Genomic DNA, 72,089 nt, shown 5'->3' with positions numbered 1-72,089 from the left:
ACACACAAACACACACACAGCCCAAACAGAAAGTGAAGCCTGAAAAAAGATTATTGATTTGGGCTGCGGGTAATGAAGAGTTTGGGCCCCACCGCAGAGCACCGAATTACCCACTCACACCCTGGCCGCTGGGGACAATGTTGCCTTAAAACGTGCGAGCGCCGCTAAAAGTGTATTTGTCCTGTGGGCAAGTATTGATTGGTGCCAGTTAAGGCTCTATTGATTCACCCCAAACCCCGACCTGTGCCTCTGACGTTCCTCAAATCTAAACTCCCTGTCAAACATATGATTTATTTTCTTATTCCGGAACTTTACAGGCGGTGAATTAAACAAATGAAATGAAATATCCAGCAAAATGTCTTGATGATTTTTGTTGCTATTTAAACCCTTAAGAGTAAGATTTATGATCAGTACTGGGAGCAGTGGGGTGCGAACCGTCTCCAAATACCCTTTAAGGTTCTGCTGAACGTGCTTCTAGAAGTGCACAGGACAGTAACCAGGCAACCCGGCAAAGTGAGGTTCAGACCGCACCCCTGGGACTCAGTGGCTCGCTGGGGCAGGGAATGAAAACACCCGGTGACAAGCAGGCCAAGATGCAAACCTGTTATTGAGTTAGGATTGTTTCGACCATAACTGAACGCCCAAAATTTGTACTTTCCGAACACAACCCAATGCTTTTAAGGAAATAAATCAGCAGTACCACTGGTTAGGTAGGCATTCGGATAGCACATAGAAACCAGAGCTAAGTTGACATACCCCATTTTTAATTTAACCCCTTAGCACTCCAGGGATCAGAACCGCGGACAGCTCACCTTAATTATTCACCAACTGCGCGTTATTAATGTAGTAACTACATGACATAAAGACATGGAGATTGGCAGACTGGGGCTGCTGAGGGGAGCTTGGAAATTAAACAGCGGTCAGATAATTCATGCTCCGGGCGCAATTTGCAACGAAGACAAAAAAAGAACGCAGTCTTCAGCATTATATTTCCTTCAGTCCGAATGCCTGTGTTTTCACCGGAGTGGTTTGAAGGTCTGTGATGCTGGAGACAGAGCTCGTGCCCCATGAGAGCAGTTCCTGCACCAGGGATGATTATTCGCCCTGCCATAAATAGCCCTTTATCACACCTTTTGTGCTCCGCCTTCGCATGCAGGGGTGTAACAGGCTAACATGAGGCCCGGCCCAACCGGCCACTCTGCCTGTGTTCTCTCACAGCCGCGTGCACATCTTTGCACGTCGACGCTGTCCATGTGGAGCCCTTTGTCACCTGTCACTTCTGTGCAACTGTTCGGTTTCCATAGAGACATGCTGATGCATTTTGATTGCACCTCCTGTTTAACGCAAGCAAACGCAGCCCTCCGAATGTGAATCTGAAATCAGTGTTCAGCGATAAATAATAAATATGATTTAACCTGCAAGTGCTCAATATTAAATATTTCACAACAATTAGAAAAATTTAATTCATTTATATCCATCTATGTAAAATTATTTCTTGTGTTATAGTGTTTTTTACACACTACATTTTTTTTCCAGCTTAATTCTGCTATTTGTAACTTGAGAAATGCCTTTAGGCTCCTGTGAAAGAACCTCCTATCTATGCACAAAGATCTTGATTGCTGGAGACTAACAGGTTGTTCCCTGCCTCTCTGTAAGCCACTGATTTCATGAATATCTGTCGTCTGAAGAAACGTGCCCCTCGAGCCTGATCACATCCTTATCCCGCGGCACAGTGTTCCTGCACTGGCGTTCTTGCTGCTTTAGGTTCCGTTGATTTTCCATTCTTTCCTAAAATGCAATGAAACATTGAAGCATACAGTCTAAGACATGATAAGCTGCATGGGAAAGAATAAAAGTGTTCATTTTTCAGGCCCGTGTCCACTGTGCGTGGTATTGGATGCAGGTTATCGCTCCCGTGCAGATGGGACGGACTCCATGACGTCCACGGCCCTGAGTGAAACTGGGGCACCCCGAAAACACTTTCTTTTTGGGCGTCCCTGGAAAACAAATGGCCCGCGTACGCCATGTTCACAACCCATTAGCGGCCCTGGCTGCTTCTCAAAGACGACGGCGGCCACTGGAGTGAATTTAAAAAAGACTGGAAATCAATTGCAGCGCATTACACCCTCAATTAGCTCGTTCGGTGGGGCCACGACGTGTTCTGCACGCACGCCGTCAGATGCCTGACGGCTATATTGCGCAGAGGGAGAAGCTGAATATTATTTCGGAGCCTTCCTAGCGACTCAGCACCTTTGAATGTGTGATCGCACCTGCACCCGACCCCGGCAGTTGTCGCCCCGCAGGATTGAAGGCACTTCAAACAACCGTGGGCTGCCGGCGGCAGAACCAGCGGTGGCGAAAGGTGGCGCCGCAGGTGTCTGATGAGGGGAAGCGACGGCTGCCTGAGGTGAGAGAGACGGGCCTAAAATACGCTTCCGCCGCATCTCAGAAGCTGTGCTTCTGACCACTTATTTCACAACCAGGCAACATGAACGGGACTTCATGCAATTACAATGGGCGTGGCCAGAATACAAATTTGACCATGCATCTACTTTTTTATGAGTTATAATGTACGTATCTCAAATTGAGCTATTTTTTTTACGTTGCATTTTGTTTACTTGTATTAGTTTCGTGTTTTTTAGAATCTTAACTTTGATTTTTTTTTGTCACTGGCAGGTTTTTTGATGTGTTTGGTGCTGAGACACCTTGCACTGGAGACCTTGTCCGATGTTTAATTTTAATTTTAAAGTGAAGTGATCAGTGTCAACACTTCTCCCTCCCACAGTTCAGACGCCGAGTGCGTCACGAGGGTCACACATTTGGACGATTACACACATGCTAGACGGTACATAGAAAAACATGGTGCTACATTTAAACAGAGTTACATACTGACATGAAGTGCACGCGTGCAGTATCGACAAACCAGGTTACATTAAGTGCAAAAAGGGGACAGAAGCTGTGCAAAGCAAAAAAAATGCTGATGTGCAAAATGGAAAAGTGCAATATTAGATAATATTTTCTAAACATTAAAGAGGTTGTGTGTGTGTTTGTCAGTCTAAAGAGAAAAGTCCCCGAGTGTTCAGATGTCAGGTGGCCTGTGGAAGGAAGCAGTCTGGCAGTGAGGGCCGGAATGCATTGACTGGTGTGCAGTTTCCCAAACCAGACAGTGATGCAGCTGGTCAGAATGCTCTCGATAGTCCCTCTATAGAAGGTGGTGAGGGTGGGTGGTGGGAGACGGGTTTTTCTCGGCCTTCGCAGGAATAAAGATGCTGCTGGGCTTTCTTGGCTAACAAGCTGGTGTTGAGAGCCCGGAAGAGGTTCAAAGAGAGATAGTTAGTGACAGTAATTAGCCATTTAGAGTAATTGTGCTTTACATGGTCGTAGGTTGTTAATGTCTGGCATACAAGGGTGACACAGACTGATGAGCAAAGAAAAAATGAGAAAAGGTAGGTTGTGGTGAACGCACTCTGGAAAATCATTGCAACACAGGGTCGGGACAGATCCCAGGCCTGATTCTCTGCAGAGTGCCGACGGGAGACCATGATGGTTAATAAGGAGTCGACAGGACATTTCTCTTGTTATGTTCCTTAAGTGGTAATCAATCGCATAAACTATACGGACTCACTGTTGCATTTACAGTCTGCCGTCCAGACTGAAAAGTCCTGGTTCGCAGACACGTAATGCATAGGAAGTGGACGGTGAGTTCATTTGGCAGCCAGCTCTAGTCGATGCTGCTCCTCTTCTGGTGGTGCAGATGGATCGCTCTATGAAAGGCGACCACTTCCATTTCCAACTCCAGCTTAAATCTTCTGTGTTAAATCATACCAGTCCAGTCTTTGTTGCTCTGAAGAGGGACATCGGGTCCATTAGCTCCTAATGGAGTTGCATATGCGAGTGCGGTCGGTTTTTGCACGATTTAAGGCGGTGACGATCACAAACACAGCCCAGAACTGAGGCGATGAACTCACGTCTTCAGATGCTCATGGGCTTCGACATAAATTGAAGTGCCCATCATATTTCCATCAAAGGTGGCTCATAAATGTTTTCCTGCGCAGGTTTGCTCCAGGCGTGACCACACTTGCTGAATCGATAAATGGCCTGCGCCGCTCGGTGCCTCGCACGTGGCAGAGAGTCGGCTGTGTTTTCCGAAAGTGCGCCGCGGCCTCGCTGCAACTCGATGCCACTCTGACTTGTTTTTGGCGGGCCGCCGTTGCATTATATTACTCACTTAGATGAGCCCACCTGCTCCTCCTGCTTTAATGAGCTTGCGGGGTTTGCCTCCCGCGAACCAAAGCGACGGAAATCTGATGGGATCCCTCGCACAGTGTAAAAAATAATAACCTTTTGCTGAAGCTCAGGTGGACAGCCTCCATTTAAAATGTCCTCTCGCTCCAGTCAGCTTGAGGCCTTTGATAATTCATTAAAATCTGGCTTCTATGTGCAATCTATGATTAATTCATCTCCCAGGAGCTGTGGGTGGCTTTTATTTATTAAAATGTTTATTCAAACACCAGCAGAGATGCAGAAAAAAAATTGGGTTCTGAGTTAAACTAACAGTATTTGCAGATCCGTTCCTAGTGAGATTTTAAACGATAGACTTCTCAAAGCACAGGATAACAGTGTCTGCCAAATGCTGTACATGTAAGTGTGAAATTCTCCCTTTTGATTGCATGCTGCAATATGAATTAAGGCAATATGATAAAATGTGTGAGTGAGTGTAGTGCTTAAGTGAATTAAAACTTTTGCAGCCTGAATCTGATGGCAGTACAAAATAAACATGATTAATTTAATGAGAATGATCAATGCAGGTTATTCATCTACCAAGTAGTTTGCTAACAGGCAACAAAGCCACATCAAAGCACCTTCTGATTGTCTGCAGGGGTATTACCGCAGCTTTTAACATGACTAAATCAATCAAAATGCACAGACAGGTCTATGTTGTGTAACTCTAGAGTGTGTAGATCAAAAATATACCGATTGTTTAGTCTAATTTATGAGAATAGCAATTGGCTGCACGTGGAAATGTCGCATACGGATCCATTTAGTGTATCTGGTGCATATAGTGCATATAGATCTATAGCAGCCCATAATATGTTGTCTCTTTTAAAGCCATTGTCTGAAAAGGCAAGAATGTTGAAATGCATCACTGTTCTTTTGTTTGCAGGTGAAGAAAAATACCTGCTACCCCACACGGGACAATGCAGTGTTATTGCCATTTTGTGATCTACAAGCTTTCATCAACCAGTGTCCCCAGAGGAGCGCATCATTTAAATGCACTCATCAACAGGGAAATTACAAGTTTCACATTTCTTTATCCACAAAGAAAAATAAAAACCCCACTGACTTGTGATCGCAGATTCTAATTAGAGTGAAAGAGTCGCTGCCTCTTTACATTTTATTAAATTAGCCCCCGTTGCAAATGTTTAGTTCTGCCTCCCTCGGGTCTCCGGGAAACGGCTGGGCTGCTGCCAGCTCCGGGCCAGCTGTCATTTACACCGGAGCAGGGACGTGGGCATCACACGCGCACGCAGGCTTTTATGTTGCTTTTTCTTTTATTTCCACAGACCCTGTCGCAGGTATAACGAAAGAGACAGTGGGAATGCCTGACACGGTCTGCATTCTGTCTGTGGGGCGTGCGGCTGGCGACAGCCGGGCCACTTGTTTCCACTTTCGTCGGCTGAGATTGAAATCAGGCCGGATGAATTAGGCTTGATTGCCACTATACCGCTGCGCCGCAACAAAGCAGCCCCAACAAGCACAGTGTAAACCCACCATGGGATTGTAATGTTCTACAGACCAATATACAATCATTATACAGAATCAAGAAACTACCAAAAATATAACAGATACTGATCGTAATCTGTCCTGCCTGAGCCTGTTTCTTGTCTTTGCAATACTGTTAGATTTCATGGCGGGCGATTAATCAAAATGAATTCTTTGCAAAATGTGTTCAGTTTTGTAGTTTGATTCAAGTAGACAGATTAACTATCTCAATTATTGGCCGACTGTGGGGATAATACACATACGTGGAATCCAGCTCAAATGACCGTGTTGAATAAATCGGTTGGCCTCAAGCGTGGACTAAAACACTAAAATATCAAGAAATAAATTATTTTACTAAAATATCAAGAATTACCAGCAATCGTCCTGCGAGTTAGTCTCGTGGTAATATTCAAAAATAAAAGAAATATGCGAATTACGAGGGCGTCCCCAGAATGATTCACTATTAATAGTAAAAGATCTTAATTAAGAGCAGATGAGCTGTGCTCCAGTGCAGTGACCTGTATGCTTATCAGAAATGCCTTTATGGAGTTAAAAAAGTACAGTTTCATTCATTCACAATTAGACGTAGTTTAACGGTATGGTCTTTACCTCTAACTAAACATCAGGCTGAAACTTTATACGAGCGGGATGGAATAACAGGAAACTTTGCGGGCCCTGATGCAAACTCTGGCTTAAGGCCGACAGAGGAGATGCAATGAATCAGAAAGCAGTTATCAGCTGCGAGGAAAGCGATATCGTTGGATATCGAGAGACCTAGAGAGTATGGTGCCCGACGAGTCGAGCCGCAGTTGCCGGAAATCTAAACTGGACGTGGTGTGGACCAATGGTGAGAGGTTTTGCCAGTTTGATTTTTCCTTTTTGGGATGTCCCAGTTTCTGGGGGAGGGAGACCAGAGTCCCTCCCCTCTTTTATTAGACCGAGTAATAAACATTTCTGAGCATATCCTAAGTTATCCTGTTACAACCATTTGGTTCAAATACTGTTCTCTTTCACACACACACTCATACTCAAAAACACATAACATGAGACTGAATGATATCAAACATGGCCTGTCTAGTGTTTTGGACACAGCATAAAACAGATTTTATACTGATTCACATCAATAAAAACATGATAATAAGAGGAATGAGGAAAGGTAAATCGTTTCTGATAACTACAGTATGCATTTTTCCACGAATTTCGGAATCAAATCAAAAGTCTTTCTGCATGAATCTTGTGTGAAGAGATGCACAGAGCAATGCTGGCTTGGCACCAGCCTGTCTGCCATCTGTCTTTCTTTCTTATCAGTAGAGATGGTTTACGATGTTTGGGTCCCTTGGCTTTATTTGGCCCTGGACAGCGGGGGAGTTGTGCCAGACGCAAGTTTTAATGACCAAAGAATGCATTAAGGGCTGTACAGGCTTATGAACAGGTTCAACCAGCTTGCGTGTCCCCTACAGAGAGTAAAGCGGATTAAGTCAAATTAAACGGAAGATCTCAAAAACAGTAATGGTGAGAATTTTTCAAACCTAAAAATTTTTGGTCAAAAAGCATTGCCTTGGTCCATTAGTTACTATCCCCTTTACCACAGTGGCATTTGCTATAGTTACCAAGTCTGGGGGGGTTGGCGGGTAATGTGGTATCTGCATTCCTGTATTTAGCATCAGCTCTCAGCTCTGTTAAAGCACAAACCATTTATCTTTTCAGGCATGCTCCGTCACGGTCTAGACTTGAATAAATACTATATATACTATATATTCCACAGGAATATGCTAGTGATTGAGCCCAGTGAATATTCGACCACTGTTAACCATGTTAGTGCGTGGACTTCTGGGAGCAAAAAAAACTGATTTCCTGACTTAATCAGCTGATGATTTCCTGGGAAATCTCCGACCAATTCAACAATCACGGCTCGCTTCGGCACCTGCTCTGAGTTCGTCCCCTTTCGCCGATTCCAAAGGCAGCCTGATGCGAATCATTAACCCATCATTAACCCAAAACCCATTTATAATTTGCTCATCAGTTGCAATGCAGACAGATATGTGCTCCTTGTGAAACCCTCCACACTGTCTGTGATCAACATTAAGACCAGGTTTCATTCTTCTCTCCAAGGCTTTTTACCCGCCCTGGTCTCTGAGGACATGTCGGCTACTTTAATGGCTGTTGACAATCTGTCAGTACGCATTTATGTCACAATAGTTAAAAGGAAGCAGTTTCAGCAGAAGTACACAAATCTATGCCAGCAGTCACCTGTTTTCTCTCTCCTCGGCATGGCTGTCTTGTCTCAGTAGCTGATGTGCCAGCAAAATTAAGTTTGTTATATTTGTGACATTAATATCTTTCAATTCAAACTACAAAAAAAAATGAAAATGATAAAAATTCAGATAATGAATAGGGCCCTTTCAGGGTTACATCCCATTCACTGCGGGGGTGCCAGGGAACCAAGACTGTCAGGAGTAATCAGAAGCAATAAGTGACACCACTGAGCAGTGCCATCTACTCTATTCCATTACCGGCAAATAATGGCACGGGGAAATTGGCTGGTGGGGTCTGCAGCATTCAGCACTGTCACCGGAATGACACCTGACTATCCCTCATAGTTACCGAGTTACCTGCAGACAGGTAATTGCACGAGGTCGTCGAGGGTGACGCTACTACTGGATTTAATAGGACAGTGCATGGTGCCATAATAGTGTTCCATATTACCCATGAGTGACGGCAGGTTTTTCTTAAGTGGCAAGTAATGGCAAGTAAAGTGGTAAAAGGTAATTGTAATTGCACACTTTAAGTGGTAGTGTAAATGCAAAAAAAAAAAAAAAAAACTTTGATACTGTTTTGTTATGTTATGTTATGTTATGTTCAAAAACTTGCTTTAGTAAAAAGTAAGATATTAAATACAGAGAAACAACTACGCAGGCAATAATCTGGAATATTTATTTTAAAGTATTTAATATATGAAATAGCTCAAAATATCAAAAACATAGTGTGTGCGTGTGTGTGTCTGTGTGTATGTGTGACTTCAAGTGGACAACATTATAACATTATATTGTTTGATATGATGATAACATTGTAACACACACACACACATTCATGAGAAATTGGACAAAACATGTCCACAAAAACTTGTCAGTTCTGTTTTTTTTCGGTAAAATGAGAACTATTAATAAAATGATTGGTCTGTTTTTCAATTTTTTAGCTTTTTAGGGACAGAAGGGAGATTTAATAAACAGGCGTCAAAACTTTTGCTGGAAATGTATACAGTGCTATTTATACATTGTGTGTGTGTGTGTGCGTGTGTGTGTATAAATAACCGAGTGTGTGTGCCTGTGTGTGTGTGTGCATGCATAAATTGGGTCTCTGTGCAGACTGTTTTTAATGCATTCCATTAAAGCACTATAGCTGCACTATAAAATTCATGAAACTGCGAGACGCCTTTATTTCCAGTGCCCACCGTTTTCTGCCCACCGTTTTCCCTTTTACTGCCTCCTTTAGCGGTGAGTGGCAGGTGTTCCTCATTAGGACGGCTTATTGAATCTTCCAGCTCCTTGCGCCCATTCAGACTCCATCCTCGTGAGTCTCTGCCCAGCACCTCATCTCATTTCCTGGCCCAATGTCTGATTGTACCATTCATATTTTAATTGTTTTTAATGTTACCGCCAACATTATACTTTTAAACTGATCATAAAAAGAAAAACATAAGCACACAAACATCCGAAAAAACGACTTGTCTGGCCCAATTTTCAGTAAGCATGCGAATAAACGTGTGTCTGTGACATCTGTTGTCACTGCATGAGGTGGCTGGACCCCATCAGATGATGACCAGACTGAGGCAGCAATGAATATTTAATAAACGTCCCCCTGATTCCGTTCCAGTGCTCCACTTGAGGGAAGTCAGTTGCCTTCTGTCATATATGCCGCAACTGTCAGGAGTATCAGGCCACCCATGGCACATAATCCGCCATGACAGTCGTCACGCCGCCGCCGAGGCTTGCCCTGTCCGTACCCGTCACGCGGCATGTTGCGAAATCGGTTTTCAGGGGCTGTCAGGGAGCGGCGAGACCTGATTGGCGTCGCAAGCGTCTCCACACAAAATGCGATACGTCCACTTGATGTCTCCGCTGCCGAGGTAATAGGTTTTCATGAGTGCATGTTTCCCATGATGCTCTGTTAGCTGGTTCAAAATTGGCCCTGTCCAGCCAGCTGTTCTCAGACCTGGGAACTCGAGCTGGGGCGCCATTAGATTAACTTCACCAATACACCTACGGTAATAATGTCTGGATATAATGGAAATTATGCGGGACTGTCTTTAAGCAGGAACTGCGCTGTCGCTTGAGGGCCCTTTGGAACATAAGACGCCATAGCAGCTGGAACAATACGACATTTTCCTTCAGTGTTTAATGAGAAGCGATTAAACGTGCTCGCGCACACACACACACACACACACACTTTCAAGCTTGTTTCGTCTCCTCATCCTTAGGTAAACTCGTTAATGCTCTGGTGGCATTGCAGCTTTGAGGACCAGCTCTGAAGGCCGGTGGAAGAGGAAAAAAATCTGCCACTGATGTCGGGTCCAGGGTGAGAAGACGCCGACCCTGTGAGGAAGAGGCGTATTAGGAGGCCACTCCACCCGCAGCCGAACCGCAGCGACAACAGACAGTGACCGAGAGGGGCTGAGCTGAATGCCAGCGCTGGGACTTCATAGCACCAGAGACGGAGCCCAGGCAGCCTGGCTGAAGGGCCCGACATTTAATCACAATGAAAGGTCTGGATGTTTACTTGATATTAACGGCTTTTTCATCTCTATTCACATTGCTGACCCCACGTCTCCTGTACTCCCAACGCCCGCTAAAAATAGGGACGCTTTCTCCCAAATGCAATCGGCTGTTGCTATGGCTACGGAGCCCCATCAATGGCACTAAAAAAATGGAAAGTATAAAACAACTATAAAAAAGGGGGGAGATGTCCAGACCGGTAATGCCGTGCAGACATTACATTAATAGGAACTCTTTTTCTATGGTTTCATTCATCTGTGGATGAATGCATCAGTACGGGCGCCAAAAAACTGCTTTCTCTGCACTACTGCTTTCATTAGCAAAAAAAATATATATATATTATACTCTTTAAAATATTTTCTTTGGTTTTGTATTCAAATTTATGGTTAAATCCTTTAGCTGGACCCATTAGAGCCTCAGTACTGAGTAATGAGAAAGTTCCTAGACAGATAGACAGAAATGTACTATATGAAATCTATTAATTTTATTTTTTTCAGATCCTGATCTCAGATTCCTCTCCTGACTCCCATCCCATGGATTTATTCTATGTTCATGAACAATGTAAAGTGATATGCCTGGTGGGTAAGGAAGCAGATCCGTTAAATGCAGAGGACACATTTCGTTGTGTGCACCGTGTGTTGTGCTTCACTTTCACTTCACTTTCACTACTGTAAATACAGGGAGTGCAGAATTATTAGGCAAGTTGTATTTTTGAGGAATAATTTTATTATTGAACAACAAACATGTTCTCAATGAACCCAAAAACTCATGAATATCAAAGCTGAATGTTTTTGGAAGTAGTTTTTAGTTTGTTTTTATTTTTAGCTATTTTAGGGGGATATCTGTGTGTGCAGGTGACTATTACTGTGCATAATTATTAGGCAACTTAACAAAAAACAAATATATTGTCAGGATTGCCTGCAGCTGGGATCCACACCGGAATCCAATCCTGACGCCCCATAAATGCCGGAAGTTTCCCCCGTTCGGGGTCGCTGGCATTTTCGTGAACTCGCTGCACGAACTTGACCTAGTTTTGTTTTATGTGTTTTGAGTTCTGGCAATCGCCACACGCCTACGGGTTTGTTTCAGTTCTTGATTTATGTTAAACTGTTTTTGGCCATCGCGCCATTGTTTATTTGTATTTCTTTGTTTATTGTATAATAAAAACCCCTTCCCAGTATGTCAGACCTCTGCGCTTCCTTCCCCCGTAAGTCCGTAGTCGTGACAGAATGCCAGCGACCCCGAACGGGGGAAACTTCCGGCATTTATGGGGCGTCAGGATTGGATTCCGGTGTGGATCCCAGCTGCAGGCAATCCTGACAGAGCCCCAACCACAGGGCTCCTGCCCTGCTGTATCCTCCCCTTGGAGGACCCGGTCCCTCGGGCTGGCTCCCTGGCGTGGTCAGGCGTGGCGGCCCCGGTCCCTCGGGCTGGCTCCCCGGCGTGGTCAGGCGTGGCGGCCCCGGTCCCTCGGGCTGGCTCCCCGGCGTGGTCAGGCGTGGCGGCCCCGGTCCCTCGGGCTGGCTCCCCGGCGTGGTCAGGCGTGGCGGCCCCGGTCCCTCGGGCTGGCTCCCCGGCGTGGTCAGGCGTGGCGGCCCGGTGCCTCGGGCTGGCTCCCCGGCGTGGTCAGGCGTGGCGGCCCCGGTGCCTCGGGCTGGCTCCCCGGCGTGGTCAGGCGTGGCGGCCCCGGTGCCTCGGGCTGGCTCCCCGGCGTGGTCAGGCGTGGCGGCCCCGGTGCCTCGGGCTGGCTCCCCGGCGTGGTCAGGCGTGGCGGCCCCGGTGCCTCGGCCTGGCTCCCCGGCGTGGTCCCGCTTGGCGGCCCCGGACCCTCGGCCTGGCTCCCCGGCGTGGTCCCGCTTGGCGGCCCCGGACCCTCGGCCTGGCTCCCCGGCATGGTCCCGCTTGGCGGCCCCGGACCCTTGGCATGGCTCCCCGGCGTGGTCCCGCTTGGCGGCCCCGGACCCTCGGCCTGGCTCCCCGGCGTGGTCCCGCATGGCGGCCCCGGACCCTCGGCCTGGCTCCCCGGCGTGGTCCCGCATGGCGGCCCCGGACTCCCGTACCTGCACACAATAATCAGGGCCGATCCATCTGGGTACGTGTGGGCCCTGTCTCCACATGTCCCCTCTGACACGTCTTGTGTCACCCCCTGCACCGCGCAGGGAGATTGTCCCAGAGCCTCCGGCGACTGTTCCAGGCCACCCCAGGCTGGTGCCTTCTGGGACTATGCAGCCCCTCTCGCTGCACGGCCCTGGTGCCAAGGGGGGGGCATTGCCAGACCATCCGGCTAGCCCCTTCTGCGTCCGTTGGGACAAGCAGGCCCTCTTCCTGCCTGTCCCAGCTGGGTCCTCATGCCTACCCGGGGGCTCTATGGCGCTCCACCCCTCTGGAGGCAGACGCAGGCCCATGCCTGGCCCGCCCTCCTCACTGGCTACCGGAGGACCCAGCTCCATCGCTTCCCCACCTCCCCTCCCCTCAGGAGGAGTCCCCAACCCGAACTGCACCCCCCCAAAAAATTCTTTGGGGGAGCACCCCCCCCGGCTGGACTTAGGGGTACCTTGGGGCTTGTCCACCTCGCCTTGGACCAGCACATTCGGGTCAGGAACCTCCTCCCTGGGGTTCGGCTCCGTGGCTGGGTCGCCATCTGGTGGACACAAAGAGGGGAAGTGGGGGCGACATACGGACACATATGCCACACAGACACACACAGACAGAGACAGACAGAAGAGAGGGTCGTCTGGCTCCCTCTCTGGGCTCTCCGGGACCTCCTCAGGGGGCACAGCCAGGATCTCGGGAGGAGCGACCTTCTCGTCGCCCACCAGTGCTGGGTCTTCTTGCCCTGGATCCTGACTGCTGGGAGGGAGGTGGGTCTCCACGGACCTCGTGACGATCCTGGATGGGCGCGATGGGCGGAGCCATCCCGGCACCGACTGCCCAAACGGCGTCATCCTGGTCGTCGTCCGTGTCAACCTCGTACCCCCGGAAGTCACATGGGTCATCACGGACGCCGCGATGATCTCGGACGCGCACGCTGGGCGGAGCCATCCCGGCACCGACCGCCCACCGAAAATCCACGTCATCATCGCTTTCGTCATCCGTGTCCTCCCACCGATGACTCCAAGGGTCGTCCACCCTGCGGACATCCTGGACCCATGGCGCGATAAGCTCCCATGGGCAGTACTCTGGCCATTCGGGCTGGAGGCTGCCCACCTCCTCGCTGGAGGAACGCCGCCGTTGTTGTTGCCGCTTCTCACCCCCCTGGAAGTGACGTGGGTCCCCACGGACCTTGCGACGATCGCAGACTGGCGCGATGGGCGGAGCCCAACTCTCGTCTCCCGTGCTCTCGTCGTCGTCCGTGTCGTCCCAGTCCACGGGGAGCCTTGCCAGCAGAGCGCAGAGTTCTTGGCTCGACATGGCGAAGATCGTGGGGGTCGCATCTTCTGCGCTCGCTGCCCACGTCACTTCCTCGCTGCTGCCGACGCCAACGTCCTCGCTCCGCCCACTCACCCGCCGACGTTGTCGCTTCCGGGTTTCGCGGAGTTTCCCGGGGGTGACGTCATCACGCGGCGCCGCGTACCACGGCTTCTCGGGGAGAAAACGCTCCACCAGAACGGGCGGCGCGTCTCTCCCCTGGTGTCCGCGTTCGCCGCGCCGGGCTGCGTCCTTCGCGGCGTTTCTTCTCCTCTGCTTTCCACCTCTGCGCTTTTGGGTGGGTCGCTGGCATTCTGTCACGTCTACGGACTTACGGGGGAAGGAAGCGCAGAGGTCTGACATACTGGGAAGGGGTTTTTATTATACAATAAACAAAGAAATACAAATAAACAATGGCGCGATGGCCAAAAACAGTTTAACATAAATCAAGAACTGAAACAAACCCGTAGGCGTGTGGCGATTGCCAGAACTCAAAACACATAAAACAAAACTAGGTCAAGTTCGTGCAGCGAGTTCACGAAAATGCCAGCGACCCCGAACGGGCGGAAACTTCCGGCATTTATGGGGCGTCAGGATTGGATTCCAGTGTGGATCCCAGCTGCAGGCAATCCTGACATATATACCCATTTCAATTATTTATTTTTACCAGTGAAACCAATATAACATCTCCACATTCACAAATATACATTTCTGACATTCAAAAACAAAACAAAAACAAATCAGCGACCAATATAGCCACCTTTCTTTGCAAGGACACTCAAAAGCCTGCCATCCATGGATTCTGTCAGTGTTTTGATCTGTTCACCATCAACATTGCGTGCAGCAGCAACCACAGCCTCCCAGACACTGTTCAGAGAGGTGTACTGTTTTCCCTCCTTGTAAATCTCACATTTGGTTCAGATCAGGTGAACAAGGAGGCCATGTCATTAGTTTTTCTTCTTTTATACCCTTTGTTGGACGCGTGTGATGGAGCATTGTCCTGCATGAAAATCATGTTTTTCTTGAAGGATGCAGACTTCTTCCTGTACCACTACTTGAAGAAGGTGTCTTCCAGAAACTGGCAGTAGGACTGGGAGTTGAGCTTGACTCCATCCTCAACCCGAAAAGGCCCCACAAGCTCATCTTTGATGATACCAGCCCAAACCAGTACTCCACCTCCACCTTGCTGGCGCCTGAGTCGGACTGGAGCTCTCTGCCCTTTACCAATCCAGCCACGGGCCCATCCATCTGGCCCATCAAGACTCACTCTCATTTCATCAGTCCATAAAACCTTAGAAACCTTAGAAGCTTTGCAATTTTAAGAGTGCTGCATCCCTCTGCAAGATATCTCACTATTTTTGACTTTTCTGAGCCTGTCAAGTCCTTCTTTTGACCCATTTTGCCAAAGGAAAGGAAGTTGCCTAATAATTATGCACACCTGATATAGGGTGTTGATGTCATTAGACCACACCCCTTCTCATTACAGAGATGCACATCACCTAATATGCTTAATTGGTAGTAGGCTTTCGAGCCTATACAGCTTGGAGTAAGAGAACATGCATGAAGAGGATGATGTGGACAAAATACTCATTTGCCTAATAATTCTGCACTCCCTGTATTGCAATATTGAAAATGTAAGAACAGAGCTGAAATACAAGATGCTCTGATCGATCTGTCATGTTTTGTGATTTCACTCTGCCTATGCCAGACAGTAATTCAAGGTACCCAGCAGTACAGCGCCACCTACAGGAGTGGAGGTTGTAGTCGCACTCTGATTCTCATCTCGTTTGAGTTCCCGTGTCTGTTACCTGACACGGAAACCATGATAAACCATGATCTGAGATTAGAATAAACCTCTACTTGATTTGACTTGACATAACTCTGTGCTACCAGACAATGTTTAATATATTTAATCTACTCTAATTCAATGTAATGTTAAAAAGTTTGAAACGCTCACTTCTAAGATAAATTAGTGAATTTTCTTGCCTTGTATGGATTACTATGTCATATTTAAATGAAACAATATTAATCTGTGGAATTGCTCATCTGGGGACACAGCCTTTGAATTATTTGCCTTAAATGCTCTGTATTGTTTTTGGCAGTTGGCATTGGTTATTATTTTTACATTAGGCACTGCCTAAAAAGAAATAAAAAATGGTTTTCATGAGCATGCTGCTTCAAACTCACTGCTTCAAAATCTGCTGCCACTCCCTCACGCACTTTTCTAAATGTCACTGTTAATTGTGCCGATTTTTCACAGAGATGCATCCTGCAAGTCACAGAGATGCATCCTGACAACAGCCTGGACGTGCGGTACCCATCATAACACAGACAGGCTCAGCGTGTGGGGTGCAGAGCGCCCCTGAGTTCTGACCGTGTTCCTTTAGACGCGATCCCACATCCGGATGCACATGCTGCTCGCAGACACATGAATCACAGCTGTCATTTAGTTGTCAGAAGGCATTAGTCCTCTGTGGAGCACCTCTCATCCCATTAGAGCGGTGGGAGGTGCTGCTTTCTGTCTCCAGGGTCTAAGGTTACCCTCTGGTCCTTGCAACTCTTAAAAATCCAACCAGGACCTCTCGTTGCTTCAATGTATATTTTTTTCATGCTTTCTCTGGCATGCTTAAACATGAGGAGGTCTAATCTCAGGAAATCTCTGACAGATGCTCTGACATGAGATGAGAACGAGCTATTTTAGCAGCCAGTGAGAGGGAGTTGTATACCTCCTGGTATCTCGTCTGCTTCACAGACTGGAACAAATTTAGACTAGTTCATTTAATTTTTTCATGATACACCACATTGACAGATCACTTAGTTACAAAAAAATAGTCTTTAGTTACATAGTTAACAGAAAAAATTGTGTTCATGTTCTTGTGTTTAATGTAGAGCAGAAAGCTGCATGATACGGTCAGTGTTTGGTCCCAACAGGTGCATGGAAATTCAGATGGTCTGATAATGACCTTAGTACATTTACATTTACAGAATTGATCAGACGCCCTTATCCAGAGCGACTTACAATCAGTAGTTACAGGGACAGTCCCCCTGGAGACACCTAGGGGTACGTGTCTTGCTCAGGAACACAATGGAAGTAAGTCGGCTTTGAACCTGTAACTTTGTGGTCATATGGTTCATAGGCGGGTGTGTTACCCACTACAACAACAACAATTATTTCTTATATAACCCATAATTACATACAGTATGTCTCAATGGCCTTTGACAGACCCTATGGCTGACTCTTTCTGCACACAAGGTAAAACACAAGGTAAAAAAGAAAGGAAGAAACAGGAAGTGATACATGGAGGGATCCCCTTCCAATATAGACTGAGCCTGCAACTGGTGTCAGTGCAGGGTTGGTGATAATTTGTCCAAGAAGAGAAAAAGTCCTACAGTTGTAGTGGTGGAGACGTCCATAGCGCAGTATAGAGCATCTGTCCATGTTTGGAGGTACTGAACAGTGCAGAGTAGGTTTTACTCCAGCGTCATGGTGTACATTGCAGGTCCAATATAAAGCTTCTGGTCCATTTGAAGAGCCCTGAAGCTTTAGCCATTACGATGGTGGAGACCCTCTGGTTTGTTTCATGCTATGTTGTCTCGTCAGCAGTTCTTTGCTAGGGACTAGGATTCATCTGGTGGTCACTTCACTGGACTCTGGAGATTGTCTGGGTGCCTCAGAGAGAACAAAGACCAGCAGCGGCAGACGGTGGCATTGTACAACTGGTACAGAAATATGTTGCTATAGTGGTATATTTGTGCAACACTGCCCCGGTACCCTAACTAGGACACCCTAACTAAGGTAACTAGGTGACTGTGTAATAAAGTGGACTTTGCAATTGACATGTTGTCTTTTTTTAGTGATTTTGCCAGAAGGCCAGAGTGAACAGATGTGTTTTTAGTTTAGATTTAGGCTACTACCACCCTGTTGTACAAGTTTCACCTTTGCAACTCTTGATCACAGCATATTCACAGATTTCCAGCAATTTTGGAAATCCAAACCCTTCCAGCAGCAGAGTGAATGTTATACATTTAACCTTTGTGACCTTACTGATAACCAATCTGCTACAGTATAATGTTTTAGAGTAGTAAAAAATGTGGAAAAAACAAGCAACAGGTCATTGTGGTCAGAAGGCTTCCAGTAATGTGGCCCAAATATTCTCTTTAGGTGTTCCTCTGACAAGAATCACTCTGATGAATGTCAAGGATGCCATGTCAACAAATCGAAGAAGGACTTTTCCAGAATCTGTCTAGTGTCATGCAGAACCTGTCAAGGCCCATGTGCTTCATATTGAACATTTTTCAATGATGCCTCTGTGCATCCTCCCTGTTTGCAAAAGGCAAACACCTGCATACAGGCATGTAGGCAACACAAGTTGTCAAATAAGTATTAAAATCCATCAACATAATTAGCTAATTGTAGTTAAGTAGCTAGCAGTTAGAGAACAGACATTTAATGACATTGTGTATAAAACCATTGTGTTGTACTTAAAATACGAAACCCCCAATGCTACTCAAATAAAACTTTAAATAAATCTGAGTAGTGTGCATTGTGTCACTTATTTTTGGGCTCATGCACAATGTTATCACACCAAATATGTTCCGTTGTGTGGTTTGTGTCGTATTAGTATGTTACCTTTCATAGCGGACTCGGAATGCAGAAGTAAATGCACACGAAACAATACAAAAGTCTGAAGCAGAGGCATTTTGTTTGCTACTGTCACACCAGAGTTAGGGCACAAAGCACAAGTTGACGACATAACGAAGTTTTACCAAGTAAAGGAAATAAGCCTATGGCACGTCAAGACGTACATATGTAGGATGCACACAAACCGCACGCAAGGCAAAGCTTACATAAGGAGGCTAATTACGTGTGAATGTAAACACGTGAAGATAATCAGGGTGGACGCGACAGTGACACGGCGCCACCTGGTGGGCCAGGAGCACCCTGACGTTACAGCTACATGCATCGCAGATGCGGTATAGCATCCCGCCCAGAGCTTACAGCTCTAAAACGCAAATATAAAAGCCGCTACCCCTAATATCGTCTACGGAAGTAATTGTGAGAACAAGGTCTCCATAAATCTCGAGATTCATGCCAATTTTGTCTAATTTACTGTGATCCACAGAAAATTTGATGCCGAGGCGAAGCGTGCGGCATGTTCAGAACAATTTAGGACAGGTCTATTTATTAAATCCACATCCTGCAAACCCATATCAAACTTCGTTCACCTCTTATTAGCGGCACGAAGAGTGGATTCTCGGGCACACTACAATCCCAATTTCGCTTTTAGCCAGCACACCAGCACAATGACATGATCTCTAGTGCTAAAAATAGCCCTGTCCACAGTACATATGCGGCTGGCTCTGTGCTGTGCGAGTGGGCTGAGCTGTCCCTTGTTGTCTGCAGTCACTGACACTGACATCCACCACGCACGCATGTCAGCTGAACTCGACATGTGACAGAGCAGCAGCAGCAGAGAAATCAAAGCGGTGGAAAATGGCATGGATTCATAGACATTGATTTGTGCAGCGATTTGGCTCATATCCCTGTGTGATGAGGCCACACGGCGGGCGCATGTGATGCCGCCAGGCGAGGACGTGGATGGGCAGGAGGTGTTCAACACAAGGCCTCAAGGTATTCAAATCAGACGCCCTGGCCAGACCACTCAGCCCACCCTGCGCACTGACGACGGCCCTGAACAGATGCTGCAGCCCGACTGCACAGGGTGAGCCCTGACAGAATTCAGCAGTGTCCTCTCGCACCATCTGGGGCGTGGAGACTTAATCTTAAACTGCAAAGTCTCCACAGCATTTAACTGTCCGTCCCCCTGGCAATCTATCTATCTATCTATCTATCTATCTATCTATCTATCTATCTATCTATCTATCTATCTATCTATCTATCTATCTATCTATCTATCTATCTATCTATCTATCTATCTATCTATCTATCTATCTATCTGTCACTTACTTTAATATTTTATATATATAATGTCTGTTTTCTGTTTTACATAATGTCAACAAGAAAACCTGGTTTAAGTCCCACCCTGGAGTGTCACTGTCCTCCACTGTGCTACTGCTTCGGGTGCAACCCAATTTCAGGGACCGGATCACTGACAGAACAAGGCTACCGTCACAGTTTTTTCCGTCTAGTCTGGGTCCTATGTGCTCCACCAGTGCACGTTGAATCTTGGTGTATGCTGCTCCTTGAGGGGTCTGACAGGTGGATCCTTTTCAGATCAAGGACACATTTAGGGACTGTGTTTGAGGGAGCCTTCAAAAAGGGACAGTCATGGAGCTTCAGATTGACGTTGCAGACGTCGAATTACAACCGTTTTAACGGGCGTGTGTATTGAAAACGGTATGCTGCCTGGTTTAGCCTTTTGATACATTGGAGATTTGGAACTAGTGAAGGTCAGAAGCCCTTCCTGCGGTTTCATAAAGAGCACCGGCCTGGCTCCAGGTGACAGGGTCACGGGAGCCGCAGAGACAGACCGCAGTTAACCGTCCGCCCCATTCCAGTCCTCTCACACCTTCTCTGCAGCAGAAACTGCACCACTCTCTTACCTGTCAACACTCTTAAAGACCTCGCCAATGACTCTGTCACAGCCGGTAACGTCCACCGCCAGCCGGAGTCGGCAACACGCTGCGATGGCTGTCTGCAGATGACAGGCCCCGCTTTAAAAAAAAAACATGTTCGTCGGTTTGATCTCCGGGCCCGTTCAGGAGGCGGATCCGGGCAGAATGCGAGGGTCAGATGAGCCGAGGAAGGATCAAAGACTCTAACCTCGGCCGAGTGGGAAGCTGAGATGAGCAGGATTTCATCAATCTACCCAGATAATCCACGGCCACGGGACATGCTCAGCTCAGAGCCTCTTACAAACTGCAATGCTGCATGCATGCTGCAATGAACACATGAACGCAACCATCGGCATCAATAGCCATCGCATCTTCGCTGGCTGTACAACACAATGTGCATCGAAAGCAAAAACGTGACACAACTGGCAGGAGTGACGCATGGCAGTTTCCACTGGGCTGTTCGGAGGCGGGTTTTTGGCAAAATCTAATTTAACAGCAGCCGGCCAGGCTGCGACCTGGCCGCCACGGTATTGCGTGGGGATAACAATAGCCCTGTTTTCAGAGGCAACGGGAACTGATTCCTGATGACAGCTGCATGTCCACGGTGCAGCTCCCGCTGGATGTCTTCCTGTGTGTGTTTGTGTGTGTGTGTGTGTGTGTGTGTGTGTCACTGGTGGACCCCTGTCGCTGTGAGCCACACACACACACACACACACACACACACACACACTGACAGACACCGGTACAGCACAGTCGACTACAGTGCATTGCACCCAAATCTATTGCACAGAAAAACATTACAATTTATCAAGACTCCAAAAGCCTGCAAATGAAATACTTTTTCACTTCCAACTTTTCACTTTAATTAAATAAGAGAAAAATGTTTTTAAAAAGTTTTTTTTTTGCCCCAGGAACTAAGAGAAGGGAACTTATTCCACAAATTAACAATTTATTACCGATATATAATATATTACTCAATATGTGAATTATTTTTAGACAGTTAGGAGCAGATGATTAATTAATAATTGCCATCTATATATTATTTACTCTAAAATAGATCATTCATGAGTCATAATGGCACCATGTCTTAATTTATGGCACATATACATATGGATTGCACTTAATGGCATGGAATTCATGGAATGTTGCTGATATGAGATCCATCAGTTATTAATATGGTGTTCTCAGAGCTATTTGACTATTCAAATTAATAAAGCTCCATGGTGTTCTTAACTTGATGGTGTTGGTTTTGACAACCCACCCGAAAATACAAGCACATGCAGCTATGAAGCCCGTTTATTTTGTGGTGGGTATGTGGGGAACCTGGGGAGAGCCTGTCACCATCTATGCACTTCAGGAGCTTAAGTCAATTATGTCATGTTGCTTTTAAATGGCATTCCACACGAAACAGGCCGGAGCATGGCGCGCCCTTACGTAACCGGGCGCAGAAGAGCGCAGTCTGGCCTGGCAACAGTGCTCATGATGAGGCGAGTTTGTGGTTGAAAGTGTACAGCACTTCCCTGCAGCCGGCATTACCAGCATTACCTTATCAGTTTTGATAAGGTCCTTTGTCCTACTTAGTACAAGTGATGGTGGCATAAAAGACGAGAAACGAATTAACCCTCCCACTTCCTACTTAATCCCATGCAATTGCAGCAACATACACTGACGAAAAGCAAAGAGTATATTTACAGTATATGGTGTTGATAAAGTATTTATCAAATTACCACATTTATTTTCTCCTTCTCTTGTTTTTGTTGAAGTGAAAATTAAGTGATTGTCATTGTGAAACACTGCAGCACAGCACACGGCAACACAACAAAATGTGTCCTCTGCATTTAACCATCACCCTTGGTGAGCAGTGGGCAGCCATTGAGCATGGAGCTGGGGAGCAGAATGTGAAGATGGTATTTTTTTCAGTGGACCTCAGTGGCACCTTGGCGCACCTAAAGATATGGACACTGTTCTCTTAAAAGATCTTCCCTCTTTCAAAGTTCAACCACCAGATCTCAAACCAACTGATGATGGAGACATTGAAGACAACATCTTAGTATTCAGATTGGAAACATGTGATAGGATTTTCATCATTTTTGTATGATGATCCTGTGAATGGATCCAGGTAGATGCCAACTTGACCATGGTGGAGGAGGAGATGCACAGGTCCAGCCCATAACAAATTGTGTTCTGCTCTCACGTGTTAAGATTTTTCATTACTTCAACACAATTAGCTTCTATTTTGGAACCTGGATGGAGAGTCAGAAATTGAATTAGAGAAACCACACTGTGCGTCTTTTTGTTGTACAGAATGTCTCATCGTTCAGTTGAATTAGCAAAAGAAATAGACAAGCGTAAAGGTTTGAGGAACTTTAATATGGGCCAAAAAGCATCTCAGAATCTGCCGCAGAGGTCTTGTATTACATCGTGCAGCACTGGTAATGCTATGAAATGCCAGACTGTACAAATAGCAACAGCTGGTTTGACTTTATTGAGCTGAAATCAATTGACATTGGCAGAAAGATGGCAGTTCTGCCAGGACCTCAATTCACATTCCATCTGCTAATGTTTGTGAAGGTCTGACTCCAAAAAACAGTAAGTTTTAAGTGAATGCCACCGAGTGTCACTTCGGCCCGTCTCTTTCCCTCTCTTGTCACATAATCGGCGTCTCTGAGTTTCCTCTGGCCGCCGACCCCCCCGCCCGCCTCTCTCGGAAATGTAAACAGATGGTTTTAATGAGGACAGACATCGATGGGCCGCGCCATCCGCAGACCCAGGCGATAATGGAGGCCGGACCCGGCAACGGGAAAACCGCTTCCGGCAAGCGCGCAGGAAATTTGAAGGGGGCTCGATAAGTCACGACCCGTGGACGTTTCACCGCCGAGCGCTCACAGCGACTTTCATGGGCTGTGACAGGGCCTGGCAGCGCACCATTAAGCATGAATTCCCAAGGTAGGGCCGCCAGCCCCCCCTGAGCTTTCCGGCATGAAGCGCTTCGCTCAGCTGGCAAACTACATCAGGCCTGTCTGCGATTCTCACGCACCTTTAACAATCATGCATGCTTCGTTAATTAACGCGTCTGCGTAGTCGACTTCGCCATTTACTTATTTATTTTGTTTTGCGGCGACGCCGGTCGGCTCGTGCCTAATGCACATCCGACGTGCAGGGCTCTTAAAAGGCTTCGCTTTGGAGAAGCTGACTGCAGCTGACAGATGGGGAGCACAGGAGAGTTGGCCAAGGACAAGAGTGATCCGCCGTCAGCGTCTGAAACTGATAAATGCACGTAAACACCGCAGAAGAACTTTTCCTGGAGGAGAAATGGTGGAACACCGGAGTGAAAGTGAGGATGCCTCCACCACACGTAATTGGACCAATTAAGCCTTGTTAAGCCAATCAGGAGCGGATCAGACCATGCCAGTGCGGGCTGATTGGGGTGTTCGGTGTTAATTAAAAGAAACCCCCGAATCTTTAATTGAAACTTTCAGATCAGGACGCCGTCATGCTCACAAACCTGAAGAAGGAAAAAAAAAAAAAGTTGCCAACACTGCAAGTCCTTAATGGAGCGTTCATTTACTTCTGACGGCAGCCAGGTGCATCTGCGGCACCCTAGACATCCCCCAAGGCGTTCCTGAGAGGGCCTTCGTCACCGCCGCAGAGACAGCCTGTCTGCTCTGAGCCCGAAGGGCTGCGGGCGTTGCCGTCTCGAAATAAGACCTTTCAAAGCGTTTGATAAAAAATACATTACTGGCGCGGCAGAGCCGGGGTGACAGCTCATGCCCCGGCTCGAGAAAACCGACAAGAAAACAGGAGCGACTCGAGGAAATGGCCCCGGCTCGGCGGCGGCTTTATAAGCATGACAAGTCTTTTCTGTGATTGAACGGGAAAGCTGGTCATTTTTTATTTTTTTGTTGTTGTATGGAACAGTTTGTAAGAATTGAATGGTGCAAGGCGTGACCCGCTATCTCAGGTTAACTCTGTTTTTTCTTTCCAGGGACCAGACATGGATAGAGGTGAGCCACATATCATCGTCTGTATTTTCCAGGGTCATACAGCCTGACCCAGACTTAATCTTCGGCTGGGTTAGAGGAATCACTTCTGTGCGATTTCACCACCGCCAAGCCAAACAAATTTGTCCCACCTCCTCAACAGACCTCAACAGACCTGAACGGACCTGAACTATAAATGAGAGCGGCCATAAACAGGACAGCAACGCTGGGGTTATATACATCAGGACAAGACTCGGCTGAATAATGCATGCTTCTGCTAAACACATCAGTGTTTGGTGAGGGTTTGCCATACATTTTTCATGCCCCAATTCCTCATACAGAGGACTTTTATTGAAAAATGTGTCAACACTGAAATCTGAACAGAGAAGAGATAAAAAAAACTGTGTAAACCGTGTTTATACAGAGAAAATACTTATATGAGTGTTTACCCCCCTATATACACACACACACACACACACATACACAGTGTATATATTTTTATTACTGTTTACACCAGGGACAAAACAACTGCCTTAGATAATCCAAAATCCATCTCTTCGCTGTTCATATTTCAGTGTTGACACTGTTTTCAATAAAAGTCCTCCGTATGAGGGCATGAAAAATGTATATAAAGCCATATTATAGCTTTTGGAGCAGAGTACAGAGGCATGAAAGCAGTATAGGCACACTTGCTTGAAATGTCTGTTACTGTGAATAGATAGACAAAAATAGTTAATCGGCAAATGGAATAATGTATTTCATTAGTCTATTGTTTGTGTTTGCATGATTGTAGTATGATAAAAGTGATGGAACTCACATGTCTGGACACTCTAAAGTGTTTGGGTTCTCAGGTCACTTTCAACCAACAATCCATACCTAAATTAGGTCATTGAGCTATGACCTGTTCACAATCATCGCAAAGAAAGGCCAAATTCCTGAATGCATTGAAAAAGCACAGGTGCCCAAACTTTTGCTTGCCATGGAGTATAACATGTAAACATTCACATCACCACATAGAAACAGTGATTAAATTAGCCTGTTAGAATGAGAGACTCGTTGGAGACTGAGGTCTGCATCTGGTCAGCGACCCTAGTGCTAAACTAGATTGCTATGTTGCAAGATCAATTTGTGATTCAAGGCTGCAAGATTTTTTGCATTTTCACTTTTTTGCTTCAGCAAACCTTTTGTTTTTGTTGTGTTATGGACTTTTGGACAAGGTCATTTCTGCCTTGGGCTCATAGATTCCTGATGTCCCAGTGTCCAACAACCCTTATGCTGGTACATGAAAATGGACAGATGCATGTGTACAGTCCATGCACAGGTTATTTAGCCTTGTAAATGCAGGGGTATAAATCAGTGCATGCTGGGATTTTTTGGAAATCTGTTTATACATGTTATGCTAACCTTCACATGTGTAGTAGAGCTCCTGGGAAGAGGAGCTTTGTAGTTCTTGTAAGAAGAGTACCGTAGTGAAAACCATGGAAATGGTAGAATACGTTTTAAGCATAAAAGGGCCTTTTTACATTTAAATAAACAAAATTAATTGACTTTACAGTAAAGAAATGTACTGTTGGCATATACTGTATACAATAGCCCAAAGCTCAAGCTTATGCTGTCATGAAAATTATTGGACAAAAAGAATTTTAACACCATCAAACCAGAGGGGAATGTTTCTGGATGTCTGATATTGAGTACTGATGTGCCTTGTGTGGCCACACCCCCTCCTAAACGCCTCCCTGTCCCACATCACAATCCCTTACCCATTTTTTTTTTTAGTATTTTTCTAAATTGTGCATAGGGTGGAGCTGGGAGCTCAGATCAAACCAAATTTAGCAGGTTTGTCGTGTTCAAATCCCTTCAATAATCCCATAAGAAAAGCGGTCGAAACGAGTTGATGCCGTGACTCATGGGTAACCCTGCTGTGAAGACATATAATACAATTTCCACCCCCCTTTTCGGAATTCCTTCAACACACGTCACCGCTGCTTCATTACTCACTGGAAACATTATGGCAGCACGAGTGCGGTGGATTCAGGACCTTGCAATGCCTCCCAAAATTCCTCGTCTTTTAACACAATGGGCCTGTTGTGTGCAAAGCTGGCATTTGAAAATGGGAGTTGCTGCCAGCGAGGGGCTGAAAAGGGAACAGGGGAGATGATTGTGTCTGTCATGCTGCAATTTGGTGCTGTCAGCCACGATCGAGATCATTGACCACCTCTGCCGCTCAGCTGCAAGATTCAGCCAATCAGCAGAGAGAGAGAGACGGACCGTTCCCACAGGCCTGTTGGTCACAATCGACACGCTGCAAACGTCCTGCCTCCACAAAATGAGTCACGTACAGTACAGCAGGACCTGTGAGGGGCGCCCAGGGTCGCAGGGAAACTGTAATGGGCAATTCCAATGAAAATCATTCCTCTTCTTATATCACACAGGGCAATTTTGCAATCGGCTTCAAGATGGTTGCATGTGATTTCAGGTTTGCCGGGTTGAAATACACCAAATTGTGATGGCTGGACAGGCTGGGACATAGCATCTCTATAATCCTGCCCTCCCAGGAGGCCAGATCCCAGGAGGATCATCTGTCCTTCAGCACAGCACAAATGTCTCAAGAGTGGATGGAGGAGCACAACAAGTTTGAGGTGTTTGACTTGACTTTTAAATGTCCCATATTTAAAAAAAAAAAAAAAAAAACAGGTATGCAACGCCTCACAACTTACAGGACTTACAGGAAACCACAGCAGGTACCTTCTGAGGTCTAGTGCAGTGTTTCCCAACCCTGGTCCTGGAGGAACATCTTCCAGGAAGTTTTAGTTTTAAGTCACAATCTGCCCCACTGGTTATTAGGCCATTAAGTAATACCAAATTAAGGTATGGCTGGAGAGAAGATTCTTTGGCATACGTTCCTCCAAGATGAGAGTTGGGAAATGCGGGTCTAGTCGAGTAGCAAGGGGTCAGGGCTGTTCTGCTGTCAAAATGTTATGGCTGATTGTGGTAAAAAGTTTTACATGAAAACAGAAAGGTTTCAACGCGAGTTTCATATGGAAACTGATGCTTCATGTTCTCCAGCATGATGGTGTGACTGTATGTTTCTCTCCAGAATCTGAGATGTTTTAGTACCTGTCTTTTTGACTTTTTGGACATTTTGGACAGGGTTTCACATAACCCATTCAAAAAGTCCAAAACGTCAGAGGTTCAGAAGCATTAATGCCGATTAATGGTTTCACTTTTTTTTATAGTAAGCCCACTCATTATACATGAGAACGGGTGTTGCAATCTTAGATCAAAATCTGAGACATATTGATTGGAAAATTACACGCACACATAATAGAAACAAATTTAAACAAAAAAATGTAAATATACATTTTTTACTAATGTTTACAAAGGTACATTTTAAAAATGAAGAAAACAAAAACTATTTACTTTTTTACCTGTAACATCTCTCAAACCCATAGTGCATCAGCAACCACAGGGGAGTGTTGTGTAGTCCTGAAGCAGCACACGTTTATTGTTCACTACTTTGAATCGTTTTTGTCTGATTTGTGGATATTGTGAAAAATACCATGTCATTTTTAAACAATGGGTACTGTATCTGAAGTCGGTCATCAGACAGAAAGGAGGAAGGGGGTCTAGGTCAGTAGGGGTGGAAACAGCAGGTCCTATGTCAATAGTAAACCACCACCATAAAGGTACCATAAATTCTGTGAGAACCCATACATTTGTGATTCTGCAACAGGTGAAGCCAACATGCCAACAATGCTGATAGTGTTGGAGGTTTGTCACCCAACACTGGCAGTTTGGGAAACGTACCCCTCATCAGAAGGTTGAAGTTTCGAATCCCGAGCTGCCAAGGTGGCACGGTGGTGACTGAGCAAAGCACCGTCCCCACACACTGCTCCCCGGGCGCCTGTCATGGCTGCCCACTGCTCACCAAGCGTGATGGTTAAAAGCAGCGGACACATTTCGTTGTGTCACCGTGTGCTGTGCTGTGCTTCACAATGACAATCACTTCACTTTCACTTTCATGATCCTCCTGGGACCTGGGATTATGGATAATTTTTTTATTTTCGCATATTATGGCCTTTTTTATTTTAGTTTCAACACAATAATAGGGCTGATTGGCGTGGAGAAGCATAGTAAAGAGAATCATTTTCATGAATAGTTTTATTATTAGGCCATAATTAATGTTGCTTCATTATCACAATGTTTGACCGCCAAACCGCAAACTGCAAACACACTCACGAATAATAGTAAATATCTCTGCGTAGCAAATCAATCGCAGCCAGGCTGTCAGGATGGAAAGAGCCAAGCTGTGAGCGGATTTGTTCCAGCGCTGCAGTACATAGGGCACATGGTGTGGCTCAAGGCAAGGCTTTCGATTGTTCTCTGCTTCACAGCGGCCTCCGAAAACAGAACCGGCCGTTCCACTGGTTCCGCTCCGACTTTAGGTATTTTGGAAGGTGGAAAAAAGAAACTCTACTCCATCTCTGCCTCGCCACCTGTCTTTCATACATCTCAGACCCAGCAATTATCTTGTGCTTCCTGAGACACCACCATTAATAGCTATGCTGATCTGAATTTTAAGGCAGTTTTGCAAAAATTAGCACCTTTTTCTTAGGATCCCACAAAATAAGGCACGCAGTCTGCTCCCCGACTGTGTTAAATTTAAAGTGTGAAGTGTGTGTGATGTGCTAAGAATCGTCCTGAAAGTGGTGGAGACAGGGCGCTGATGAAGTGCAGGCTTTGAACGATTTGTATCATTTTTTAACAGCGCATGCAAGTTGTATAATAATAGAATCATCCTCAGAAGGTACATGCTGCTAACCTTAATATTCAACAGAGTGGGGTGGATTCTGAAACTCTGTGGCATATTCATATTTCAAAGAAAGGTAAAACTTATCATCATTTTGATGTTCGTAAATGATAACATTTGCATATTCATATATGGATATATCGATGGATGAGAACAACATGGACGTTAGTCACATTTTCTGTGAAATTGAGATATACATATCAAATGAAAGCTTTTTCTCAGCTCACTCCACTGGCAAAAGGACAGGAAACGAAAGTTATTTTAGAGTAAACAAAAATCAAAAGACTTAACAGACAGAAGCAGTTGATGCAAAAAGGTGCTCATTTTTTTTCTACATTTTTACATTTCAGAAATAATGTTTTTTTTTATTGTTAAAGGTTGTATATTGCGAACCATGCATTCAAAGAAATGTGCTTTAAAAAAATTATCAGCACACATAAGTTAAATTGGATCATTTGCTATGTTTTTTTTATTAACTGTGAATATGTCTCTCACCCCTTGATATATACTGTATATATCCCTCTTTCACAGCTGTGTATATGTCTGTGATTTATGCATAAGTTGTAAAATATTTATGTGTTACGATATGTACCTTAAGTTTTGCGTGCTTCTTAAAAGCAACATTTGTACTTTATAGAGACAAAATAAATGAATATATCATATTTGAGTATCTGTTAAATAGGTGATTTAAAATAATAAATAAATAAATAAATAAATAAAAATGAAATATTGCAATAGCAGTAAATAATGACCGGGGTGAATGATAATTGGTCCAGTGCACGCTGTGCTGGCTCGCTGTGCAGGTGGAACAATAGGCATGGAACCGTTCCACAGCGCCTTGAAAGGCTCCCACGGATGATGGAGGGGACGCGGTGTTCTTCTGGCTCAGGTCGTGCAGCTCCTCCTCCAGCGGCGGGCATCTATGCCCTTCCGAGTCCGCATGGACATATATGCAATACCCCCAAAACACAGCAACAGGCCCCGGTTGCTAATCAACATGCCAATCTCACGTTCGACCTGTCTGAGGGGGTCGGGTTCCATCCCAATATGCTGCTCATTTATTCAAGGTAACTTAATCATCCATATCTAAACTCGAGGAGCACACTTTTACCCATGAGTAACACTAATTAATGCTGTTTTTCAATCAGGACAAAAAGCATGGCGGAGCGTTCAAGCCGTCTCCGTGACACAAAGAGGCATTTTCAGAAATTAAGATACCAGTTTACCACTATATAATTAATGCAGTGGGTCTTGACAGATTAATAAATAAATACATAAAGCCTTTCCAGCGTGCCAAGAGACATTAATTAAAAAAAAACAATGAGTGCAGAATGCGTGCAGCACAGAATATTTTAAATATTCATTTATTTTTTTAGCATGCTGTTCTTTACATTTAACGTCCCTTAAATGCTGTGGCATTAACAGTTGCTTGCGACTTATAATATTACATTTTATGCAGATTTGTCTACAGATAGGTCTGTAGAGTTGTGTGGCTGCATCGACCCTTTTATCCTCATGGATTTATTGGACACAATGTCTTGTTACACTTACAAGCGTCTTGCTGTCCATCTGATTTCATCCGGTTCGGAATGAAAAAGCCCATCCTGCGCTCACGAGGAGCCCCAGAGCTCTTCAAAGGATTCAAACAGCAGCTGAAGAACAGATGGACGTTGGTGCAGGACGAAAAATTCTCTCTGTGTTGAGCTGGATTCGTGGAGCTGGAACTTGCTGTTGTGAATATATTTCTGTATAAGACTATTTATATGTACACGTGTGCATATGTATACTACATTTTACATATTTACAGTACACTGCCTGTTGCAACTGCCTATTATTGAACGTAATACCAATGTGCTGTGGACGGTTATGCCACACGAAGCCTGATTTTATGGATAGTTATTAAAAAACGTGGCTTAATGGACATGTAAGATGAATAAATAATAAGACAAACTAAATTAACCTAAAGGTCCATTTTAATGGTCTGTTCCTTGGTGTCACCTGAATGTACATTTCAGCCATAAAGTGCAAAATATCATCTTATCCCGTGAAGCAGCAGGGAAAGCTTTTAAGCAGGGAACTAATTTATTAAAAGAAACATGAAAACATCTCATTTGCAAACAGTTGAATCCATGCTGGGCTCTTTGGCTTCGTTACGAAACGCCCAGCACCTCGCCGTGCGGCGTGCGAAGCGCGTAGGAACAATGTGTAGAATCCTCAAAACATTCATCGGGCTAACATTTTACAAAAAGAAACGAGCCTGGGAAGAGAAAGAGAGACCGACAGAGAGAGAGAGAGAGAAATCACGGTTGCATGACAGCGTCAGTCCGAGATCTGAACTCACGGTGGTCCGTTCATTTCCCCCACGGCGCGTCCTTGTATTGTTCGTGATCGGGGATTCAAACGCGAACACTCTGTACATTTTTTAGAATCCAGCCAGAGAACAGCATGCACCGGGACCCTCCAGGACCGGGTCCTCCGTGGCCGGCGTTCGCGCAGGCGTCAGCCGGGTCCGCTTGGGCACGTCGGGGGACCCTGCGGTGTCCGCGCTCCGCGGAACCCGTCAGTACGAGCCGACTATGACCGCCTCCACCTCCTTGGAGGGCCTGCGGTCCGTCACCAGAAAGTTGATCATGCCCTCCGACTTGATGAGCAGGTTGCAGCCCAGGAAGAAGATGCCGAAGACGACGGTGAGCGACAGCACGCACATCACCGCGATCTGCACTACGCGCATGATGAAGAGACTCCGCTCGTCGGGAGCCGCGGCCAGGAACCCGTCGTCGGTCACCACCGACGTGAAGTTGCAGCACGACAGGATCTCCTCGGTCCGGTTGAAGCCGGCGTCCGTGTGGTTGAAGACTGTAGAATTCATCTTTGGGTTGCCAGTTCGCGACAAAACAACACAAAATAAATACACGGTTGTATTCTGAATATTGTTAATAAGGTTTTTTTTTTTAATACTTTAACTTCTTTTTTTCTTCTTCTTTTTAATAAGGTTCTCCCTGATACATCCAGGGAGTCCCGGCCGGTGGGTGCTGAGCGCTGAGGTGAGAAGGTGGGACAGGTATCCCGGCTCAGATGCGCATCTTGAACTGGCCAGCGGTCTACTGTACGCAGCATCAGTACAGAGGCGCCTTTATTCTACCTGTCTGGGTGAAACCATTCCTCGAATGAGGGAGGCTGTCGCTCCCTGACGCACGAGCTGTCGCCCCCGTGTCACAGAGCGCCACCTTCAGGCAAATTGGCCCAATGAGTTCGGGCCGTCAATTAATCGCGAATGTCCTGTTTCCAACTATTCAGGACTGCTGCGCTAGAATAGAATAGTTGTGCCGATCATTGAAGAACTTTCCCAATGGGATAATATGCCAACAAAACATTATAAGAAATACAGCGGGTACGGAAAGTATTCCGACCCCCGGAATTTTTTCACTCTTTGTTATATTGCAGCCATTTGCTAAAAGTTCATTTTTTCCTCATTAATGTGCACACAGCACCCAATGTTGACAGAAAACCACAGAATTGTTGACATTTTTGCATATCGATCGCAGATTGGGGGTAGTGGCCTAGTGGGTAACGCACTCGCCTATGAACCAGAAGACCCAGGTTCAAATCACACTTAATACCATTGTGTCCCTGAGCAAGACATTTAACCCTAAGTCTCTCCAGGGGGACTGTAAATGTAAATGATTAACAAAGAATATATATTTAACTCGGGTGCTGTACATTTCTTCTGATCTTTCTTGAGATGGTTCTACGTCTTAATTTGAGTCCAGTCGTGTTTGATTATACCGACTGAACTTGATTAGGAAAGCCACACCCCCGCCTATATAAGACCTTACAGCTCACAATGCATGTCAGAGCAAATGAGAATCATGAGGTCAAAGGAACTGCCTGAAGAGCTCAGAGTCAGAATTGTGGCAAGGCACAGATCTGGCCAATAATGTTGCATTAAATAATCCATATGGAGGCTGAGAATCATCATCTGCTGGAAAAATGAGAAACAGACAGTGTGCTTGCTATCCAAGTTGGATACACACTAGTTATTTCCATTCCTTACTGATTTGGAGTATTTATTCATACGTTGTTCATTGATTTGCACATATTTCAGTACTTTTTCAAACCAGTAACCAGACTGTGTTCTCCTTTTTGTTCTCTGAACAGCAACACAATATTGTTCTCCATCTGTAGACTTTTGCTTGTAGGAGATCTGTTACTGTTCCAGTAGTGCCAAAATCCTTTGCACGCTTCAGTATACTTAATAACTATTGAAAGCCTGAACTACTTCAGATGAGAGGCCCGCAGGCACAGCGGTTGAGATAGGATGGGTGGAATTACACTCAGTTTGCCTACAATAGCAGAGAAGTATTCATTTCCAGTTTTATCAGCATGTTGACCAGCATATTAGTTACCATTGAAACCTCCACTGCACGTTGTTTCTCTGCGATGTTTTTTTAAGACGGCAGGGGGCAGCATGCGCTCTTCAGTTCTGATACGAAATAAGACAAACGCTTCACTGTCATCCAAAATCGGCACCCAGCAGACTCAGAATAAACTAGTTCCAGGTTTCAACATATATTAAAATGTATAGTTTAAAATAAATTGGACCATGGAAAAATTTTTGTGTCTGGAACAATAATAAAAAAAAAACTTAGTTTGTTACTATTACTAATTTAGTCCTATTAGTCCTCAGGGCTTGTTACTTGCCTGCCCACCACAGGGTGTCCCCCCGCCCAGACACACATACATACATACATACGGTATGTGGTGGTGGTTGGCCTAACGGCCAGGGGAACAGACCCATAAAAACCAACCGAATCCCGTAACCGAATCCTGAGCCTCCAAGGAGCCACTGAGCAAAGCACTATCCCCATGGCTGCCCACTGCTCCAGTTGATGGGTTAAATGCAGAGACCACATTTCATTGTGTGCTGTGGTGTGTTACATGTGACAACTAATCACTTTCATTAAATCTAGAGTTGCCAATTCACTTAGTGTATATGCCTTTGGACGGCAGGAGGCAACTGGAAGACCCAGAGAACCAATCATGGGTGGAGCCTGCAAACTCGAACTCACAACCTTGGAGGTGTGAAACTCCGTTCCACTGTGCAGCACCAAATTGAATTTAATGCAAAGTATTAGAATTGTGAAACCATTTTTATTTCAAACCCCAAATGAAAAAAAAATTTACGTGCTGCAAATACAAATGTATTCCCATTATCTGTGTAGTTTCATAAATGGGACACATGTACCCTGGGTTTTTTTGTAATTCTGGGATCATTGTTTTACGTATACTTGGCAATCACAGCAACAGTGACTAAAATGTGATTGCCTGGCTGTAGAAAAGTGTAACAAGAAGAATCAAGATAATAGAAGATAACATTTATTTCACCTTTTCGGCTCAGGATTCGAAACAGCAACCCTCCGATTACCGGCCCATTTACTTAACTGCTAGCCCACCACTGCCCCAATTGTCACTTCCACAGCTGGTGTTTCCACCACAGTGTTCGCTGTTGAAATGCCAACTAAACTTATATCACTCTCTCGTTTTTAATAACCACAGACACAATCAGGATGTGTTTCTACATGTCAGTTTATTACATGGTAAATTGTGTAATTGTGTATTTCACAGTTTGAAGAACTGCAGACCTCGGCGTGGTGCATGTGAAATGGAAGGTGCCCCTGTTTCAGCAGGCAGCGTGCATACACTACAATGCAGTGGTGCAGCAGCCACCCCCAACCTCTGTGCAAATGAAACATTTTTAATAAATTGTACAACAGTTTTACAGATGGGAAATGTAAGCATGCTTTAATCATTTTAGCAGTACAGTGTAATACAGTGACCATAACCACTAGGTCATTAAGTATCTAAGTAAAGAGTATTCATGCCTGTTTCTGAATATTATAGAAGAGGACATATGCATTTTCAACATTTCAACACCAGATCATATGCATTTAATCCATTCAAACACCAGATCAGCAAAACTGTCAACGGTGCTAATTCTCCTTGACCTCTCTGCAGCATTTGACACAGTTAACCACAGCCATCCTGAAGAGGCTTGGAATTCGGAGCTCAGCATGGCAGTGTTTTGCTTCCTACCTTGTTGAGTGATCTTACCAAGTGACTTGGAAAGGATCCACCTATGCCTCACGTAGACTTTCCACTGGCATCCCTCAAGGCTCAGTACTCGGTCCTCTCGTTTTCACCCTCTTCTTAATATCACTTGGTCAGGTCATTTCCTCACACTGCTGTGCCGACGACACACATCTCATCTTCTCTTTTCCGCCGTCAGATCTACATGCTGCTTCCAAAATCTCTGCATGTCTAACTGACATCTCATCTTGGATGGCAGCCCATCATCTAAAACTCAATCCCAACAAAACTGAACTAATATTCATTCCAGCAGATTCTTCACCACATCAGGATCTTGCTATTTACCTGGACAACTCACAGCTCTCTCCTTATACAACAGCCCAGATTGGAGCAACAATAGTGTCATGATCCGGACCGGCAGGGGTTTCTCTGGAGTTTCATGTTCGTCTTGTGTAATGTTCCCTGATCGTGTTCACCTGGTGTCTATTTATATAAGTGTATAAAACTATCCTGTTCGTGTCTGTTCGCCGTTGGGTCATTGTGCGTGTTCATGTTCCCTTGTCTTGTGTAGTTTGTATTAAACCCCTGTCATGTGAAATCGTGCAAATGCGTCCTCCTTCACCGCCATGTCCAGCCCACCCGTGAAAAATAGACAACGAACTCTCCTTCTTGACTCACATCAGCAAACTTTCCCGCTCATGTAGATTCCTTCTCTACAATATCAGACGAATCCACCCTTATCTGTCAACGCAGGCCACCCAACTACTGGTTCAGTCCTTAGTAATCTCACGACTGGATAACTGTAACTCCCTTCTATCTGGTCTACCTCTATGTATCATCCGACCTCTACAACTCATACAAAACGCAGCAGCACGACTGATATTCAACCTTCCCAAATTCTCCCACACCGGCCCTCTGCTACGTTCCCTCCACCGGCTCCCAGTAGCTGCACGCATCAAATTCAAAATTCATTTACATTTACGGCATCTACCAGACGCCCTTATCCAGAGCGACTTACAATCAGTAGTTACAGGGACAGTCCCCCCCTGGAGACACTCAGGGTTAAGTATCTTGTTCAGGGACTCAAGTGGGGTATTGAACCTGGGGATCTGAACCTGTGTCTTCTGGTTCATTGGCGAGTGGGTTACCCACTAGGCTACTATCACCTTGGCCTTGGCCTACCACCCCAAAATACTGATGCTGGACTACAAAGCCAAACATGGAGTAGCACCATCCTACCTCACAGCCCTTATTACACCTCGCACTGCACCTCGTATACTCCGAGCCTCCAGTACTGCTCGCCTGGTCCCCTCCATCTCTGGAGGTAAATACTCTTCTCTGACTCATCTAGACTCTTCTCCGTCTTGGCCCCTCGGTGGTGGAATGAACTTCCCCTCGAGGTCAGAACAGCTCAGTCACTGAGTATTTTCAAATGGCAGCTCAAGACCTTCCTCTTTAGAGAAGATTTAGATTTACTTGTAACCTTCATATTGTCTGACCTATGTATAGAAAGTACAACACAGTGAATAAAAAGATTGTATTCATAGTTGAGGGTCATAGGGTACCAGAACTGATCACTTCATCGATAGTAACATGGAAGCACGTTGTAGGTCGCGTCTGCCAAATGCCTTAAATGTAAAATGTAAACACATTACATTGAATTACAGGTTCATACAAAGCCCCCAATAATGCACACTGCATAACACAGTCATAACACACCTTCCACAAAATCTTTATTAAATGTTTCAAAATAATTCATGGGCCTTATTAATGGGATTTGCATCCCTCAGCGTCGTGTTGAGAATCTAACGCAGAAACCGCATCGCTGTGGTGGGCGGGGTCAGGCTTCGCGCATACGTCTACCAGACGCCGCTGCGTCAACGCGTCCCGTGATTGACACCCGCCGCAGCCAATCAGGCGCCGGCTCGCGGCTCGCGGCGCACGCCCGCTGCGTCTGCTACGCGGCCAGCCTCCAGATCGGTCCCGTCTGGACGTAGCGGCCAGTCCTCGCTGCTGGCGGAGTAACGTGGAGGCGACAGGGCGCTTCGCTGTCCCCGGAACGCACCACGCACCGCGCGGCCGAGCGCCGCGACGCCTCGGGCGGCCGGACGACGACCAGGGAGGTGAGGATGAAGGCAGACCCGCGGCTGGACGGATAAGCGCCCTTGCCGAAGACCCTTCTTTTCAGAAGCCCGCTGTTTGCAGGCTGCGCCGTGACGTCCCTCTCGACGCTTGTTCGATCTTCGTGACACGTCGCCGCGTCTCACCTGCCATGTTCGCGTCGCGCGCGATCTTCATCATCTTCGTCGTCTGTCATGCCGTCCGCCGAAAGTAACGGTGCACGTCGAGACCGGGGACTGCCCTATGCAACACGTTTGCAGACAAGCAGGACCTTCAAGGTGCCACCGTCAGCCACCCCTGTTCAGTAAGTCAGTGCGCCGTCTCATTCTATTCTATTCTATTCTATTCTATTCTATTCTATTCTTATTCTGAATCCAGTCCTATATGTGATTGTGTCCCCCATGATTGTGTCCCCCATACCAGTCCGCTGCATTGTAGCCCCACTGGAAACCAGCAATCCCACAGGATCCTGTTTCCTATAGATGCTGGCCAGGTTCTAGGGACGTGCACACATGCATAAATACATAAATAGTACATTAATATGCGCGCACGTACGTTCGTATGCATGCATTTATGACGTGGTGCATGCCGTGCCTGGAGTATGCACTAGTTTCACGAGGCTCCGTCGATTGTTGCGGACATTCTTTACATTCCGTTAATCTGGCGGGCCAGTGGAACAAACCTTTTGGCTGGAGTTAACTCACAGGGTGCAAACGCTGTCCAGTTATGTAACCCCGCCCCCTCAAAGCAAATTAATAAACAAAAAAAAAGCTCATTAAACGTTTGTGAACCGAAGGGGACGTTTTGGACAGCGGGTGCTTTGGGGGTGTCCAGTTCGTTTTTAATTTGTTCTGTCCATATCTGTAAGTAGGTCGGTAAGCCAGGGAGATTGGCCAGTTTTGTCTGAGGACGAGGCTCCCCTGTAATAATCCTCCGGTGGAATTGCACCACGGGACTTCATGCCATGGCGGGCCACCCCTGACCTTGGCCCCGTCGCCTCCCGGTTGCACGCCGCAGGAAAATCCCTCTCCGGCCGCTTGTCCTGGCGGCACGTGGGAAACTCGGCGGGCCCACAGTCTCCCCGGTCCGCGGCGGCCCGCTTTTTCACTTCCTCCGCGGCGAGGTTGTGTCAGACGCCGTCTCGCACACGCACCCACACAGAGGTGCAGAGTTTTTTGCGTCTTGAAATGTGGTTAGGCCGAGCACTTCCTGAGCGACGTTCTCCTCTTAAATTTAAGTGAATTTAAGTGAAACTTGTGATACGCAGCAGCACAGCACACGGTGCACACAGTGAAATTTGTCCTCTGCATTTAACCCATCACCCTTAGTGGGCAGTGGGCAGCCATGACAGGCGCCCGGGGAGCAGTGTGTGGGGACGGTGCTCAGCTCAGTGGCGCCTCAGTGGCACCTTGGCGGATCGGGATTACGGGGCCGCTTCCTTAACCGCTAGGCCACCACTGCCTTCTCCACCGGGAGAACCCGGCGCCTGTCACGTGCAGGACCCCCGCCCGGAGACTTAGCTGCTCGTCATACAGGAGACACTCGTGCAGATGGCCGGACTAATGACCCAACTTCTTCAAAAGGGGCCCGCGGCCTCCGGCCCGGCCGCTGCGCCTTTCGACGTGCACGGGAGCCGGTCACCTCCCGCCTCCCCGAAAGTTCCCGCAAAAAACGCCGCTCACCACACCCAGCCGGGCCACGGCGCGCCGGGGCCACCGTGGTATTTAGTCAACGCAGGGCGGGGACTAACGGGACCCCCAGAGCGGCCGTGGCGGTGACAGCCGGCCCGGCGGGGAGGAGGGATCGGGGGCGCGGCGGAGCGAGGGAGTGATGCCGGTGGATGAGGAGCAAATCAGATTAGCGGATTTCCTCCGGGGAGCGGTCTTAATAAAGTGCCCTTTGGCAGGAGCCGCGCCGAGCGCCAGCCGCCTGCGCCGGCCCCGGTGCCGCTGCGGCTGCTGGTGTGTTTTTCACTTCGCCATGTCAATTATGCGGGTGTTTGTGCGAGGATTGCTCCTGCTTTGTGCTCCTTTTCTAATTCACATCAGCATCACGGCGTTTTTTCATGAATTCAGAACTTCTTACAATTTTGTAGTTCTTCCACTTTTTGCTTTGATGCCGTCATTGAGCGACAAGCCACAAAAAGAACCCGATGGCCCTTTCGCTCCAGCTGAATTTGTGCAGTTTTAAAATGTACAGTACAGGCCAAAATTCTCGACACACCTTCTCATTCAATGGTTTTTCTTTATTTTCATTTACGTTGGTAGATTCTCACTGAAGGCATCAAAACTATGAATGAACACATGTGGAGTTATGTACTTAACAAAAAAAAAGGTGAAATAAGTGAAAACATGTTTTATATTCTAGTTTCTTTGCTCTGATTACTGCTTTGAACACTCTTGGCATTCTCTCGATGAGCTTCGAGAGGTCGTCACCTGAAATGGTTCTCCGACAGTCTTGAAGGAGTTCCCAGAGGTGTTTAGCACTTGTTGGTCCAGCTCACCCCAAACCATCTCGACTGGGTTCAGGTCCGGTGACTGTGAAGTCCAGGTCTCCACTTTTTGTTAAGTACATAACTCCACATGTGTTCATTCATAGTTTTGATGCCTTCAGTGAGAATCTACCAACGTAAATGGTCCTGAAAGTAAAGAAAACACATTGAATGAGAAGGTGTGGCCTGCACTGTATGTATTTCCTGTTCTATTTGCACAGCGACAGAAGCAGTATACATTTTGGTAAAAAAGAAGTAAATTCACATTCAAATAAGGCAACATTTGTGCACAAAATTCTCTTTTTTTCTCAATTAATGTTGTCAGACTCTGCAGCCTTCTGGATTCCCACGTTGAAACCGCATTTATAAGAGTGGGATTAAATTTATGAAGAGGTGAGGACATGAAAATCGAAGACGAAGGCTAATTATTCTGCGGTGGTCCAGATGTCAGAGTAAACGGAGCGTAGTGTAGAGTCATTTTTTGTCTCATTTGCTGGCTAACGCCTCGTCTCTCTCCCTTCGTCTCTCTGTAGTGGGATGAGGCCGCCGGCGCGTCGCCTCCTCTCCGCCTCTCCTCGCGTCCAGCCGTCCCCTCGCTGAGTTGCCGCGGCCGCCTGGCGCCGCAGGCCCGCCGCACCCATGCGGCGCTTCGTCTACTGCAAGGTGGTGCTGACCACGTCCCTGGTGTGGGTGCTGGTGGACGTGCTGCTGCTGCCTCTACTTAAGCGAGGTGCAAACAAGTGCGACGACAGGAAGGACGCTCGCTCCTGCCCGCCCTGAGAGGTCAGACATGGCGTCACGCCCCCCGCGCCTCACCGCCACCCCGACCTCGGCATGCCCGCGCTGCTCCTGCTGCAGCTACGGATCTAAGGAGCTTAGATCTCTTCAGCGAGATCCAGGCTAAGCATGTGCGGCTCAAGTAAACACCAGCGAGCTGTGATCTTATCATTGTTTAAATGGCCTTTCAAGTGCCACCATGGCCCGAGGGACATTTGTCTGTGCCCGGGTCAGTTGTGCAGTGCAGTGGTGCCCAATAAATCACCAGAGAGGAAGTGAAAGAATGTTATAGGTTTTTATATATATATATATATACATACACACACACACACACACACACACACACATATATATATATCGTCTATATATCGTCTTCGATATAGTTGATTTGGAAAGAGGAAGTTCTTTTTTATTTTGTGCAGTCTATGTGCAAGTAGTAAAATAGCTTTTAAGAGTCTTTTACGCTTACAGCATTTATAAGACGCCCTTATCCAGAGCGACTTACAATCAGTAGGTACAGGGACAGTCCCCCCCCTGGAGACACTCAGGGTTAAGTGTCATGATCAGGGACACAGTAGTAGTAAGCGGGATTGAACCTGGGTCTTCTGGTTCATAGGCGAGTGTGTTACCCACTAGGCTACTACCACCCATTTAAAAGGCGAGTGTGTTAACCACTAGGGTAACACACTCACCTATGAACCAGAAGACCCAGGTTCAAATCCCACTTACTACCATTGAGTCCCTGAGCAAGACTTTTAACCCTGAGTGTCTCCAGGGGGGGACTGTCCCTGTAACTACTGATTGTAACTGGCTCTGGATAAGGGCGTCTGGTAAATGCTGTAAATGTAAATGTAAATGTACACAAATGTGCTTGAACTGTAACCAACAGATGGGTGGCATGCTAATGAACGACTATGGTGGTGGTTCGAAAATCTCATGTAGCTGCCGAGTCTGGTGGCTGGCATATTTGCGTCAACTGTTCAGTGGTGCTTGTCTCCTGTGGTTGTGGGCGCCATTATTCTGGAGGACAGCGCTGCCAGCAGGACGGAAATGCCGTCACTGTGTTATGACTTGCGGTAATGCTGCGCCCCAGGGGAACAAGTGGACCCCACCCCATGTAGCAAAATAACACCCCACAAATGTTTTTTATCCCTTCATCTCAATTATTAACAATTATTAACGGCAAATGAACAACCACATGCCTGTTATAAGCATGCATAAGCCCATATACCTTCTTCTGCACTTCTAATGTCATATTAGTCCGTTCTGGACAGTTAATTACAGATCTTAATCACCAGTGGTGACTCTGGCTGGTAAATAGGTTTTAGTGCGGCCAGCTTAAGCTACTTCGAAGGTCGCTGTGCCAAAGACTGACAGCGAAGACATAAATAAAGGCCGAAAAATGTATTTTATTTTGAACACGTTAATTCCATTGATTGGCTTCGAAATATCACCTCTAAATTTAGTTAAGCAGGGATTTTTTTTTCTCTCGGCGCAAATCGTAAATTGTGGCCTGGCCGCGCTGACACTTGCGCTCTGCGCCGGGCCTGACGGGGCCTAAATATGCCAGTGGAGCTATTAGGGAATTAAATTGTCAGACGAGGTCTAATCAGCCCTTCTGCCAAGAAAAGCAGGGGCTTAAGCCGGGCTAAGATCCGCCACCAATTCACAGTTTTTGCTTTGTTGTGCCTTTGTGCCGGAATGAATGTCGCTGAAGTATTGTTGAAGTATCAGAATTAATTTCTTAATTCTGCGTGCTGATGGGGAGGGGCTAACTGAACTGGGATGAAATGATCTTCCTTATGTAACGGAAAGGATATTTTTTTTTGTATATTTCGTAGACTATCTAGGAGTAAATACCTCCCCCTCTCAAATCGGGGTTTCAAATTATGACCTGCAGGTATCTCTTAAGTATTAGATATGATGAGCAAAGCACCGTCCCCACACACTGCTCCCCGGGCGCCTGTCATGGCTGCCCACTGCTCGCCAAGGGTGATGGTTAAATACAGAGGACACGTTTTGATGTGTCACCATGTGCTGTGCTGCAGTGTTTCACAATGACAATCACTTCACTTTCACATGCAGTTTGCATTAATGTCTTTGACATACCTGTTCAGATGACCTCCCCCTGACCTTAGATTCTTTCTGGAGAAACCATAGAGTTATCCTCTGGTCCATCTCATACTGGTTCCAGTGGCTTGGAGGGAGAGATTAAATAAATTCGAGTGGTCCTGTCTGCAACAGTGCAACGTAAATCTTGAAAGATGATCTCTAGAGCCAAGTTCTCATTCTGAGCTTCCAAAGACAAAAAAAGTACAGGCTATTACACAGTAATGAAAGTGTACAAATGAAAACTAAATTCCCACCTAAATTCTGTATACTGCATCTGTAAGTGGTTCTGGTTTTCTTTTGAATGTTTGGTATTTTTCTGTATTTGTGAGGAACGGGGAGCACCTGTATCGTCGGCATGTTACAGCATTTATCAGACGCCTTTATCCGGAGCGACTTACAATCAGTAGTTACAGGGACAGTCCCCCTTTAGACACTCAGGGTTAAGTGACTTGGTCAGGGACACAATGGTAGCAAGTGGGGTTTGAATCTGTGATTTTGTGGTCTTCTGGTTCATAGATGATTGTGTTACCCGCTAGGCTACTACCATCTTAAAGTGAAGTGATTGTCACTTGTGATACACAGCAGCACAGCACACGGTGCACACAGTGAAATTTGTCCTCTGCATATAACCATCACCCTGAGTGAGCAGTGGGCAGCCATGACAGGTGACCGGGGGGCAGTGTGTGGGGACGGTGCTTTGCTCAGTGGCACCTGAGTGGCACCTTGGTGGATCAGGATTCGGCAACCTTCTGATTACGGGGCTGCTTCCTTAACCGCTATGGTTATGGTGAAAGGTTACTGCAGTGGCGGTCACCTTTCATCCTTCCCAGAGTAAAAGGCATCTTCCCAGAAAACACAGGCTTGTATGCTTAAGGACAGTATCCTGCTTTTACACACACAGTCATCCATTCTGGATTCCCATTTGTCAGGGTCCCAGCAGAGAAGCGGCTTGCTATCCCAGCAGTCTTTGGGTGCAAGGCAGGAACAAGGTGTTCCATCATGTTGGGACAGAGAGAACGGGTAAAAACAGCAGGACTTCAATACCATAAATAGGCTTCAATTTTGTTGATTCAATTAGTTGATTGCCATAAGATAACTGGTGGACTTATTTTCTACTACTAATTTACAGTTTTCTTTAGGGATGTGTGACTTGTTACTAGGACATGCATTCTACCTTCTCTACCTTTCGCTTCTCTACCCTGTCAAAGCAAACAGCTCAATACCTTGCCCATCCAGAGAACTCTCATGCCACATGCACATTTTTTGTGGTTGTGTCGAGGTAAGATGTTAGTAGCCTAGTGGGTAACTCACTCGCCAATGAAGGAGAAGACCCAGGTTCAAACCGCACTTACTACCATTGTGTCCCTGAGCAAGACAGGGGGACTGTCCATGTAACTAGCGAGTCGCTCTGGATAAGGACGTTGGATAAATGTCGTAAATGTAAATGTAAGATGATATGGTCGAATTAAATCTACAATCAACTTATAATCACTGCTATTATCAGCCTCTCATCCATCTTCGTTTGGTCACAGCATCATTATTAATAAAATTATTATTTCAAGTTATCGAGATATAGCTTAAAAATAATGCGATTATTGTTTTGATTTCATATCGCCCATTCTTATCTTTATTTATTATGCTGGTTAACATGCTGCATATTCATGTCTTATACCTTGTGCCCTCACAGGCCTCTGCCATGAATTTTATTAACAAGGCTGTGTGGTCATTACCTGACATCTGATACAGGAAGCGTGAGATGTGGGGTCAGAATGCAGCTTGTTTGGACCATTAAGCATTTTTACACGTGGCTTGTCATTAAAGCAGTCGTCACCATCATTACTGCCAGTTCATGCCTGATATCTGCTGAACTGATGTCATTCTTCCGTGACGCAAGTCCTTAAAAAAGTCCTATGTTCTTCCTATTCCGTTCGGCCGGAGACTGTACGTACTGCAGTTCATGCAGAACGGGCAGGAGGACCGGTTCTGTCCTTGTCTTTGTCGCGCGTCCTTGAGGAACGATGCCTTCATCCCGTAATGATGCTGTGAAGAACACTTGATCAGATGTAATCGCCGCTGGGCCGCATGAAGAACGTGAACCTCACCTGCATGCCGTCATTTCAGCGACAGCCAGATTTAAAACCTTTTTTTTTTTTACTTTTTTTTTTTTACACGAGTTAATCCTCTTACGTTTGGAGCCGATGAGAGACAATTTTCTGGAGTGCTAGAAACCCAGAGTGTGCTCCCATTTCCCAGCGTCCTTCCATTTGTTGCTGATCTCCCCAGTTATTTCGGTTTAATTTATTTAATGCCACATTTGTACTGAAATGCCTTTTTTCTTTTTTTGGGGGGTGGTTTGCTTTTTATTCAACAACGGTTGAATGAGAGCTCCAGGGTCTTTTGAGGTTAAAAAAATGGAATGAAAGCTAAGTGAATGCTGTGCTGTTAGAATGGATGGTTAATTGAAATGATTTAGTGTCTTGAAGACTCTCTACTACTCCGGTACCAGTTCATCACAATGCTATGATTTTCATTTTTTTATAACGGAAAACCCCAGAATGAGGGTGGTGAAAATATACCCTCTACAGAGCTGTACTTGGCTCACCACAACAGCGGCGTCATGGGCGCTGCATCCTCAAAAGATCTGAGCGCTTCTGAGATGCACACCCCACGTGGGTAGGCAGGACGATGCAGTATCTGCAGCCCCAACCTGGCTCGTGGTTCACCAGCGTCACTCGTCTGTCAGCCTTCTGCCTGTCAGTACCACGAGGAACTTGTCTTAAATGACGGACTCATGCTTTGTTCCTCTGAGCAGGCCGGTCAGAGACATGTTTCAGGACTGTGGATCGCCGTCCTTTTTTACCTTTGAATGATGTAGGCGCTGGAAAGGCCAAAAAAATTGACAGAATTCTCAAAAGAATAGTTAGACTAGAAGAATGAAAGATGGTGGTTTATGTATCTTTTTACCTTTCTGGTCTACAGTTAGTGTAGTTTCAGTTGTGGCAGCTGATGGCATGCAAGACTGTGGTTTTTCATCACTGCCTGACATGTCATCGTCTAACCCCCACATCCTATAAGACGCCAAGAGGCATCTCCATTTTTCTCCTCCTCGACTCTGTAATGCTTGCCTACCCATATGTGGCCTGCTGTGTTAGAAAAAGAGGGGCTAATATCTCCATTAAACATTTAACGGCCCTTTTGCAACTATTAAATGAAGTATTAATGAAGTGTTCATATTGAAGTGTTCATATTTCTGATTATTTCTGATTAATAGTGATGTTGCAACAAAATCAGTTCCTCATGTGGCTGCATAAAAGCTGCATGAATGCTGACCACGTCAGCGCTGCCCTGTTGAGTAATCCTGCGTGTAAGCCAGTGTATTAACGCAGATAGGGTCATTAGATCAGGCCAGTGCCCACTCCATACGGCAAACCCCCCCCCCCCCCTCCCCCCCAGGAGGGATTCGGTTCAATCTCTTTACCTGCCCTGCTGTTGACGGGAGTTATTTTATTTATTTTATTTATCGGTTTGCCCCGTTATACGTATAATCTAGAGCAGCAGCCACCAGACGCTTTCTGTAGGATTTTAATATCCTGCGAGCGGTGTGGGGCTCAGGCAGCCGTTGTAAGTCGTACTAACGCTGAGTCAGAAGGCTCGGGAGAATTTGTCAGAAAACTTCTGCTCAAATACATTTGCAGATGCATTAAAAAATATCACTGTTTTCCAAAGTATGGTGATGTCCAAGTCCTTTTTGGCAGATTGCGAGAGTCTAGCACAGGAAAGGCTCTTGATGGTTACCTATAAACATACAATATACAAGTTAAATAAAACATTTATGAAAAGGTGATCAAAGCACGAAAATTCCCCCTCTCGATATCGATTTGTTTTTTTTTTTGACATTGAAGCACAAATGTAGACTCACACCCTTTAATTCCCTATAAGTCATTTCTATATTCTGGAAGAAAACCGATTGGCTTTAGGATGCTTCTGCACGTTTAGGGATGATGCAGATGTTGTGTAGAGTGCAGATTTTCTGCACCGCAAGTCTCCTACCGAGGATGTTGTTGTACTGTAGTTGACACATTCTATAACATGGTTCAATGGCCCAGAACACTGCTCATTTTTTTAAACTTCATATCCGTGTCACCGCCGCTGAGATATAACAATTTCAGATGAAAAAAAAGATGAAACCTCTAATATCCATGGATCCTGTACATTTTACTCCTCTTCCAGTTCAGATTTTGTGAAAACCAAGAGGTGTTTGCTCCTGTGTTCACATTTATCGTTTTGAATGCTAAATGTTGTTTTCATTTCTGCTTTGATACAGCCGTCATATCTCGAGCCCATGAAGGTCCAGGTGAAATGGGGAAGCCAGTCATTGTCCCCAAGGAGGACCAGGAGAAGATGAAGGACCTCTTCAAGATCAACCAGTTCAACCTGATGGCCAGCGACATGATTGCGCTCAACAGGAGCCTGCCTGATGTTAGGCTGGACGGGTGAGTGATTTGACATTACACGTACAGAGGTTCTCATCCAGGGCCACACAATGGCGTGGCAGATAATGACATGGCCTCACATCTCCTGCTTCCAGCTTGTGTGTGTGGCGTTTGCATGCGCTGCCATTTTTGATTTGGGTTCCTCCAGGCTCTCCGATTTCCATCTATCGCTCAAAGGCTTAGTCAACTAGATGATAGGCTGGTCCATTTTTGTGCGTTTGCAGTCAATTGGGTGTTGCTGTGAAGTTGGCTCCAGAATGGGGCTCTGACAGATGGCGACCCTGATTACGAATAAGCAGCTATGGAAGGAGTGATGGTGGGTAATTCTAATTCATATAACACAGTCAAGGGCCCAGTGGGAAGTCTTGATGCAGGATTCTTCATAATGGGGTTATGCTATCTACAAACTCGCTGTAACATTCAGTGCATGGACTATCTGAGACAATTGAGCAGCGTTTAATGTAGAGGACTGCAAAAAGATGAGATCACCACGGTGTTTTCAGGTTTGGGCTAAATACTTTTAAGAATGACTTAAAAGTCTAAAACAAATGTATTCGGTAATTCAATATTCTGTTACAGTGCATAAAAAGGTATGTATTCAGAACCATTTTGAAACATGTAATTTAAAAATATTCAGTAATTTATCCAATTATTTTTTGAATGCCAGCATGAAAATTAATCATTTTCAACTGTCATCCATTTTCTGCATTTGCGTGAAGCAGAAACCCCAAAGATAGCCCGAAAATATATGACTTCTGTATTTCTCCACGTCTACCTTACACTTGGTGACTGGCATATTATAGACAACTTGAAAAAAAAAATACTGGGACAAATATTATGCCCACATATGTAATCCACAATGTAATTAGAAAATTACTAAAAGTATTTCTGACTGTCTTGCATGGCAATATCACTGCTGTTACGTTCCTATTGGTTTGCAGCTGGAGCTTTATTGCAAATTTAAATTAGCTGCCGTATCCACACGTAAAACGTAGCTTGTTTACGACGTACAGTACCGGCCAAAAGTTTGGACACACCTTCTCATTCAATTTTCTTTATTTTCATGACCATTTTGGCAACATTAGCTTAGCGATCGTGAACATGGCCAGAGACGCGCTGTGAATTGCACTAATGACCCTTAATTCCAGCCGAGCGCGAGCCGCCTGTGGGAGCGGGCGCGTGACCTTTCTTCCTCGGCGCTGGGCTTTGTATTATCGCTTCACAGCACTCGGTTGCTTAGCAAAGGTACGTCTGAAGCAAGAGGTTATCTAAACCAACAGTGGCCATTTAAAATAGCACTTCTATTGTCACCGGAGTGACAGAAAAGTGCGTCTCAATGCTGCCCAGCCATTAGAAGGCCAGAAAACCAGGAAAGATTCTTGAAAGGCAACAGCCTCGCAACCTCTCACCTCTAAAGACAGGTCACTGAGTGCAGCGCTATGCACTAAGCACTTACGCAAATTAATTAAAAAAGAAAACTAGTGCTTGGTGGTTTTCTGTGTCTCGAGGAAGAGCAACTAGCAACCTTTTTTCCTTTGGTGCGTCACCCAGAACACGATGATGTTTTTATAAAATGGCTGCCATGATTTGAACACGGTTATTAAACGGCTTTATTCATGCAGAACTATGAAATAACACATGGTTTATTTACAGCATTTATCACATGCCCTTATCCAGAGTGCCTTACAATCAGTAGTTACCATCCCCCAGGGTCATGCTCAGGAACCACACAATGGTAGTAAGTGGGATTTGAACCTGGGTCTTCTGGTTCTTAGGCAAGTGTGTTACCCGCTAGGCTACTACCACCCAACATGATGTTATGTAGTAAATAAAAGGTTCTGATGAAAGAATTGCACATTCTTGGCTTCTCTCAACTTGGTTAAGTTTGAGGTGGTTTCCCAACGATTCTGAAAGAGTTCCTATGTTGAACACGTTTATTTTCGAAGCTTGCGTACGATGATGACATTCTTTACAAACCAGGAACATTAAGTTAAATATGCCTACAATAGCCTACATCAATAATCTTCATAGCCTCCAACAGAATGCGAGACTTTTGCCATCTTGACTGGTAGAGTATGTTCTCTGTAACCACATGGCTCCTTGGGGGTACCCAACAGTGACCATCATTAACGTTGTATTCTCCATCGATAGTGGTACGTCAGCAGCCATACAGAACGTGACCATTGATACCAAACGTGAGTGTATGTTCCTCATACTTTTCCTGTGCAAGACAGATGTATCTAATACGGTGAATAAGGAGGTGAGGCTGTGTATGCATTTTTTTTTTTTATGCGAAGTGGCCCAACGAATGAAAAGCCAGTGAACTGTATTTTTTGGGGTGGGGAAACATTAACATCAGCACCCGTCTTACCCTGCTGATTTACCCGCATGGTGTTCTCCCTCTCTGACGCATGGCTGTGAGTCAGTTTTATGCAGATCTGTTTCCTGTGAAGAGCATGAAGCCTATTTTTCAATTCATCACGAGCACATATGAAATTGGGACGTTGTAGGATCGCGTTGTTCGGTGTGTACAGCATAAAGGCATAAATCTCTCATGGACGCAGTAGGCATTTCTTGCTCCAAATACTCGATGAGTCTCTGTATTGATTACATTCAGCAGGAATGCTGCAGGAAAGGGAATAATTGCATCACTAAATCTCTACTGATGCGATCACGGTTCTGAAATATCATTGTTAAAGGGAGTAGCGCCACAGTGCAAGCACCCTGAGAGCTGGGAGGGTTGCGGAGAATGAAAGGCAGACAGAGAGAGAGAATGTGCCTCACCATGCGTCTGACTGGTGGCACAGAAATGTGTCCTGAGAGCCAGGAATCTGCCCTCTTACCCCCATTCTGTCAGTCAGCCAGGCCAGTTTTTGGGAAGCAGGTGGTCCACTGTGCCCACCCGGCCCTTGACTAGTTCGTCCGCCCTCTGCACCCCTCCTCCTCTGCTAATGGACGCTCATGATTTATGCAAAGAGCCCCATGGTGACACGCTCCTGCTTTCTGTTTGGTGTACAGTACATGGTGACCACATTCTGGTCCCCATTAAAACCACAGTTGCCCTTAAACTTTTCCGGTTGCTTTTCCTTTGCGCTGCTTATGAGGCTGCCCTTTCCAGACTGGTCACTAGCTAACTGTTGATACTGTGTTTGTACAAATTTTACAAATTTTATATTATATATCTATTTGTACCTCTTATGTACATTTTACCAGAGCACTGGGCGCTGTTGCATTTGCAGTACCTCTATTTCTTTATCCATAAGTGTAGCAACACTGTAAAGGTCTTCCTGCTTCCTGTTACAGGGACAGTCCCTCCTTGGAGCAACTTAGGGTTAAGTGTCTTGCTCAGGTAGTCAATGGTAGTAAGTGGGATTTGAACCTGGTTCATAGGCGAATGTGTTACCCACTAGGCTACTACCACCCACCCATACTAATAATAAATACATAATAAACAAATACACACAAATAATATTGTGATTATGATGATTATTATATTATTACTGTACATTTAGGGCTGTCAGTCGATTACAAAACTACAAATTAGCTATTATTTTTATTATTATCATATAATTGTTAATGTTGTAATTACAGTACTGGGATTTAATGTGCCAGTAGAAAGATTGGTCTCTTCATTTGAATTAGCAATAGAAAAATGTCTTCTGCTCTCTCTCCTAGTTGTAAAACCAAGGTGCACCCTGATGACCTGCCCAACACCAGCGTGGTCATTGTTTTCCACAATGAGGCGTGGAGCACTCTGCTGCGGACCGTCCACAGCGTCATCAGCCGCTCCCCTCGCCACCTTCTTGTGGAGATCCTGCTGGTGGACGATGCCAGTGAGAGAGGTACATCAGAAATTCATATCTCACAATCTCTACGCTTACAGGGCACTGGGACGGGAAATACAATGTTCTTTAACCCACTTCTGTTGTCAGCACAACCCACATTCTATCTAACATTTACATTTCACAGCATTTACCAGACACCATTATCCAGAGCGACTTACAATCAGTAGTTACAGGGACAGTCCCCCTGGAGACACTCAGGTTTAAGTGTCTTGCTCAAGGACACAACGATGCTAAGCAGGATTTGAACCTGAGATTTTGTGGTCTTCTGGTTAATAGGCAAGTGTGTTAGATTTACCCACAATGCCTTAAATTCTTTACAAGCCATATTCATTAATAAAAAGACATTTAAAAGAAATTGCTTTTATCTCCTGGTTATATTTGTCTATTATGAAAATTTTGATCCAGACTTCCTGAAAAAGAAGCTGGAGGACTATGTGCGCAACCTGGGAGGTGCCGGTCCGGATCCTGCGGATGGAGCAGCGCTCCGGGCTGATCCGGGCACGGCTGCGGGGGGCTGCCGCCACGCGAGGGCAGGTCATAACCTTTCTGGATGCCCACTGCGAGTGCACCGTGGGCTGGCTGGAGCCGCTGCTGGCCAGGATCAAAGAGGACCGGTGAGGAGAGAAGCTGATATCAATATCATACACAAAAAGTATATAGTCTGTCATCTTATGGCTGCCAAATGCAAGTGATACCCTTTTGAGTGAGATTTTTGGTTGTTTCTTCATGCGTCTGTGATGCAAACACATTAATTTTTTTTTTGAATTATAGTTGTTAATCGGTTGATAGCAAACGAAGACGTTCCTGATTAATACGCTTTGGGTAAAGAAATGTTTTATGAATTAAATTGGCATTTGCAATTATGAATTAAATTAGTTAAATTGGCAGTCATCTATATTACGGTCAGTGTTAGGGCAGAATATTGGTAAAATGTAAAAATTAATAATAAATATTAAAAAACGATTTAAAAAAATTGATATTGGAATATGAAAATAGCATTATGCACTATTCAAACTCTTGCATTTTCAATTAACTTTTACATTCACTTAATGTTTCATTTATTAATGCTTGTGAGAAAACATAGGCACGCAGTCCCCGCCCAGCTAAGGGTGTCAGTGTCACGATGGGGGATGGAGGCGCAAGTTTTTAATAAAATCAGAGGTTAAATCTGCAGAACAGCAGAAGAGACAGAAACTAAAAAAAGTGGGTTTGAGGTAAACAAAATAAATCAAACAGACCGGACAGATTCTCCCATTCCACAGGTGGAGGACAGGTCAGCTGGACAGTAGATCCGGCAGGGAAGGGATCACGGGTGAGTCCTTATATGCACCTGGTGGTGCTGGGTTTAGCAGGTGCAGGTGCTGATGGGATTTTTGGAGCCGTGTGAGGAGAGTGGTGAGCACGAACGGGGCAGACAGGCCGAGGACGCGACAGTCAGCTTGGGATGATGTATGCCATTGTAATTCTTGTAGTGTATCATGTTTGGACATGGATGCACTCTCCCTCTCTCTCTCTCTCTCTCTCTCTCTCTGTGTGTGTGGGGGCAATTGGCTCTTGTCAGTTCTGCCTGCCAGTCGCAGACATCTGTGTTCGGAACACTATTTGCGATCTAAACAAGCACATGTAATTTTAGCGGACACTCATTCCGAGCACCGCGGCAACAACGGTGACAGCTGTATGTGTATGTGTGTGTGTGAGAGAGAGAGAGAGACAGAGTCTGTGTGTGTGTTTTACATGCAGAACTACTCGTCTTCTCCACGGCCTTGTCGCATCGGAAGGTGAAATGTGACAGCTTGTTTTTCCACTATAGCATCTAACACATCATTACAGATCATCAGCTGAACAGACTGTAGCTATTATGATTCACTTGTTGATGGTCACTTCAAAAAAGCGGAAAAATAACGAGGCTTAAAAATGACACTTCGTTTGGCAGGGGACTCGTTCATTTTTTGCCCAAAGGCTTGCAAGGACTTCTCAGTTCGTACGATGGCAAAGCTTCTGTCTCCTCACCACTGACAAAGCATCTCATGCAGAGTGTCAGAATGGCTTTATATCAACCCACACACGTATACTGGTTTACTTTAATGTAACCCCAGTCGTCTCCATTTCTGCAGTGGCGTGCGTCAAGCGTGCAATTTGATTCTCCCACGCCCTTGCCAATCAATTTCAAAAATAGAAGCAGGGCTAAAAAAAAAGATGTGTATATATTATCCAGAAAACATCTCAATCAATCAAAACTGTCCATTGGAGCTCTGCGAAAGTCTTACGCCCCCGGGGTTTTTTTCAAAAACAAAACGGATTTTCTCCGAACGGGCTTGTGCACCCACCAATCAAGGCCTAAGAAGGTCTCAAAAAAAGAGAACATGACATCTATTCTGACTCTTTTAACCTCGTTTTCCATTAAAGAATGTGATCATTAGCAGACAATTGCCCCAACGTGATTTTTTCTTTTTAGACCAACTGGTTAAATCCACGCAGATCGTAGCTCTGCTGCTGGAATGATGCTTACGACGGGCCCGCATCGATCGCTGCCGCTCAGGCGCCGGGGCGGGGCCTCAACCGAGGGCCCGTTTGTGGTTGTAGTTTCTGTTGTGGAGTTAAACGGCTGCTGTAATTGGGAGCGACAACACCACGGGTAAAAAGGCTCCGTAATGAATAGAGGAGCTGCGCTAGGGCCGGAACACGGCGGTCAGCACTCTGCGTTGTCACCGTGATTGATTAATTTTGGGGAGAGGCTCGGCACAAGCAGTTTACAGAAGATCAAGCATTATTAAGAAAACACAGATAAATGCCGAAGCACAAACATCAATCATTCATGCATGCATTACAAAGAATGAATGAAAAGAAATGCATAGACATGAACGACATTTGAACAAAGCTGTCCAGTCTGACAGAGGAAATGTCAATCTTCTTTTAAGCAACGTTGATACTGTTGCCATTTCTGCTGTATATATTTCGATTGGAGATGGATATTCTTGTAATAATGTAACTGCCCCATCGTGACCAAAACACCCAATCCCATGACTCTTGCAGGAAGTCGGTGGTGTGCCCCATAATCGACGTCATCAGCGACGAGACGTTCGAGTACATGGCCGGCTCGGACATGACGTACGGGGGCTTCAACTGGAAGCTGAACTTCAGGTGGTACCCGGTCCCTCAGAGGGAGATGGACCGACGTAAGGGGGACCGGACCCTCCCCGTCAGGTACGCCGCGCTGCACACAGGGGCTTTGTGACGCCGAACGGATAATCAGAAGCCGCACGTTTCTGAATCACTTCCTCAGGGGACGCAGCTTCTAAAGCTGTGACTGTCCTGGAGGACCGCATGGAGATGAGAGATGCTTAGTCACAGCTGCTCAAAAAAGATCTCTGCATTTTGGGGTGATGGTGGCAAGTTGTTCCTTGCGCTGCCATGACAACTGGGAGTCTTCTGAGACATGAAGGAATGGATTACTCTGATCATCTGCCTGATAAACTTGGACAGTGCTGGGTTAAGAGGGACAAATTCCATAATGTTTCAACTTTATATTAACACCATTATTTCTCACATTATGTTGAGGGGTGAGAACTGTATGAACGTAAATGACATTTGAGGCGAGATTAAGATATAAATTTGAAATGAAATCAGCTCTTTCTACTGGCAAACGAGATATTTGAATTTTAGGATTATTAAACAAAAACACTGAACACACTGAAGCGGTTGGTGCCAAAATTTTTGCAATTAATTTTGCATAAAATCTAAAACATTGTACACTGTGCGTAATGAACTCCATGTGTTTAAAGATGTCACTTGCCAAAATGTCACTTGCCCATATGGTTCTCACCCCTCAATATTAAAATCGCATATTTATTGGCCGAGTTAGACCTATTGTTGTGGCATAAAGGAGGAGAAGGTAAAGGAGGAGGCACAACATCATGAGGTTTTTTTAGACACACACTGAGTACACTGAAAACACAAAGCAAACGGATCAGACAGCGTATGTAATGCACGACATAGGAGCGAGGGAACATACCGACCTAATTACTCAATCCAATAGGAACAGCACCTGTAATTCGGATAATTACTCAACTAAATTGGCCAATGATGATATCTAATGGTGTAGTTTCATCATACCATTGTTATTTCTGACATGGTGTTGTTATTGGCTGAGAGGCAAATCTCTTGTGTTTTATAACATGGAATGTAAAACTTTAGTGTCCTTATGTCATATCTATTCTAAACATTGTTGTCTTTTCCCCCCTTTCACTCTTTTCACAGCACTTTGCAATTTAAGCTTCTCTATGTCTGGACATCTTTCATAATTAAGCACATTTTATCAGTACAGCCACCTACAGGCCAGGAGTTGCTGTGTTTTGGTCTGTAGAAAGTGAAACTAAACTCTTTGCCTTCATTATTTTACCTTATTATTATGTTTTATGTTTTATCATGTTTATCATCTTGTTAACATCCAGTGGGGTGAGATCGTGGAACCTAGAGAACGATGCATACATGATGATGCAACTTGCATAAGATCAACCTGACGTTATGATCAGCGCGCTGCATGGCTAAATATTTCATATGCTCCTGTCATCCGTGTATTGTAGACCGAAGGAAGAAACTGAGGAAAAAAAAAACAGCACCCTGCTCCTGGGAACACATCTATTCATGTGTTTTGCCCAGTCGATTTATTGAAACCCCACATCAATTTCTTCTGTACATTCTTCTGAGCGAAAAAAGTCGAAAGTCGCCCCCGGTCACGAATCCTCGCAGGCATTCGTGAAAAGCCTTTCCTATCTGGCCCGGTGATGCCGGGGAGTGAGGAGAGGGCCCTGAGGTAATTGGTAATGGCTTTGCTGTAAACAAGGTTAAACTGCAATCTGCATCCAGACCTGCTGTGTGTGCCGCACTGCAGGATTTTCATTTTTCTCTAAAGCAAAGAGCAAAATAAATATAGAAATGAAGACCACGTGTAGACCAATATGATTTTTTTTAGGAATGCAGTAGAGTTTTACTTCAATGCCATTAATCTTGTTGGCTGTCAGTGGACTGTGACCCGTTTTAATGATGTCCTTGACGTCTTAATCGTGTCCAGCATCTGAAGCAACCAATCGCTGGGCAGAACATAAATCTAAAATTTAGTGATGATTGGAGGAAAAAAAAAATAAGATCGTCACCAGGACCATTCCTTTTGTGATTTGCTTGTCTTTGGGAGGATATAAAGATGTCACACGAGTCTGAAGTAATGAAGAAGTCGTCGAGATTGCATCAACGTGGACAGGCCCCACGCCAATCTTTTTTTCTTTTTTTTTTCACAATAAGACAGCCGGCGAAGGCTTGACATGATTGATCACGGCGGCGCTGTAGAATTACCATTTTCTGTCCATCAAGCAGAAAAAGGATGAGAGGCAGCAAGTCTGTTCTGGCTGCTGATGCAGTAACCCTGGCCAGGAGGGCTGCACCCTCTGTCCTTATTCTGTGGCCTGTCGATTAACGCGAACGCATGGCAGTCATGCTTTAGCCACGCTTTACCCGTAATAATGAGTCACGGTCGCAAGCGTGAAGGAAATACAGGAGCCACTTCTTCTTTTTTTTTACAAACCTGATAAAGACTATTTTTAAAAAAATATTATTATTTAAAATTATTATATTGAGGAGACATTTATTTTGGACAAATGAAAGCTTGTGATCAGCTCCTTCTACTAACAAAAGGATACAAATAAATTTTCAGTTTAGACTTATTAAACAGAAACCATATGACTTGGGACACTAAATTTGAAATGTAAAAATTAAGAATAAATTAGGAATAAAATGAAAAATATTGGGGTGGCAATAGCTAGGTGAGTAAAGCACTCGCCTACTAACCAGAAGATCACTACCATCTACTTACTACCATTCCTGACACTTAACCCCGAGTGTCTCCAGGGGGACTGTCCCTATAACTACTGATTGTAAGGCGCTCTGGATAAAAAAATGGACCAAGATCTTGGTTAAATATTATTTTAAATATTAAACAAACTTGTATTCAGCTGTTAATAGACAATGTAATCATTAAATAACTTTAGAATATTCTAGACTTATGATAAGTGTAGGGCTCACCTGACTGAAACAGTCTCAGTGGGCTCCAGACTAACTTTCACTGTTCTGCACATGACTGTAAACAGGAATGAAGGTGCAGGTAAAACTGCCAGGGTGCCAGTAATAATTCATTATTCTGTGGTTTCAACAACAACATGTCATCTTCACAATATCCAAAATATCTCAACTTTATACAGTTCATTTAAACCAGATCCTTTTCATGCAGAACCAATCATGTAAATTTTAAGCCTCTTCAAAGATCATTTTTACACATGTATGCCTGTGAATATCTAGCATTGCTTTATTTCTCAAGCAAAATTAGACAATATTTGGTTGGTCGTTGATCATTGCATAAGCCAAATATGCAGTTACAGTGCATACCTTGTGGAGTCTTGTATTTCTAATTACATTATTGTAGTAATGAATTAATAATTTTCCCTCAGAACTCCCACTATGGCTGGCGGCCTGTTCTCCATTGACCGGACGTACTTTGAGGAAATTGGCACCTACGATCCAGGAATGGATATTTGGGGAGGAGAGAATCTGGAAATGTCTTTCCGAGTGAGTGTCAAATGAGGATTAAAAGACCACCATTCATTTACATATAATTGTGTTAACGACGATGTTATGCAAACTGTCTTCTGCTTGATAAGATCATTCGGGGTCAGTTCTGTTGGCTTAAATGTGCTGCTCAGTGATGCGGCGATCGTTGTAGGGTCTTTAACTTATGATTGGTTTTTTGTCAGGCTGAGGCCTGTTCTGGCTGCCGCACAAAGCAAGAAAAACCTCCGAGTGAAAAGTGACGATTGACTCTGTACCTGTGTCTTCCGCAGATTTGGCAGTGCGGGGGCTCTCTGGAGATCGTCACATGTTCACACGTGGGCCACGTGTTCCGCAAGGCCACGCCGTACAGCTTCCCGGGCGGCACGGGCCAAGTCATCAACAAGAACAACAGGCGCTTGGCCGAGGTGTGGATGGACGAGTTCAAAGATTTCTTCTACATCATATCACCAGGTACGACGCTCTCTCTCTCTCTCTCTCTCTCTCCTCCCTCTGGCACAGTCGCAGGCGAGGCCATCTGGCAAAGTCGCCTGGAGGTGGCCGTGCACGTTGTTCACTTGCAGAATGAAATGAACATGTATGAATTAACTTCACGAGTTCCGAAATCTCCTTTAATTGCCTTCGTTTTCGTTCGGCCCTATGTTTCGCGGGAGCACAGTCCATTCCAATTACCGGAGCAGGCCGGCTCCTTTTGAATTATTTACCTAATTAATTTAGTTCTGAGAAGCCATCTGAATTATGAATACAAATATGAATACTCCCATGCAGCCTGGTTGTGTGTACATCAAGGCACACACACACACACACACACACACACACACACAGCATCTGCAGTGTGATGCTGTCATTTTGTGCAGCCCCTATGTCGTGGTAATTTGGCTACGCACGATGCAGATTCGGCTATAAATAATGTGGCGGGTGATTTACATCTCTTAGTGTGTCGACGCTGGAGACCGAAGCCAATAATTACGTTTGGGCTTAACCGGCTTTTTGGCTGAGAATGCAGATCTCATGACCTCGGCTGGTTCCTGCAGTACGCCCAGTCGGCTCATCTGCGCTCGTCCTTGCTTCTCGGGAAAGGGTTCCACGGCAGCGTTACTCCACTAGAAGGAACCGTTCCCCCGTTTCGTGTTTTCACGTTGCCCGTCAGTCCGCCTCACGCCCCCTCCAGATCCCCACTGTCAGGTTTCCATACAGCGCGGTTTTCCAGATAGGCAGGAAACGCGACCCTACCCCCCCACCCCCACCCCCACCCCCCCGAGCGCTCCAGTCCATTATGTTTTATTCATGGAGAGTATTGTATTAAGCTTCCCTCAAGATGAGCAGGCGCTTTTATGAGCTAGGCAGCTATCTTGGTCCCCACAGCCCACTCTGCCGGCCACTTTGTTTTACGTGCCGAGTCATGTGATTCGCCCGTCCCTTTACTACTTCCCATCAGGCCGTAGTGTACTTCCATGCTGCCCGTCCATGCGCCTCTTTAACCCAGGCAGTTTGCGGATTAAATGGGCCGATGGCTGCCAAGGGGAGGACTAGTGTTAAATTTGCCATTTCATTTCATCTTATTGCCAGTTGTAGTCTAGTTTAGTGTCGTAGTCACAGAAAAGAGTCAAGAGTCAGTTTTTATTTTATTGCATGCAATACCACTACTTCTTAACGAAAAAAAATCAAAAGACAGCTTTGCGTTTTGTTTGGTTTAGTTCATGTCTGCATTACATTAAATCATGACAAGTTTTAACATTTCGAGATAATTGCACAAATGAACAATTTTATGGGAATGTTTATAATATATATATTTCTGGACGAATTTTAGTTTGGCCTGAGAGCCAGATGGACTGATGCATGTCCTGGATCGTGTTGAGGCAATGGAGAAATGATGATCGTGTTGAAGCAGTCATCCCTAGACTGGAGATTTGGCCCGTGTCCCTAAGAAGTCCCCGTTGCTGAAAAAGACAATAAAATATTTCAGCTGAGACCAAGCTCGAACTGGCAGGGATCTCGTGGGGGACATGGTTCGAGCCATTTATCATCTAAATAAGTACCAGTCCGGGGACGTTTAGCACCTAAACAACTTTATTGTTCTCCCTTTACGCTCTTAATGCAATTTGGCATTCGTACAGCCCACCCTCTGTCATATTGAATCACTTTTTGTTGTTAAATATACGCCTTAACAAAATTTGTAGATGTTGTCCTCTAACTAGGTTTATGAATGCAATTATTCAAAGTGAGTAATAACAAAAAAAATGACAAATTAAAAGAATGTGAAGTTATTGTCATTGTGATACACAGCACACAGTGCACACAGTGAAATGTGTCCTCTGCATCTAACCCATCTCCCCTAGTGAGCAGTGGGCAGCCATGACAGGCGCCCAGGGAGCAGTGTGTGGGGACGGTGCTTTGCTCAGTGGCACCTCAGTGGCACCTTGGCGGACCGGGACCGGCTCACACCACAGTTTGAGCTGTAGTCACAGCACTTGTAATGATCGGGGCAGGCGATGGTAAATGCATGCTGCTCCATATTCCTCTGCGGCTTCGAACCTCTGGTTCACCTTGTACCTCATCCCCGCGCTTTCATCTTTTGAACGTACGCCGGTAGGTGTTTCGGTTTCTCTGTAAACTCGTTCGTAGACTCGCCTCGATTGTGTACATCTGCAGTGTGTCACGACATTCCCAGCGGAATCCCGGCACCCGCGGCGACAGATATGGTCTTATCAGGAGGCATTTGAGAAATTTCTTGCATTGTAGCCTTTTCAAGGCTTGAGCTGAAAATCACCTCTCTCTGCCAGTGCACAGCAGTGGGCGAGTTGGTGCCCTTCCATCTTACAAATGCTGCATGTCTGGAAGTCAGGACAGGGGAGAGGGCCTGACATTGAATCAACGGCAAACGAGTCATATCTTCACAGAGGTTTTTCATTTCGCATTTCGGTCGTAGCTGAAACAATAAGACAGGACGCAGAGCTGGAGGTGGCCGAGTTAAAGATGCAGAGGTTCAGGATTAGACTGCGCAACTGCATTAGAGGAACAGTTATGGCTGGATGTTGCAAAGATTGCATGTAGAGGATGCATGTAGAGTATGTTGGGTGAAGGATGCTACCAGCTACCAGGGAAGAGGTGAGAGAGGACATGCAGGTGGGGAAGAGCAAGATGCAGGGGACGGGGAGAAATGGAGGCGGCTGGAGAAGAAGGTCGTAGCTGAAACATCTCTTTAAATAAGTAGGAATTGCAGTATTGCTAAAATAATTGTGAAAAAGTTAACAGTTGTACATTTAGAATCCTGTTTTAGAGCCTCTGATTGTCAAATATTTTTTGTGCCTCTGGATGCATCATGAAGTGCATTTGCTGTAATATGTCTCACAATTAGAAATGTAATGATCTCACCACACTTACAGACCATTAGCATGAATAGGCTTTGGCTGAACTGACCATTCATGTATTTTTTTAAATGCATCGTATTTCAAACCAAATTGAATTGAACTTCTGACATGGAGGAAAAGCAAACTAGAAAGCTCTCTGAATAACCCAGAAATAACTGTTTCTGACTAGTCGCGATGGACAGGCAACCTCTAGTGTCCGGTGTTGGCTATTGCAGGTTGTAGAAGCCATCACATACTTTTCCCCCCGCTTGACAGAGTTGCAGGCTTTGGGATTTTGCAGCTCGAGCTGTTCATCAGGTCGGCTGCAGGTTTATATACACCTTCTGATCTCCCTCTCTGTGAGTAAGTGGAACCCAGCAGGGGAGGGCGGCTGGGGGCGTCGGCCGTTTGGAGTGGGCTGGGCAATTCGGTGCTGCAATATGAGCTTTTCCAGTGTCCCGAGCTTCCGGTGGCCCCGGCGCGACGCCCTAATATCTTTGGAGAAAAATGCAGACGGGCGTGAGCGCTGCGTTATTCATTCATGGGCAGGTTGGGGTAATCAAACACGGAGACTGATGGCGAGGGGAGACAGGCGGGCCGCATCTCCCTTTGGCAGTTTCCGAATGGCTTAATCCCCTTCCCACGCGCTCTGCACGTTCAGATACCGTGCCAGGCAGCAGAAATGGGGCTGGATGCATAACCAAATACTCCAGAATTTCACAGTGGCACAGGAAGTGTGTAGCTGTTGAAGTTTTTTAGAATTTGAAAAATGCGTGACATTCAGACTCTTTGGAACATTCTCTTGTTATGCTGGAGAATATAGCTGGAGCTCTTATATCACAGTATGTGTTCCCTTTTTGGTAAGTGTCTTGCCCAGGGACACAATGGATGGGTCTGGACCTTTGTGGTCTGGTTCAGAGACGAGTGTCACACCCACTACCACCCATCAGGCATTGTGCAAACGATCAAATTAAAAGGAGTGTTTACATTCTTGGTTTATTATTTGAACAAATTATTTTATGTCACTTGTAAAACTTCCATGGTACCAGCTGGTGTCCAAGGTGTTTCCGTGACCCAAGTTATAACTGTTCTGTCACTTATGTCTCACAAATATGCAAATGAAGATGAATGATGGGCTACATACCTCTAAACTAGTGCTGCAAACGAATTAAAGATAAAAAAAAATGCAGGCATATATGCTTTGTAAAGTTTTTCTTTCCTACAGGGGTGATGCGCGTGGATTATGGTGACGTCTCGTCCCGTAAGACTCTGCGGGAGTCCCTGCACTGCAAACCCTTCTCCTGGTACCTGGAGAACATCTACCCTGACTCCCAGATCCCCAGGAGATACTACTCCCTCGGAGAGGTACTACTGAGACTCCATGCCAGATCTCACGCGGGTTCAGGTGGTCACATCGCAGAGGCGTATGTCCAGGTTTGCTGGAGAGAGGGGGCCGGGGTACAGAGGACCGGCATGATTTGGAGGGGGTTGATGCGTCTTCCTGAATGAGGTTGTAATACCCAAACCAGATTCTGCTGAAACGCCAGGATCTTAACAGACTGCAGCGTTACTGCAGTAAAATCTGGCCAGGGCCTTCTCTTCATTCATTTGCCCAGCCGCCACACCCCGGTCTCCCTCGCCTTCTCTCTCTGTGCGCAGTCACTTTTTCACCACCAAGTCCATTAGGTTTCATATTATTGAATTATGAAAGCACCCATCACACGATAATAATTGGGCCACATGAAACATGGCCTCTGCCTGGCTCTTCGGTGTGTATTAATTATATATTAGATGGCTCATTGGATTGGGGTACCATTAAATAGGAATTTGAGGATTTCGGAGGAATCCCTCAAAGAGCCGCAGAAGCGTGGGGGACCCTTGTTAAGCCATTTGTATTCACAAACAACAGGTTCCCCATTATGGGGACTTTCAATGTAACTCAGTGGTGGTAACGAGTCGGAAATGGCACATTCCATCGGGTAGGAAATGTCCGGTTACGTGCAACGTAACACGTTGGGGTGTTCTCTTTTCACCGTGTCGTATGGAAATGGGACTGGGGATGGCAGGGATGCAGATTTAAAATGGTGTGTCCTTTGCAGATCAGAAACGTGGAGACCAACCAGTGCATGGACAACATGGGGCGAAAAGAGAATGAGAAAGTGGGATTCTTCAACTGTCATGGGATGGGCGGAAATCAGGTAGGAAAAGGGTGGAACCTTTCAGACCATGTCTTTTGAAGTAGAATAAAAGTTCAATAAAAGTCAATAAGTTCATTGTTGTAGCTGTCAGAATGCTTTAAAATCCAAATTTTCTCAAATGGAAACCTTCTTGGATAGTGACAGAACTGCAGATGTTTATTTTGTTGTTTTGTTCAAGAGGGTGCTGTGAGACAATAATTAAATCAATACCGTGCCCATGAAAACTTTTCTGATGAAAAAAAATCTCACATTTCAAAACAGAAACCACTGCATTTTGAATCCATACAGAAAATTTGTACTGCATAAACATTCTAACATCAAAACAGATTTAAAGCTTAAAAACACAATTATGTAATTACTCAAATATATAACTAAGCATGTTGTTATTATTAGAACATTGTATATAAAGTGCAAAACATAGACACAGGAGACTAGGCCTAAACTGAGGCTATGATCTTTTAAGGTCTATTTGAAAATGTTATATAAAAACTGCAGCGTCTGTGTTGTTGTTCTTCAGACAACTTCAAACTGAAAACAGCACTTTTGAAGTTGTGAAAATGCCGCCATTTTCTTCTGTAGGTTTTTTCCTACACTGCGGATAAGGAGATCAGGACCGACGACCTCTGCCTGGACGTCTCTCGTCTGAACGGGCCAGTGGTCATGCTTAAATGTCACCACATGAAGGGAAACCAGATGTTTGAATATGATGCAGAGGTAAGCTGACCGAGTTCAAAGGAAAGTCACGGCAGCAAGGTTACAGCGCCTCGCTGCTTCTAATTCTCTCAGATCTCACTGTATTAAGTGAAGCCACAACCTCAAACGCACTGCTAATGCACACAGTGAATACTGTACTAATGTGAATAAACTTACTTTGGACTAATAACCTTTAACACTTTCACAATAAGGCTAGGTGGGTTGCAGATGAGGATGTTCATTGCCATGATGTCTGTATCTGCCCTTATTAATAGTGGAGTGAGGCTTCGCCCCTGAACGGCAATAAATGTCTGATTTCTGCCACTAGGTGGCGCCACATAACAGCATTCAATGGCTCACACTTGTTCGTTAGCATGCATCAGATTTTAAGGAGCATCAAACAGTGATTTCTTGATGAACTTCATTGTATATTTCCCTTTTGTTCAGTATGTTGGCAAGTGGGATTATGATTTTGAGGTAAGCTTTACTGTGTGACGTGACTTTCTTCACTTCCGCGGCCGCACTTCTGCCGCACTTCTGTATCTCTGTTCTGTGTTAGCCATGGCCTGTGTAGTTTGGTAGTTTTAGTATTAAGGGATAAATAGTAAGAAAATGACATATTATTAGTCCCTTAATATTAAAAGAATGAGTGTGTGACTGTGAATTTAAATGTTTGTTTTAGATATTGTTTTATATGCATTTTTATTATGCATATTGATGGGTTAGTTTAAATATCTAAAAATATTTAGCTACTACAGGAAAGTAAAGCAAAGAAACAGACATATTTCTCGTAATGCACTGCATTCCATTCCCTATATGAAACATGAAATTTAAAGGATTTTTTAAAGTATCGTTTGATTTAGGAAATATTTTTTACTAAGATTTGTGAATGACTCTTTGCGGAGGCATGACTTCGGCCTTAAGCAGGTGAACTAGCGATTGTATTCCATTAACATTCCTCATTTGAGCCTCATTGAGCCAAAGGCTCCAGAAGGCTGGCCTACTTCCTGATTGTGAAATGGCTATATTTAGTGGCTAAAGTGACACATCCAATGCCTGGAAATGGTAGCAGTGTAGCTGGGCCAGTTACTGACCATTAGAGTTGCTGGGGTAGCCGAATGTTGGCTGTAGAAATGAAAGGAAAAAACCTCCATATCTCGCAATTTCCACGGCGCAGAAGCACACCTTCCTCCACATCATTACCCAGTCGTGCCTGACCATCAGTCGGCTAGAGGACGGAACCTACGGCCCCACGGTGGAGTACTGCGACAACAGCCCTCTGCAGACATGGGTGCTACGGAACTACAGCCGGATGGAAGTGATCAAGAAGGTCTATTACAGTCCCACCGACTACTTCCTATAGCCGCCGCTGCCGGGTCAGTACCGTAGGCTACAGCATGACTGCAGCAGAGTACCAGTGTGGTGGGTTAGTTGTGTAGTTGTGACATCTTTTAGATAGCTGTGGCTGCTAGCTGTAGCTGTGAAGCTGTAGTTCTTTTTTTATTTACAAGAACCATCCATTTTCTTTACAGATAATTCAGCAATACAATAAAACTGGGTTGCCAGGTCTGCCAAAGCAGTTGATTGGGCTTTAATTTTCCATTAAGGTGTCAGATATTTATTGATGTTAAATAAATAAATACATAAATAAATATTGCAGACATTTATAAAAAAAACTACTGACCCTGTGGCTATTAAAAAGATTTGGAAAAGGGGTCACTCATTTGGGGCAATGTCTGCGGGATCAGGTCACTTGTTTCGGGTTCGTTTCTATAGACCTGTTTATTTCCTGGCCAAAGATCTGGCAACCCTTGACAGATTGTCCAGTACCATGTTAGAATGAAAAAGTAGGCCCTGAAGATGCCCGAAGATCTCTAACATAGTGGCCATCCCATTGCAGAAACGAGCACACAGAACTCAAGTTCCCAGCCATTCAGTACCTATTAAGGATGACCTTTTGGAATGGAAGGATGGAAGAACGAGGGGGGGGGCAATATGAGACGCGTGGTGACAGGCGTGGATGCAGCATCCATACATGCAACTATCTGCCAGACCTTTTCTTCAAATTAAATCTCATTTGACATTTTATTCTATTACGTAAATATTTTATTTTGATATGATAATTTGTTGGCTGCCGTGCACACGCGGGGGCGTCCGTTCAGCTGCCTGTTCCATGTTTTTTTTATTATTATTATTTTTAGCTGTGTTATTAGTGAGGCAGATTGAAGCGGGCTTTGCCTTTGTTTACCAGCTCTTTTTGAAGTGATCCCTCATTGTGCCCGCGTTTTTTCATGACACCCACAGAGGTGTCGCGGGCTCGCCAGCTGCAGGCCTCTCTCCGTCATTGTCCACCGGCTGAATTTCAATGATGCTTCTTCTCTTTTTCCAAATGAGATCTGACCTGATCTGTGTCCAAGCGACGTCACTTGTCTGTTATTTTTCAGGCCCGGTGTGCTTCAGATCAGAATGAGCCTGAGCACTGGTTTCCCGTAGCATCCACATCGTCATCCACAAACCTCACCATCATTAACAGAAATGGGTATATATGGATCATGTACAGGCTGAACTGATCCCCAGATGGCGTAAAAGTGACAGACGACACATTTCAGTAGTAATTATTTAAAGCAACATATTTTGAACAGTTGGATTCATCTGGTATATTTTCCGAACATATTTGGGTTTTGTTACAACTATAAAGAAGTTAAAAAAAAATGTGCTTTCAAAAGTAATTCATAGTTTGTTGACAGTGTCTAGAAACAGGCATGTTTTTGTTTGAATTATGTTATTAAGCATTGTTGTGACAAATATCTAACATTAAATTATCATTGCCTTAGATGAAATTCTAAATTCTTTTTTGTTTAGGCGTAATATGTCACCAGAATTGCGTAAAATGAAAGATGACATATTTCATTAGTATTTTAAGCAAGAGTTTGGTTTCATTCCCATCATTGGCAGTAATGACCAAAAAAATCCTGAAAAAAAAAAGTTCCCTGTGCCAGTGGCTGCACGCAAGCCCAAAGCATGATCCATCCACGTTTAATAGTTGGAGACATGTTCTCCTCTTGGGACTCGGTGTTTGTGTTCTCTCCACACATTTGTGACCAAAGTTCTATTGTGACTTCAGGTGTCCACAGGAGTTGATTCCTAAATGTATCGACCAGATTTTTGTGTGTACAATTTTTTTGTGGGCTAAATGTGCTGATTTAATAATTAATCAGCACATTTGTACTGGGGTTGTAGCATAGTAGCATCTTTCTGAAGAAATGTATATCTTTGTAAGTTTGACTATTACTCTCACTGTAAACTCCATCCAATACAGTACAGTATTGGCAGGTCCTCATTATCTGCTCCCAGACTAGTTATTTCCTACAATGTCTGAAAACGGGCGAAACCGCATAAATCACCGCATTGTCCAGAACTCAGCGCATGCAGTCAAAAGCAATAGTTTCTAGCAGCATACCCTCTAAAACTTTTATTGTTCATATTTTGAGCAATTGGGATGATATGGGGTATTTTGAGCTTCATATTTGGGCTTCGTTACAACTGTAAAGATATTCAAAATCAATATTGCTTTTAAAAATTATACATAATTTTTTAACAGTGTATAGAAACAGGCCTGTTTTTTATTAAAATTATGGTATTAAGCATTGTTGTGACAATTCGCCAAAGTAAAATAGCATTGCCATAGAATTTAGATGATATTCTCAATTCTTTTTTGTTTGCATGTTCCTGGGAAATCACTGGAGGATAAAAAAAATTGCATTTGGATTTGAGCTGTAGAGTTGTCCACTGTACAGCTGTACTGTTCTCACTGTGCGGTCAGAGGCTATCGATCAGAGGCATGTAAATGTCCGTCTTCTCCGCTGGCCTGCGCATTGACAGCGCAAATTAGCCGGTCATTAGGAGAGTCCTGTGCATGTCAGCAAGTTCCCTGTGCTCCATGGTGACAGGGACAGATAAGTGTTCTTCAGCAAGGACGGATTGCTAGAGACCATATTGGTTTAATTAGCAGGTCCCAGCTGTGCACACACACACACACACACACACACACACAAAGGCAGGGAGCACACAGCTTGATTTTTTTATGGCCTCTGGAGAGCAACAGAAAAATGATTGGTGTCCTCCACTGCCCCACGCATCTAATATTTTCATTAATTACAGACTTGTAAATACGTCACATGCACAGACATCAGTAAAGTCAATAGCAAAGTGTTTTTCTGTGATGGCAGCATTTCACACTCTTGTCTTCTCTCCACCACCTTCAATTAGATAACGGGGATGGTTTCCAACAGTCCTGACGGTTCATGCTGAACACTTTCTCGTCAATTCACTCATGTTAATGAGCATCTCATCAAGCAGCTTTTGATGATGACAATAGTGAACTAAGCAAACATGAAGGTAAAAAGAGTCGACTCCGAAAAAAAAACAGATTCATCAAAAATACTTCACTTTCTTCTGATACAACAAATACTAAATATGCTTCTTGCATTATATTATTCAAAATGGACTGTATGTACTGCATGTAAAGCATGTCAACTTTGAAAACAGTGAGAAAAATCAGTTATCTTACACATACAGAGTCAAGGCGATTTGCAGAGACTTTTTTGTTGTTTTTCAAGATTTTCTGGCTTGTTAAGGTTTAATTTTTTTGCAGTGCATCACATGTGAGAACGTGTGAGAACAATGTGTGATTGGGCCTATAACGAACACTATAACGATTGTTGTGGACGGTAGCTTGACATGTCTGTCCATTCACTGTATGGGACTGTATTCCCATTTTAGGCCCACAAATAATGGCATATGTAGGAGAGTTTCTGTGTGTGTGTGTGTGTGTGTGCGTGCTCTCACATATGTGTGTGAAACCCGCTCAATTAAGCTGGGCAAGCTCCTCCATAAGCCACTGACCACCTCAGATATGCCCAGCTCTGCGCTCATTATCTCCAACATCCTCTGTCAACACGGCCAACACAAACAGACCATTCTGCACTCGGAACATTTTTCCATTTTGACCACATAGCCGCTCTCTCTCTCTCTCTCTCTCTCTCTCGCTGTAATCAGGAAAGGGTCATGGACTCCAGGGAATCGCAGCCGGTAAAGATACTCACGCTGTATTACATTTCACAGCCTTTGTCTCTCTTCAGGCGGCACCCTTTGATGGGCTCTTTTAATTATTGCCAGAGAGCACGTGTGATTAGCAGTGATCCTTAAACTTTTGGGCTCTGGCCCTCGTTATGAGCCACTTAATTAACGAGTGGAAATGGAATGGCCGCAGTACATTGCTGTTCCACTGCTTTTGAGCGTGCATGGGCGGTGAGTGAGTGATTGCGCTCCTTCAAAACCCATTACAATAACAATCACTGTCTGACAGATTTTGGGGAAGAACGCCTCTGTGGGCTTTTCTTTTGTGGCTGGGAGCCATGCAGGATCATGGGCAACTTTCGAAATTCTGCCTAATTTAGAACCCAATCATTGTCTCCACTTTCTTTCTTCCAACTAGAAGAAGAAGTCTTTCATTTCTGTGATGATGTTTCCTCAAGAGTTCCACAACAGTGTTACTTCTTGGATCCTTATACCTTTTGGGCTGTCAATATGATAAGCACAAACGTTTATTTACCCTCATTTGTGCATCATTGGTCATTTTAACAAATTCCAGGAATCACAAGGTATTGCCATGCTGCATTGAGAATAAAAAAAAAGCTTAGACGGTTGGATCTGGAATTTGTCCCCTTATGATGTCATGCTTTGAGAAACCTGATGCAGAGATTTTCCCACCCATTTCTCCTAAAAAACTCCACCAACTGTCATGGCTTCCAAACGAGTGAAGCATTGCAGTTGCTAGGTGATTGGATGTGAAAACGAGCACAAATGTTTATTTCCATCATGCGAGACTCAGTGGGACCAATGGGTTCATTTTATTTTTTCTCGAAAAATGTCCACATGACTTCTTGTCCGCACCAAACATTGTGGTACGTGAATGCCTGCTCACTTCTATAGGCCACTCTCCTCCTTTCTTGCATCTTTCTACCTCATTCGCCTTTAAAGCTTCACATAGTTATGGTGGGGCAGTGGTGGCCTAGTGGGTAAGAAAGCGGACCTGTAAGGTTGCCGGTTTGAATCCCAAACCTCCAAGGTGCCACTGAGGTGCCACTGAGCAAAGCACCGTCCCCGCACACTGCTCCCCGAGCGCCTGTCATGGCTGCCCACTGCTCACCAAGGGTGATGGTTTAAAAGCAGAGGACACATTTCGTTGTGTCACCGTGTGCTGTGTTTCACAATGACAATCACTTCACTTTTTCACTTTTTACTTTCACTTACACACTGCGTCCTGGGGAAATCTCATTGTGGGACTGGCTGTAATTGTGCACCAAGGCTGAATTCCGGAAAGAGACTTCAGATACCGTATGAGGGAATCAATAAGGCCAATATAAAAGCAAAAGTAATAATAGTATTAGGGGACCTTTAATAATGCATTTTTGTCTTAATCACATAGCTTTACTGAATTTACATAGGGATTTATTCAGCATGAAAGTAAACAATAACCAGAATTTAAAAATTTCAACACCATGGCAAGGGTGAGCCCTTTGACTTTGTATGTCCTTAAGCCATCAGATCTCGCCTGATTAACCTCTTCACTTATTGACCTCCACTTCACCACAGATGTGTTCAGTAGTTTGTTCAGGCCCTATTTTACATAGATGCGAACCTGTCAGAAGTAAGAGGAAAAGACAATGTTGCTGTGTGTTCCAGAGCCATGTTTGCACTTCCACACATAGTGTTTGCACTATAAAGAAGAAAGACAGCTAAAAGGGAATAAAGACATTTTGAACCATAAAACATTTATGAGCAGAATGGGGTTCAGTGGGAAGCATCTCTTAACAGGAATAGGAGGTTGAGAATCCTAGTTTGTTTCTCCCCAATTTGCAATGCATTGATTTTAATTTTATATACTATGAAGATGATGAGGCTGATGATGAATATTGTAAGGTATCTGATAACGCATGTTATGAAGGACCTCTGTCTGGCTTGTTCTGTATAAGACCCTGCTTTGCCTTGCACACTAACCCTAACTCCAAGTTTGACTTTGACTTCCTACAGCGCTTGACCCTCCTGCATGTGAACAGCAACCAGTGCCTGGACATGCCCTCTGAAGAGGACAAGATGGTGCCCACGCTGAGAGACTGTAATGGCAGCCGGTCACAGCAGTGGATTCTGAGGAACATGACTCTGAGCGTGTGACCTAACCTGACCTCCGACCTCTGACTTCTAAGGCCAGTGCCTGGCCAGGGCCTGTAGCCCTGAACATTCCAGGCCATTCTGACCACGTAACCCATGCATCTCCATTAGCGCACTGCTCTACGCAGGACCAAGACGCAGCCATAAAGCAGGAACTTAAGGGACCCTGCCACGATGCCGCATGGCCCCCAGCCAACACAAAACTCACACATGTAGCCTTTCTGAAACCCAAAGCAGGGCTACATTTCCCATAGTGCTTAGCTCAGATGTACATATCGAGATGACTTTGCACACTTATGTACATATCGCTAAATGCTAACGTGACATGGCAAGCACCCCATCACTTCCGACTCTTGCTCGTTCATATCTGTACTTGTCAGATCTATATCAGTGTTATGGTTATTATTATCTGACGTATATTCATAATTTATGGGGCTTGCGGCAAAAAAAAAAAAGAAGAGAAGTGGACCTATCCGAATGAGCGAACCCAGAATCAATAATCGGTACAGGAATCGTATCAGTTTGCACTGAGCTCTATAAATGGACCACACTTAAACGTTTCTGTACGGGGGCTCTGTAGAGTATTGGCTTGCCTTAAGGAGAGTTATAAATAAGGTTTTGCTTTGAAGGAGATGTGAAAATGGCCTCCCGGCTGTAGACACGACTGTGTTATATCATTATATCGCCACCATTGTGTTTCCTTTCTTTTGCACGGGAATCAACCCTCTGGCATTTTTATACTCAGTGCAACATGATAAGCAGATA

General features: G+C 45.1%; 1 protein-coding gene, 1 long non-coding RNA gene and 1 pseudogene across 2 annotated transcripts; 2 read left to right on the top strand and 1 right to left on the bottom strand.

Moving 5' to 3' along the window:
* Positions 1-24,293: 24,293 nt before the first annotated feature.
* LOC114797319 (uncharacterized) lies at positions 24,294-24,827 on the top strand. Its single transcript, XR_003750843.1, has 3 exons — positions 24,294-24,402; positions 24,505-24,523; positions 24,663-24,827. It is a non-coding gene; the product is annotated as an uncharacterized LOC114797319 (long non-coding RNA).
* Positions 24,828-31,264: 6,437 nt separating this feature from the next.
* On the bottom strand, positions 31,265-32,455 carry rprma (reprimo, TP53 dependent G2 arrest mediator candidate a). Its single transcript, XM_028991682.1, has one exon. It carries the CDS (start codon positions 32,176-32,178, stop codon positions 31,870-31,872), a length of 309 nt encoding a protein of 102 aa, XP_028847515.1. The 5' UTR covers positions 32,179-32,455; the 3' UTR covers positions 31,265-31,869.
* A 5,346-nt stretch (positions 32,456-37,801) lies between these two features.
* Positions 37,802-71,297, top strand: LOC114796404 (polypeptide N-acetylgalactosaminyltransferase 13-like; annotated as a pseudogene).
* Positions 71,298-72,089: the final 792 nt, after the last annotated feature.

This window comes from Denticeps clupeoides, chromosome 9 (assembly GCF_900700375.1).
Source record: "Denticeps clupeoides chromosome 9, fDenClu1.1, whole genome shotgun sequence".
Lineage (NCBI taxonomy): Eukaryota > Metazoa > Chordata > Actinopteri > Clupeiformes > Denticipitidae > Denticeps > Denticeps clupeoides.
The sequence above is the reverse complement of the archived record's forward strand: the minus strand, read 5'-3'. Positions and strand labels throughout refer to the sequence as shown.

Coding starts and splice junctions, on each gene's coding strand:
- rprma (XM_028991682.1), bottom strand. CDS start 32,178: ATGAATTCTACAGTCTTCAACCACACGGACGCCGGCTTCAACCGGACC.